Source organism: Bombina bombina, chromosome 4 (genome assembly GCF_027579735.1).
Source record: "Bombina bombina isolate aBomBom1 chromosome 4, aBomBom1.pri, whole genome shotgun sequence".
Taxonomy (NCBI): Eukaryota; Metazoa; Chordata; class Amphibia; order Anura; family Bombinatoridae; genus Bombina; species Bombina bombina.
Window position 1 is genome coordinate 815,500,455 of NC_069502.1, and position 72,089 is coordinate 815,572,543.

The 72,089-nt window shown below is 39.0% G+C and overlaps 1 protein-coding gene and 1 long non-coding RNA gene across 2 annotated transcripts; both read left to right on the top strand.

The window, feature by feature from the left end:
* The first annotated feature begins 16,667 nt into the window (after positions 1-16,667).
* Positions 16,668-19,136, top strand: LOC128657901 (zinc finger BED domain-containing protein 6-like). Its single transcript, XM_053712328.1, has one exon. The coding sequence runs from the start codon at positions 16,668-16,670 to the stop codon at positions 19,134-19,136; it is 2,469 nt and encodes an 822-aa protein (XP_053568303.1).
* Positions 19,137-19,467: 331 nt separating this feature from the next.
* Positions 19,468-19,886, top strand: LOC128655621 (uncharacterized). Its single transcript, XR_008401861.1, has 3 exons — positions 19,468-19,534; positions 19,634-19,749; positions 19,866-19,886. It is a non-coding gene; the product is annotated as an uncharacterized LOC128655621 (long non-coding RNA).
* The last annotated feature ends 52,203 nt before the right edge of the window (positions 19,887-72,089 follow it).

Here is a 72,089-nt window from a genome sequence, read left to right on the forward strand (position 1 = left end):
TTACCTGCTGCAGTCTCACAAGACTCTGTGTATATTTACTTACCTGCTGCAGACTCACAACACTCTGTGTATATGTACTTACCTGATAGAGACTCACAGCCCTCTGTGTGTGTACTTACCTGCTGCAGTCTCACAAGACTTTGTGTATATTTACTTACCTACTGCAGACTCACAACACTCTGTGTATATGTACTTACCTGCTGCAGACTCACAACCCTCTGTGTATATGTACTTACCTGATAGAGACTCACAGCCCTCTGTGTGTATGTACTTACCTGCTGCAGACTCCCAACCCTTCATTTACATGAAGTTACCTGCTGCATACTCACAACCCTCTGTCTATATGAACTTGTAGACTCACAATTCTCTGTGTATATGTACTTACCTGCTGTATAATCACAACCCTCTGTGTATATGTACTTACCTGCTGCAGAATCACAACCCTCTGTGTATATAAATGTAGCTGCTAAAGACTGCCTCCCTATTTGTATATGCACTTACCTGCTGCAGACACACAACCCTCTGTGTATATGTACTTACCTGCTGCAGACACACAACCCTGTGTATATGTACTTTTTCTTTTGCACACTCACAACACTCTATATATATGCACTTATCTGCTGCAAACTCAAATCCCTCTGTGTATATGTACTTGCTGCACACTGACAACCCTCTGTCTATATGTACTTGCTGCAGACTCACAACCCTCTGTGTATATGTACTTGCTGCAGACTCACAACCCTCTGTGTATATGTACTTACCTGCTGCAGACACACAACCCTCTGTGTATATGTACTTACCTGCTGCAGACACACAACCCTCTGTGTATATGTACTTACCTGCTGCAAACACACAACCCTGTGTATATGTACTTTTTCTTTTGCACACTCACAACACTCTATATATATGCACTTATCTGCTGCAAGCTCAAATCCCTCTGTGTATATGTACTTGCTGCACACTGACAACCCTCTGTGTATATGTACTTGCTGCACACTGACAACCCTCTGTGTATATGTACTTGCTGCAGACTCACAACCCTCTGTGTATATGTACTTGCTGCAGACTGATAACCCTCTGTGTATATGTACTTGCTGCAGACTGACAACACTCTGTGTCTATGTACTTGCTGCAGACTGACAACCCTCTGTGTATACGTACTTGCTGCAGACTGACAACCCTCTGTGTATATGTACTTGCTGCAGACTGACAACCCTCTGTGTATATGTACTTGCTGCAGACTGACAACCCTCTGTGTATATGTACTTGCTGCAGACTGACAACCCTCTGTGTATATGTACTTGCTGCAGACTGAAAACCCTCTGTGTATATGTACTTGCTGCAGACTGACAACCCTCTGTGTATATGTACTTGCTGCAGACTGACAACCCTCTGTGTATATGTACTTGCTGCAGACTGACAACCCTCTGTGTATATGTACTTGCTGCAGACTGACAACCCTTTGTATATATGTACTTGCTGCAGTCTCACAACCCTCTGTGTATATGTACTTGCTGCAGACTCACAACCCTCTGTGTATATGTACTTACCTGCTGCAGACACACAACCCTCTGTGTATATGTACTTACCTGCTGCAGACACACAACCCTCTGTGTATATGTACTTACCTGATGCAAACACACAACCCTGTGTATATGTACTTTTTCTTTTGCACACTCACAACACTCTATATATATGCACTTATCTGCTGCAAGCTCAAATCCCTCTGTGTATATGTACTTGCTGCAGACTGACAGCCCTCTGTGTATATGTACTTGCTGCAGACTGACAACCCTCTGTGTATATGTACTTGCTGCAGACTGACAACCCTCTGTGTATATGTACTTGCTGCAGACTGACAACCCTCTGTGTCTATGTACTTGCTGCAGACTGACAACCCTTTGTATATATGTACTTGCTGCAGACTCACAACCCTCTGTGTATATGTACTTACCTGCTGCAGACACACAACCCTCTGTGTATATGTACTTACCTGCTGCAGACACACAACCCTCTGTGTATATGTACTTACCTGCTGCAAACACACAAGCCTGTGTATATGTACTTTTTCTTTTGCACACTCACAACACTCTATATATATGCACTTATCTGCTGCAAGCTCAAATCCCTCTGTGTATATGTACTTGCTGCACACTGACAACCCTCTGTGTATATGTACTTGCTGCACACTGACAACCCTCTGTGTATATGTACTTGCTGCACACTGACAACCCTCTGTCTATATGCACTTACTGCAGACTCACAACCCTCTGTGTATATGTACTTGCTGCAGACTGATAACCCTCTGTGTATATGTACTTGCTGCAGACTGACAACCCTCTGTGTCTATGTACTTGCTGCAGACTGACAGCCCTCTGTGTATATGTACTTGCTGCAGACTGACAACCCTCTGTGTATATGTTCTTGCTGCAGACTGACAACCATCTGTGTATATGTACTTGCTGCAGACTGACAACCCTCTGTGTATATGTACTTGCTGCAGACTGACAACCCTTTGTATATATGTACTTGCTGCAGTCTCACAACCCTCTGTGTATATGTACTTGCTGCAGACTCACAACCCTCTGTGTATATGTACTTACCTGCTGCAGACACACAACCCTCTGTGTATATGTACTTACCTGCTGCAGACACACAACCCTCTGTGTATATGTACTTACCTGATGCAAACACACAACCCTGTGTATATGTACTTTTTCTTTTGCACACTCACAACACTCTATATATATGCACTTATCTGCTGCAAGCTCAAATCCCTCTGTGTATATGTACTTGCTGCAGACTGACAGCCCTCTGTGTATATGTACTTGCTGCAGACTGACAACTCTCTGTGTATATGTACTTGCTGCAGACTGACAACCCTCTGTGTATATGTACTTGCTGCAGACTGACAACCCTCTGTGTCTATGTACTTGCTGCAGACTGACAACCCTTTGTATATATGTACTTGCTGCAGACTCACAACCCTCTGTGTATATGTACTTACCTGCTGCAGACACACAACCCTCTGTGTATATGTACTTACCTGCTGCAGACACACAACCCTCTGTGTATATGTACTTACCTGCTGCAAACACACAAGCCTGTGTATATGTACTTTTTCTTTTGCACACTCACAACACTCTATATATATGCACTTATCTGCTGCAAGCTCAAATCCCTCTGTGTATATGTACTTGCTGCACACTGACAACCCTCTGTGTATATGTACTTGCTGCAGACTGACAACCCTCTGTGTATATGTACTTGCTGCACACTGACAACCCTCTGTCTATATGCACTTACTGCAGACTCACAACCCTCTGTGTATATGTACTTGCTGCAGACTGATAACCCTCTGTGTATATGTACTTGCTGCACACTGACAACCCTCTGTGTATATGTACTTGCTGCAGACTGACAGCCCTCTGTGTATATGTACTTGCTGCAGACTGACAACCCTCTGTGTATATGTTCTTGCTGCAGACTGACAACCATCTGTGTATATGTACTTGCTGCAGACTGACAACCCTCTGTGTATATGTACTTGCTGCAGACTGACAACCCTCTGTGTCTATGTACTTGCTGCAGACTGACAACCCTTTGTATATATGTACTTGCTGCAGACTCACAACCCTCTGTGTATATGTACTTGCTGCAGACTCACAACCCTCTGTGTATATGTGCTTACCTGCTGCAGACACACAACCCTCTGTGTATATGTACTTACCTGCTGCAGACACACAACACTCTGTGTATATGTAGTTACCTGCTGCAAACACACAACCCTGTGTATATGTACTTTTTCTTTTGCACACTCACAACACTTTATATATATGCACTTATCTGCTGCAAGCTCAAGTCCCTCTGTGTATATGTACTTGCTGCACACTGACAACCCTCTGTGTATATGTACTTGCTGCACACTGACAACCCTCTGTGTATATGTACTTGCTTCAGACTGACAACCCTCTCTGTATATGTACTTGCTGCAGACTGAAAACCCTCTGTGTATATGTACTTGCTGCAGACTGACAACCCTCTGTGTATATGTACTTGCTGCAGACTGACAACCCTCTCTGTATATGTACTTGCTGCAGACTGACAACCCTCTCTGTATATGTACTTGCTGCAGACTGAAAACCCTCTGTGTATATGTACTTGCTACAGACTCACAGCCCTCTGTGTATATGTACTTACCTACAACAGACTCACAGCCCACTGTGTATATGAAGTTACCTACAACAGACTCACAGCCCACTGTGTATATGTACTTACCTACAACAGACTCACATCCCTCTGTGTATATGTACTTATCTGCTGCAGACTCACATTCCTCTTTGTATAAGTATTTACCTACTTCATACTCCCAACCCTCTGTGTATATGCACTTATTTATTGCAGGCTCACAACCCTTTATGTATATGGACTAACCTGCTACAGACTAACAGCCCTCTGTGTATGTACTTACCTGCTGCAGTCTCACAAGACTCTGTGTATATTTACTTACCTGCTGCAGACTCACAACACTCTGTGTATATGTACTTACCTGATAGAGACTCACAGCCCTCTGTGTGTGTACTTACCTGCTGCAGTCTCACAAGACTCTGTGTATATTTACTTACCTACTGCAGACTCACAACACTCTGTGTATATGTACTTACCTGCTGCAGACTCACAACCCTCTGTGTATATGTACTTACCTGATAGAGACTCACAGCCCTCTGTGTGTATGTACTTACCTGCTGCAGACTCCCAACCCTTCATTTACATGAAGTTACCTGCTGCATACTCACAACCCTCTGTCTATATGAACTTGTAGACTCACAATTCTCTGTGTATATGTACTTACCTGCTGTATAATCACAACCCTCTGTGTATATGTACTTACCTGCTGCAGAATCACAACCCTCTGTGTATATAAATGTAGCTGCTAAAGACTGCCTCCCTATTTGTATATGCACTTACCTGCTGCAGACACACAACCCTCTGTGTATATGTACTTACCTGCTGCAGACACACAACCCTGTGTATATGTACTTTTTCTTTTGCACACTCACAACACTCTATATATATGCACTTATCTGCTGCAAACTCAAATCCCTCTGTGTATATGTACTTGCTGCACACTGACAACCCTCTGTCTATATGTACTTGCTGCAGACTCACAACCCTCTGTGTATATGTACTTGCTGCAGACTCACAACCCTCTGTGTATATGTACTTACCTGCTGCAGACACACAACCCTCTGTGTATATGTACTTACCTGCTGCAGACACACAACCCTCTGTGTATATGTACTTACCTGCTGCAAACACACAACCCTGTGTATATGTACTTTTTCTTTTGCACACTCACAACACTCTATATATATGCACTTATCTGCTGCAAGCTCAAATCCCTCTGTGTATATGTACTTGCTGCACACTGACAACCCTCTGTGTATATGTACTTGCTGCACACTGACAACCCTCTGTGTATATGTACTTGCTGCAGACTCACAACCCTCTGTGTATATGTACTTGCTGCAGACTGATAACCCTCTGTGTATATGTACTTGCTGCAGACTGACAACACTCTGTGTCTATGTACTTGCTGCAGACTGACAACCCTCTGTGTATATGTACTTGCTGCAGACTGACAACCCTCTGTGTATATGTACTTGCTGCAGACTGACAACCCTCTGTGTATATGTACTTGCTGCAGACTGACAACCCTCTGTGTATATGTACTTGCTGCAGACTGACAACCCTCTGTGTCTATGTACTTGCTGCAGACTGAAAACCCTCTGTGTATATGTACTTGCTGCAGACTGACAACCCTCTGTGTATATGTACTTGCTGCAGACTGACAACCCTCTGTGTTTATGTACTTGCTGCAGACTGACAACCCTCTGTGTATATGTACTTGCTGCAGACTGACAACCCTTTGTATATATGTACTTGCTGCAGTCTCACAACCCTCTGTGTATATGTACTTGCTGCAGACTCACAACCCTCTGTGTATATGTACTTACCTGCTGCAGACACACAACCCTCTGTGTATATGTACTTACCTGCTGCAGACACATAACCCTCTGTGTATATGTACTTACCTGATGCAAACACACAACCCTGTGTATATGTACTTTTTCTTTTGCACACTCACAACACTCTATATATATGCACTTATCTGCTGCAAGCTCAAATCCCTCTGTGTATATGTACTTGCTGCAGACTGACAGCCCTCTGTGTATATGTACTTGCTGCAGACTGACAACCCTCTGTGTATATGTACTTGCTGCAGACTGACAACCCTCTGTGTATATGTACTTGCTGCAGACTGACAACCCTCTGTGTCTATGTACTTGCTGCAGACTGACAACCCTTTGTATATATGTACTTGCTGCAGACTCACAACCCTCTGTGTATATGTACTTACCTGCTGCAGACACACAACCCTCTGTGTATATGTACTTACCTGCTGCAGACACACAACCCTCTGTGTATATGTACTTACCTGCTGCAAACACACAACCCTGTGTATATGTACTTTTTCTTTTGCACACTCACAACACTCTATATATATGCACTTATCTGCTGCAAGCTCAAATCCCTCTGTGTATATGTACTTGCTGCAGACTGACAACCCTCTGTGTATATGTACTTGCTGCACACTGACAACCCTCTGTGTATATGTACTTGCTGCACACTGACAACCCTCTGTCTATATGCACTTACTGCAGACTCACAACCCTCTGTGTATATGTACTTGCTGCAGACTGATAACCCTCTGTGTATATGTACTTGCTGCAGACTGACAACCCTCTGTGTCTATGTACTTGCTGCAGACTGACAGCCCTCTGTGTATATGTACTTGCTGCAGACTGACAACCCTCTGTGTATATGTTCTTGCTGCAGACTGACAACCCTCTGTGTATATGTACTTGCTGCAGACTGACAACCCTCTGTGTATATGTACTTGCTGCAGACTGACAACCCTTTGTATATATGTACTTGCTGCAGTCTCACAACCCTCTGTGTATATGTACTTGCTGCAGACTCACAACCCTCTGTGTATATGTACTTACCTGCTGCAGACACACAACCCTCTGTGTATATGTACTTACCTGCTGCAGACACACAACCCTCTGTGTATATGTACTTACCTGATGCAAACACACAACCCTGTGTATATGTACTTTTTCTTTTGCACACTCACAACACTCTATATATATGCACTTATCTGCTGCAAGCTCAAATCCCTCTGTGTATATGTACTTGCTGCAGACTGACAGCCCTCTGTGTATATGTACTTGCTGCAGACTGACAACTCTCTGTGTATATGTACTTGCTGCAGACTGACAACCCTCTGTGTATATGTACTTGCTGCAGACTGACAACCCTCTGTGTCTATGTACTTGCTGCAGACTGACAACCCTTTGTATATATGTACTTGCTGCAGACTCACAACCCTCTGTGTATATGTACTTACCTGCTGCAGACACACAACCCTCTGTGTATATGTACTTACCTGCTGCAGACACACAACCCTCTGTGTATATGTACTTACCTGCTGCAAACACACAAGCCTGTGTATATGTACTTTTTCTTTTGCACACTCACAACACTCTATATATATGCACTTATCTGCTGCAAGCTCAAATCCCTCTGTGTATATGTACTTGCTGCACACTGACAACCCTCTGTGTATATGTACTTGCTGCACACTGACAACCCTCTGTGTATATGTACTTGCTGCACACTGACAACCCTCTGTCTATATGCACTTACTGCAGACTCACAACCCTCTGTGTATATGTACTTGCTGCAGACTGATAACCCTCTGTGTATATGTACTTGCTGCAGACTGACAACCCTCTGTGTCTATGTACTTGCTGCAGACTGACAGCCCTCTGTGTATATGTACTTGCTGCAGACTGACAACCCTCTGTGTATATGTTCTTGCTGCAGACTGACAACCATCTGTGTATATGTACTTGCTGCAGACTGACAACCCTCTGTGTATATGTACTTGCTGCAGACTGACAACCCTCTGTGTCTATGTACTTGCTGCAGACTGACAACCCTTTGTATATATGTACTTGCTGCAGACTCACAACCCTCTGTGTATATGTACTTGCTGCAGACTCACAACCCTCTGTGTATATGTGCTTACCTGCTGCAGACACACAACCCTCTGTGTATATGTACTTACCTGCTGCAGACACACAACACTCTGTGTATATGTAGTTACCTGCTGCAAACACACAACCCTGTGTATATGTACTTTTTCTTTTGCACACTCACAACACTCTATATATATGCACTTATCTGCTGCAAGCTCAAGTCCCTCTGTGTATATGTACTTGCTGCACACTGACAACCCTCTGTGTATATGTACTTGCTGCACACTGACAACCCTCTGTGTATATGTACTTGCTTCAGACTGACAACCCTCTCTGTATATGTACTTGCTGCAGACTGAAAACCCTCTGTGTATATGTACTTGCTGCAGACTGACAACCCTCTGTGTATATGTACTTGCTGCAGACTGACAACCCTCTCTGTATATGTACTTGCTGCAGACTGACAACCCTCTCTGTATATGTACTTGCTGCAGACTGAAAACCCTCTGTGTATATGTACTTGCTACAGACTCACAGCCCTCTGTGTATATGTACTTACCTACAACAGACTCACAGCCCACTGTGTATATGAAGTTACCTACAACAGACTCACAGCCCACTGTGTATATGTACTTACCTACAACAGACTCACATCCCTCTGTGTATATGTACTTATCTGCTGCAGACTCACATTCCTCTTTGTATAAGTATTTACCTACTTCATACTCCCAACCCTCTGTGTATATGCACTTATTTATTGCAGGCTCACAACCCTTTATGTATATGGACTAACCTGCTACAGACTAACAGCCCTCTGTGTATGTACTTACCTGCTGCAGTCTCACAAGACTCTGTGTATATTTACTTACCTGCTGCAGACTCACAACACTCTGTGTATATGTACTTACCTGATAGAGACTCACAGCCCTCTGTGTGTGTACTTACCTGCTGCAGTCTCACAAGACTCTGTGTATATTTACTTACCTACTGCAGACTCACAACACTCTGTGTATATGTACTTACCTGCTGCAGACTCACAACCCTCTGTGTATATGTACTTACCTGATAGAGACTCACAGCCCTCTGTGTGTATGTACTTACCTGCTGCAGACTCCCAACCCTTCATTTACATGAAGTTACCTGCTGCATACTCACAACCCTCTGTCTATATGAACTTGTAGACTCACAATTCTCTGTGTATATGTACTTACCTGCTGTATAATCACAACCCTCTGTGTATATGTACTTACCTGCTGCAGAATCACAACCCTCTGTGTATATAAATGTAGCTGCTAAAGACTGCCTCCCTATTTGTATATGCACTTACCTGCTGCAGACACACAACCCTCTGTGTATATGTACTTACCTGCTGCAGACACACAACCCTGTGTATATGTACTTTTTCTTTTGCACACTCACAACACTCTATATATATGCACTTATCTGCTGCAAACTCAAATCCCTCTGTGTATATGTACTTGCTGCACACTGACAACCCTCTGTCTATATGTACTTGCTGCAGACTCACAACCCTCTGTGTATATGTACTTGCTGCAGACTCACAACCCTCTGTGTATATGTACTTACCTGCTGCAGACACACAACCCTCTGTGTATATGTACTTACCTGCTGCAGACACACAACCCTCTGTGTATATGTACTTACCTGCTGCAAACACACAACCCTGTGTATATGTACTTTTTCTTTTGCACACTCACAACACTCTATATATATGCACTTATCTGCTGCAAGCTCAAATCCCTCTGTGTATATGTACTTGCTGCACACTGACAACCCTCTGTGTATATGTACTTGCTGCACACTGACAACCCTCTGTGTATATGTACTTGCTGCAGACTCACAACCCTCTGTGTATATGTACTTGCTGCAGACTGATAACCCTCTGTGTATATGTACTTGCTGCAGACTGACAACACTCTGTGTCTATGTACTTGCTGCAGACTGACAACCCTCTGTGTATACGTACTTGCTGCAGACTGACAACCCTCTGTGTATATGTACTTGCTGCAGACTGACAACCCTCTGTGTATATGTACTTGCTGCAGACTGACAACCCTCTGTGTATATGTACTTGCTGCAGACTGACAACCCTCTGTGTCTATGTACTTGCTGCAGACTGACAACCCTCTCTGTATATGTACTTGCTGCAGACTGAAAACCCTCTGTGTATATGTACTTGCTGCAGACTGACAACCCTCTGTGTATATGTACTTGCTGCAGACTGACAGCCCTCTGTGTATATGTACTTGCTGCAGACTGAAAACCCTCTGTGTATGTACTTGCTGCAGACTGACAACCCTCTGTGTATATGTACTTGCTGCACACTGACAACCCTCTGTGTATATGTACTTGCTGCACACTGACAACCCTCTGTGTATATGTACTTGCTGCAGACTCACAACCCTCTGTGTATATGTACTTGCTGCAGACTGATAACCCTCTGTGTATATGTACTTGCTGCAGACTGACAACCCTCTGTGTCTATGTAATTGCTGCAGACTGACAACCCTCTGTGTATACGTACTTGCTGCAGACTGACAACCCTCTCTGTATATGTACTTGCTGCAGACTGACAACCCTCTGTGTATATGTACTTGCTGCAGACTGACAACCCTCTGTGTCTATGTACTTGCTGCAGACTGACAACCCTCTCTGTATACTGTATGTACTTGCTGCAGACTGAAAACCCTCTGTGTATATGTACTTGCTGCAGACTGACAACCCTCTGTGTATATGTACTTGCTGCAGACTGACAACCCTCTGTGTATATGTACTTGCTGCAGACTGACAACCCTCTGTGTATATGTACTTGCTGCAGACTGAAAACCCTCTGTGTATGTACTTGCTTTAGACTGACAACCCTCTGTGTATATGTACTTGCTGCAGACTGACAACTAGGGATGGGCGAATGTTTCTAAACATTCGAATTTTAAAACGAATTTTCCGATATTCGTTCGTTCGAACCGAATTTCGAATGTTTAGTTAACATTCTAACATTCGATTTTCGAATGTTCGTTTTCGAATTTTTCGCTTACATTCGAAAATATTCGTTCTTATTAATAGAATGTTTTATTTTCGATAATATTATATTCGAATTCGAAATCTATATTTCACTTTCGAATTCGATATATAATATTCGAATTCTATTCTATTCAAATTCGAATTTTATATTAGAATTCGAAAACTATATTTCACATTCGAATTCGAAATATAATATTCGAATTCGATTCTAATCGAATTCGATGAGATATATCATATTCTAATTCGAAATGTTATATTCGAATTCGATTGAATATATTATATACTATTTTTAATGAGATATTCGAATTCGATTTAAATTTCGAAATAGTATTTGCTTTTCTAATGTACTATTCAAATTCGAATTTGTTATAATAATGCTATTATATTATAAATATTCGAAATTTTCGAATTTGATTTTAATTTCGAAATTGTATTTCTTAACTAAAATTGTATTTTTAAATGTAATATTCGAATTCGAATTATTTAATATTCGAATTTAAATATTTAAATCAAGTTATTCCCTCCCATATGTAAATGTTATAAATAGATGTAGCTCTTAACATTTCATTTGAAAGGTTTAGTTTTGGAGAAGGACGTACTGGTTTTGTGGTCGTGTACTCGTGTTGGATTATTTGGATACCAATTTTTTTCTATATACTATTATCTATTTGCTCCTGTGGCATCTTTTTTTGGAATTTTGTGTGGACACATTACACAACTGTGGAGGGTGGACTGCACACCGTGAGAAGACGCATTTGTTATCTTCATCTTCAATCAATTTCATCAATATTTGTGGAGGTAATATGCGGTCTATTTATTTTTATAGGCAAAATACAGCCCATATTTTCATGCTGTCTTAACTAGAGCACTGGTGAAATAATCAGTACCTAAGGTGAGGGCCAATTTAGTTAACATGGTTACTGATTATTTTACCTGTGCTCCAGTTAAAGTGATATGAAACAGATTTTTTTTTTTTTTTCATGATTCAGATATTTCTTTCACTTTTACCAAGAGAATTGAGAAACATTGATAATAGGAGTAAAATTGAAAGTTGCTTAAAATTGCATGCTCTGCCTCTGTCTGAATCAGCAAACTTTAATTTTGACTAGACAATCCTTTTAAGACGTTATAAAGATAGCTTACTACTAGCCTAGGTTAACTTGAGGACTGTGGTTGAGAAGTACTGATGTTCATCATAGAGATGTTGTAATTGTTGTAATGTAGTGTTGTTTCTTTTTTACTGTGCTGCCTGCTAGTCCTGTGTTGTAGTATGGAATTGGGCAAATTTGCAATTTGGCAGCCAGTGATGCTGACTAGGTTCTAATTTATATGTATTGTATATATACTCGATTTTATTTGAGATTTTTGAACTCTGATATGTATAATTATGTACTGTAATGTAAAAATCTTATTTTAAAATATTTATTTTTTTTTAATTGGATTTTTTCATTTTTTTTTAAAAATGTTATGCATTTTTTTGGCTTTGCATTTTGATGAGTTGATAATGCTGTAGTGCTATATTTACCTATGTAGATTGTATTGTATTGTATTTTTTTCTATTTGAAATTCAAAGTTTTAAACAACATTCCAATTTCCTTCTATTAGCTAATTTGCTTCATTCTTTAGATATCTTTTTTGAAGATATAGTAATGCACATGGGTGAACCAATCACACGAAGCATCTATGTGCAGCAACCAATCAGCAGCTACAGATGCTATCTAGATATACTTTTCAGCAAAGGATATCAAGAGAATGAAGCAAATTAGATCATAGAAGTAATTATAAAGTAGTTTAAAATCACATGCTCTTTCTGAATCATGAAAGAAAAAATGTGGGTTTCATGTCCCTTTAATAAAGTTATGATGGTGTTATTTTCAAATTTTATATCTTTTATAGTTATAGAGTTCATTTCGAATTTAAGGCCAATATAGTAGTTATATGAAGTGATAGATGTGTTTAATTTTTTAAAATTCGAATTTCAGTTATTATTGTGTTAATTTCGAATTATTAACTATTAAAGATGTAAAATTCGATTTTTAATTCTAAATGAACTATCTTCTCTATTATTAATTACTAAAGGTGTTAAAATTCGAATTTAAAATCGAAATCAACACATATCACTTTATATGACTATATGAAGTGATAGAGGTCTTGATTTCGAATTAAAATTCGAATTTTAACACAACTATTAACTATATTAGATATGTTAATTTCGAATTTTACATATTTGTTATAGTTATTGTTTTATTTTCGATTTGTATGTATTATTGTATTATTTTCTAATTTAAAACTATAGCAAAGATGTAAAATTCGAAATTTTATTCGAAATTAACACATCTTATCTATTATAGCTACTAGTGCTGTTAAAATTCGATTTTTAATTCGAAACCAACAGGTGTTGATTTCGAATTAAAAATCGAATTTTAACACAACTATTAACTATAATAGATATGTTCATTTCGAATTCGAATTTTACATATTTGTTATAGTTATGTTTTATTATCGAATTGTATGTATTGTGTTAATTTCGAATTTAAAACAATAAGGATAGTGTAAAATTCGAATTCGAATTTTAATTCGAAATTAACACATCTTATCTATTATAGTTACTTGTGCTGTTAAAATTCGAATTTTAATTCGAAACCAACACCTCCATCACTTAATCTAACAATTAAATGATAGAGGTGTTGATTTCGAATTAAAATTCGAATTTTAACAAAACTATTAACTATAATACATATATTCATTTCGAATTCTAATTTTACATCTTTCTTATAGTTATTGTTTTAGTTTCGAATTGTATGTAACATTATGTTAATTTCGAATTTAAAACTATTGCAAAGATGTAAAATTCGAATTCGAATTTTATTTCGAAATTAGCACATCTTATCTATTATAGTTACATTTACTGTTAATATTCGAATTTTAATTCGAAATTAACACTTCCTTTACTTTCTATAACTATTAAATGATAGAAGTGTTGATTTCGAATTAAAATTCGAATTTTAACAGCACTATTAACTATAATAGATATGTTCATTTCGAATTCGAATTTTACCTATTTATTATACTTATTGTTTTATTTTCGAATTGTATGTAACATTATGTTAATTTCGAATTTCAAACTATTGCAAAGTTGTAAAATTCGAATTCGAATTTTAAATCGAAATTAGCACATCTTATCTATTATAGTTACAAGTACTGTTAATATTCGAATTTTAATTCGAAATCAACCGTTCCTTTACTTTCTAAAACTATTAAATGATAGAAGTATAATAGATATGTTCATTTCGAATTCGAATTTTACCTATTTATTATACTTATTGTTTTATTTTCGAATTGTATGTAACATTATGTTAATTTCGATTTTCAAACTATTGCAAAGTTGTAAAATTCGAATTCGAATTTTAATTCGAAATTAGCACATCTTATCTATTATTGTTACAAGTACTATTAATATTCGAATTTTAATTCGAAATCAACACTTCATTTACTTTCTATAACTATTAAATGATAGAAGTGTTGATTTCGAATTCGAATTTTATATATTTATTATACTTATTGTTTTATTTTCGAATTGTATGTAACATTATTTTAATTTCGAATTTAAAACTATCGCAAAGATGTAAAATTCGAATTTTAATTCTAAATTAGCATAACTTATCTATTATAGTTACAATTAGTGTTAATATTCGAATTTTAATTCGAAACCAACACCTCCATCACATAGTATAACTATTAAATGATAGAGGTGTTGATTTCGAATTAAAATTCGAATTTTAACAACACTATTAACTATAATACATATGTTCATTTCGAATTCGAATTTTACATCTTTATTATAGTTATTGTTTTATTTTCGAATTGTATGTATCATTATGTTAATTGCGAATTTAAAACAATAGCAAAGATGTAAAATTCGAATTCGAATTTTAATTCTAAATTAGCACATCTTATCTATAATGGTTACTAGTGGTGTTAAAATTCGAATTTTATTTCGAAATTAACACATCTTAGCTATTATAGTTAATACTAGAAGTGTTAAAATTCGAATTTTAACACTATTCCATTACTAACTATAATACATAAGATGGTTTTATTTCTAATTAAAATTAGAATTCAAATTTTTTATCTTAGTTATCAAAGTCTAAGACAGTTCGTCTCCCATTTGGCTAAATGTTTGAAATGAGACCCCTCCACGCTTGTAATGTATTTATTAAAATTGCATAAGTACACGTACACACGCACATACAGTCATACACACACATTCTCATACACACACACAATCTCATACACACACTCTCATACACACACATTTTCAGACACACTCATACATACATACTCTCATACACACACACTCTTACACACACACACACTCTAATACACAAACACTGATACAACACACACACAGAATCTCATGCACACACATACTCTCGCACACACGCACTCATACACACACAATCCCATACACACACAATCCCATACACACATACTCTCATACACACACTCTCTCATACACACACAATCTCATACACAGACTCATACAACCACACACACACACTCATACACACACTCACTCACATACATACACACACACTCACGTATACTACACTACAAGTTTTACCAACTATATAGTTCTAATCTGCTTTGTCAATCAAGAACATTCAAAATCACATAGTCAGTAGACTATACAAAAATGTAATACATTTCTATTAACTTTGGTTTGCATACTAGACATATATGTAATGTTATATGTATTATATATATATGTATTATTTGGGTGTATATGTATGTTTTATCCTAAGTTAAATCATTGTTAATTATAGAGTGAGAAGATTTATACAGCAGCAGCAGTAGCAGCAAGAAATAACGACACAGACGTGCAATAGCATTTTGTTACTCATCAAATTTTATTATTCAATAAAATTAAAGCAGTGTCTTCTTTAATTGGAATCTACCAAGATGCCAAAAAAAGTTGCAAGAAGAATGATTTCAGCTTCCAGCAGCAGCAGTCAACAGCAGCAAAAGCAAATGGAGACCAATAATGATGCAGTTGAAGTAGTTAAAGAAAACAAAGTGTCCGGAACCACACGCAGTGGTCGTCAAAGAATGGCAATTCATGCATTTTTGAAGAAAAAAAATCCCCCAATTGGATCTGAACATGCAGAGCAGCAGTGCTTGCAGGAAGCAGCATTAGAAAATTCCACTTCTATTAATGAATTACCCAGAGAACCAGCAGGTGATAATGGAGTTGATCTTGAAATAACTATGGAAACTTCCGGAAGGAATAGCAGCAGCAGTAGCAGCAGCATCTCTGTAGAAAATGAAAATAATTCTGAATTTGAATTTGAAGATTTTATATCTGAAGGATCTGTGTATACTCCAAATCTCGATTGTGATTCTGATGATTCAGATTGTAGTATCATTGAGGAACCAAATCCACCTTGCACCATCACTTCTACGTATCCACTGTTCCAAAAGCATCTCAAACGTGCTATTCCATCCAAAGAGTCACCAATGTTGCAGTCACAGTCAGATAGAATTCATTCTAATGCTGCCAACGGGGCCAAACAAAGAAAAATTCCCACAATTGAACCACTAGATGCTACACCACCACAAGTTGCAACTTGTGAAATAAGAGCAGCTGGCGCTGCTGTAATGGAAATTCCATCATCATCATCCATTATGACTCCCAGGTCACGTAGTAGTGCAGTAGGTGGTAGTGTAGTTTGGAATTTTTATTCTGTCGATAAACTAGATCAAAGTAAAGCAACATGTAAAATATGTAATAAAAAAATAAGTCGAGGAAAAGCAGGAAGTAATTTGGGAACCACTTCCTTGCGGTCTCATATGAATAGTAGACATAAAGTGATATGGGACAGATATTTAAATAAAAATCTTGCTTTATCCACAGCAAGAAATACTAATGTTATGCTACCACCTACTGCCAATGATGATGGCTTTAATAACACCAGTAGAAGTTCATGCAGCAGCAGCAATCAACTTTTATCAAATTTAGTGCCAAGTTCTGGGAGTACAGCAGTGTCTAAGCGACAGAGTACTTTACAAGTTGCTTTTGAGAGTGGTCAAAAATATCCCCCAAACCATGAACGTGTTCGCCAAATTAATTTTAAAGTTGCAAAAATGCTTGCAATCGATATGCTTCCTTTTAAATTTGTTGAAGGTCAAGGCTTTCGGGAATTAATGCAATCAGTGGTTCCCCGTTGGCAAATCCCGAGTCGTCATTATTTTTCACGAAAAGGTGTTCCAGAAATTCATAAAATTGTTTTACAAAATGTTGGCAAACAATTAGAAATGTCAGAGTGTAACAAAGTTCATATTACAACTGACATGTGGACAAGTCCACAGGGTGCAGACTATATGACTGTGACTGCACATTGGGTATCATTTGCCGTAAGTAATGACTCTAATGAGTATGTTTCCTCAAGGCCAATGCGACGCATATCTTATCGTAAGCATGCAACACTGTGCATGAATAGTTTTGAACGAAAGAATCACAATGCAGCTAATATTCTTGATAAGCTGAATGAAGTAATAAATGATTGGTTTTTGCCACGCAGCCTCACGGTTGGTTTTGTGTCTTCAGACAATGGCTCTAACATTGTTTGTGCACTCAAGAATGGACAAATGATACATGTGCCTTGTTTTGCACATATATTAAATTTGGTTGTTAACAAATTTCTTTCAGATTCAACACATATTCATGACATGTTGAATGCTTCACGAAAGATATGCTCGCATTTCCACCGTTCCTACCATGCCCAAAATTCGTTACTAACATTACAAGAAAACAATAATTTGCCACGCCATCAACTCATAATTGATGTTTCTACGCGATGGAATAGCACGTTTGACATGCTTCAACGCCTTTATGAACAACGAAAGGCAATAATTGAATACCTTATGACTTTAAGAAAAACATTAGATGGAGTCCATTTGACTTCGGCACAGTGGCATCTTATGAGTGATGTGTGCAAGGTTCTTCAGCCGTTTAAAGAGGCAACATTAATGGTAAGTGAACAAGATGCAAGCCTTAGTCAGGTCCTTCCATTAATTTCGCTTCTTGAAACTAGACTGAGTTCCTTGCATCAAGTGCAAGATAACTGTTTATCTGATTCTGCTGAAGATGAGAATGATATAGAGTTGTTTGATCTTGCTCAGCTTGGAAGAAAATTAATTTTGTGTTTGTTGAAAGATCCAAGGATCATCTCCATCAAAAAAAGAGATGAGTACCTTCTTGCTACTCTGTTGGACCCACGTTTTAAAGGTCAGATGTATAATTTTGTTGATGGAAAAGAACATACGGTTGAGAGATGCAAGGGAGTACTCATCTACAAAGTAAAGCAAGAAATTGAAATTAATCGGCGAGCAAACTCAAACAACTCTACAAATCAGTCTAGCAGCAGTTGCACTGGTAGTGGTCGGACTTCTTTCCCAGATTGTAACAGTTCTGAGTCTGACTCAATATCTGACAATTCAGTGTGCGGCGGTAATTCCACTAACTCATTGTGGGGTCTTTTTGGCAAATATGGCATTATGGCTACAGGTCAAGATGCAAGATTACATGAAGACAATCAGTGTTCTGCAGTGCAAATGGTAACTGCATATATGTTGGATAACACTTTTATAGAGCCTCGTTCTGACCCATTGAGTTACTGGAAATCCAAAAAAATATTATGGCCTGAATTGTCACATATTGCCTTTCAATATTTAAGTTGTCCCCCAACGAGTGTTCAGTCAGAGCGTGTGTTTAGTGCTGCTGGTAGTGTTGTGACTGATCATCGAAATAGACTATCTAATGTAAATGTTGACCGTTTAACATTTCTCAAAATGAATCAACACTGGATACCAGAACAACATCAGTTGGAGGCTATCAGACAAAACACTACCGGCAGCAGTGATACAGACGACGATGATCCCTCAGAACAAAGACCAATTGTGTTTGCGGTGGATACAAATATGTAAACCTCCCCCAAAATTTTTTTTTAAAAGGATATAAAATATAAAAATTATTTTTTTAAAAATCAAAGTATAAAAGATCATTTTTATTTTTTATGTCCTTTTACTGCTTCTTCGGCTGTCCTACCGCTACCTACTGCTACTGCTGCTGGATTTCGAATCAGATAAACAGTGTCTTGTACTACTAGAATTTAATGTTATATGATATTTAGCATTCATAATCTACAGTTGATGTTGCTAGTGCTGCTGCTATTTCTGCAAATTATAGTATTTCTTTTTTAAAAAAAAGAACATGAAAAATCTACCATCATCACCTTGCGAATATTTTAAAAAAATGGCGCAAAACAAAGGGTTTCTTTAAAGAAGAGGACTTCTCCTGCTGAATGCTCCACAAGCTCTCTAAGGTAGGAATGTGGTTATAAATCTAATTTAACTTTTAAAAAAATTTTTGTCTACTGTTTTATTTACTTAAATAACCTGTTTTATTTTTTGATATTATACAGGATCCTTTCAGAATTCTAATGCCGGGCCTGGCCCTTATTTGACTGTGTATTTAATAACTGCTGTTGCTGTTGAGAGTTGGTACAATTTTCTCAAAGGAATTTTCCATCTCTGAAAGGTATATAGTTATTAGTATTGCATACCCCTTTAATTCATTGACTTTCTTTTACTAAGTTTTTTATGTTATTTTTGTGTATTGTTAACTTAATTATTCTGTTTTTCTTTTTTATACAGGATCCATTCAGAATTCTAAAGCCGTCTCTTATTTGACTGTGTATTTAATTAATAATTGCAGTTGCTGCTGTTGCGAGTTGGTACAATTTTCTAAAAGGCATTCTCCATCTCTGAAAGGTATATAGTTATTATTATTGCATACCCCTTTAATACATTGGCTTTCTTTTACATAGGTTTGCATGTGTTATTTTTGTCTACTGTTTACTTAATGAAACTCTGTGTTTTTCTTTATTATACAGGATCCTTTCAGAATTCTAAAGCCGACACTAATTTGACTGTGTATTTAATAATTGCTGCTTTTCCTGCTGCTGAGAGTTGGTACTATTTTATAAAAGGCATTTTCCATCTCTGAAAGGTAATAATTTAGTTATTAGTATTGTACACCCCTTTAATGAATTGTCTTTCTTTTACCTAGGTTTGCATGTGTTATTTTTGTCTACTGTTTACTTAATGAAACTCTGTGTTTTTCTTTATTATACAGGATCCTTTCAGAATTCTAAAGCCGACCCTTATTTGACTGTGTATTTAATAATTGCTGCTTTTCCTGCTGCTGAGAGTTGGTACAATTTTATAAAAGGCATTTTCCATCTCTGAAAGGTAATAATTTAGTTATTAGTATTGCACACCCCTTTAATGAATTGTCTTTCTTATACCTAGGTTTGCATGTGTTATTTTTGTCTACTGTTTACTTAATGAAACTCTGTGTTTTTCTTTATTATACAGGATCCTTTCAGAATTCTAAAGCCGACCCTTATTTGACTGTGTATTTAATAATTGCTGCTTTTCCTGCTGCTGAGAGTTGGTACAATTTTATAAAAGGCATTTTCCATCTCTGAAAGGTAATAATTTAGTTATTAGTATTGCACACCCCTTTAATGAATTGTCTTTCTTTTACCTAGGTTTGCATGTGTTATTTTTGTCTACTGTTTACTTAATGAAACTCTGTGTTTTTCTTTATTATACAGGATCCTTTCAGAATTCTAAAGCCGACACTAATTTGACTGTGTATTTAATAATTGCTGCTTTTCCTGCTGCTGAGAGTTGGTACTATTTTATAAAAGGCATTTTCCATCTCTGAAAGGTAATAATTTAGTTATTAGTATTGCACACCCCTTTAATGAATTGTCTTTCTTATACCTAGGTTTGCATGTGTTATTTTTGTCTACTGTTTACTTAATGAAACTCTGTGTTTTTCTTTATTATACAGGATCCTTTCAGAATTCTAAAGCCGACCCTTATTTGACTGTGTATTTAATAATTGCTGCTTTTCCTGCTGCTGAGAGTTGGTACAATTTTATAAAAGGCATTTTCCATCTCTGAAAGGTAATAATTTAGTTATTAGTATTGCACACCCCTTTAATGAATTGTCTTTCTTATACCTAGGTTTGCATGTGTTATTTTTGTCTACTGTTTACTTAATGAAACTCTGTGTTTTTCTTTATTATACAGGATCCTTTCAGAATTCTAAAGCCGACCCTTATTTGACTGTGTATTTAATAATTGCTGCTTTTCCTGCTGCTGAGAGTTGGTACAATTTTATAAAAGGCATTTTCCATCTCTGAAAGGTAATAATTTAGTTATTAGTATTGCACACCCCTTTAATGAATTGTCTTTCTTTTACCTAGGTTTGCATGTGTTATTTTTGTCTACTGTTTACTTAATGAAACTCTGTGTTTTTCTTTTATACAGGATCCTTTCTGAATTCTAAAGCCGACCCTTATTTGACTGTGTATTTAATAATTGCTGCTTTTCCTGCTGCTGAGAGTTGGTACAATTTTATAAAAGGCATTTTCCATCTCTGAAAGGTAATAATTTAGTTATTAGTATTGCACACCCCTTTAATGAATTGTCTTTCTTATACCTAGGTTTGCATGTGTTATTTTTGTCTACTGTTTACTTAATGAAACTCTGTGTTTTTCTTTATTATACAGGATCCTTTCAGAATTCTAAAGCCGACCCTTATTTGACTGTGTATTTAATAATTGCTGCTTTTCCTGCTGCTGAGAGTTGGTACAATTTTATAAAAGGCACTTTCCATCTCTGAAAGGTAATAATTTAGTTATTAGTATTGCACACCCCTTTAATGAATTGTCTTTCTTTTACCTAGGTTTGCATGTGTTATTTTTGTCTACTGTTTACTTAATGAAACTCTGTGTTTTTCTTTATTATACAGGATCCTTTCAGAATTCTAAAGCCGACCCTTATTTGACTGTGTATTTAATAATTGCTGCTTTTCCTGCTGCTGAGAGTTGGTACAATTTTATAAAAGGCATTTTCCATCTCTGAAAGGTAATAATTTAGTTATTAGTATTGCACACCCCTTTAATGAATTGTCTTTCTTATACCTAGGTTTGCATGTGTTATTTTTGTCTACTGTTTACTTAATGAAACTCTGTGTTTTTCTTTATTATACAGGATCCTTTCAGAATTCTAAAGCCGACCCTTATTTGACTGTGTATTTAATAATTGCTGCTTTTCCTGCTGCTGAGAGTTGGTACAATTTTATAAAAGGCATTTTCCATCTCTGAAAGGTAATAATTTAGTTATTAGTATTGCACACCCCTTTAATGAATTGTCTTTCGTTTACCTAGGTTTGCATGTGTTATTTTTGTCTACTGTTTACTTAATGAAACTCTGTGTTTTTCTTTTATACAGGATCCTTTCTGAATTCTAAAGCCGACCCTTATTTGACTGTGTATTTAATAATTGCTGCTTTTCCTGCTGCTGAGAGTTGGTACAATTTTATAAAAGGCATTTTCCATCTCTGAAAGGTAATAATTTAGTTATTAGTATTGCACACCCCTTTAATGAATTGTCTTTCTTATACCTAGGTTTGCATGTGTTATTTTTGTCTACTGTTTACTTAATGAAACTCTGTGTTTTTCTTTATTATACAGGATCCTTTCAGAATTCTAAAGCCGACCCTTATTTGACTGTGTATTTAATAATTGCTGCTTTTCCTGCTGCTGAGAGTTGGTACAATTTTATAAAAGGCATTTTCCATCTCTGAAAGGTAATAATTTAGTTATTAGTATTGCACACCCCTTTAATGAATTGTCTTTCTTTTACCTAGGTTTGCATGTGTTATTTTTGTCTACTGTTTACTTAATGAAACTCTGTGTTTTTCTTTATTATACAGGATCCTTTCAGAATTCTAAAGCCGACCCTTATTTGACTGTGTATTTAATAATTGCTGCTTTTCCTGCTGCTGAGAGTTGGTACAGTTTTATAAAAGGCATTTTCCATCACTGAAAGGTAATAATATAGTTATTAGTATTGTACACCCCTTAAATGCAGTTGCTTTGTTTTAGATAGGTTTGCATGTGTTATTTGTACTGTTTACTTAATGAATCTCTGTTTTTCTTTATTATACAGGTTCCTTTCTGATTTATAAGTCTGTGCTTTGTTTGTCTGTGTATTTAAAAAATTGAGGAGCACTGACTACAAGTGCTTCGTTTCTGTACTGCTGGAGTTTTCGTTTCTGTACTGCTGGAGTTGTGCTGAGAACAGGATCCTTTCTGATTTCTAAGTCTGGCCTTTGTTTGTCTGTGTATTTACAAAATTAAGGAGCACCAACTAGTCTACAAATGCTTCATTTCTGTACTGCTGGAGTTGTGCTAGAAACGGGAAGATACTTTCAGATTTGCTAAATCTGGCCTTTGTTTGACTGTTTATTTACAAAATTAAGAGCAACAATTACAAATGCTTTGTTTATGGACTACAAATTAATCTACAGACTGCTGATGGAACTGAGCTGAAAACAAATCAGTTTCTGTATTTTTCGAAAAATGCTGCTTACTGCTGCTGCTGACAATATTCTTCCATCTCTATATAAAAATAATTATTCATGCCAATTATTGGTGTTGTGGGGGGGATTGTGGAGAATTTTTTCAAGTGTTTATTGATTATTAAAAATAAAATAATATATAAATACTAAGAACAGTTGTATATCTTTATTTTCTCTATTATTTCAGTTATGATAACTATGAGGGTCATATAAATAAATCAAATAGCTAACACAAATAAAAACACTTATTTTATTCGAAAAAATAAGACAATAAAGAATACACTTTTTTGATGAAACAACTTTATTGTTGAAAAAAAAATTAAGATGTATATTATTATTGCTATTAAAGTATAGTTCAAAATTTATAATTCACAACTCGAAATTTGATAGTGTTAAAGGGACACTGAACACAAATTTTTTCTTTCGTGATTCAATTTCTGATTTGTCTTTGTTCTCTTGCTATCTTTTTTTGGAAAATAAAGTATCTAAACTTTTTTTTTGGTTCATACCTGTGGACAGCACTTTTCAATTGGTGGATGAATTTGTCCACCAATCGGCAAGAACAACCCAGGTTGTTCACCAAAAATTAGCCGGCATCTAAACTTGCATTGTTGTAATTTAAAATAAACATACCAAGAAAATGAAGAACATTTGATAATAGAAGTAAATTAGAAAGTAGCTTAAAATTGTATGCTCTATCTGAATCACAAAAGAAAAAAATTTGGTTCAGTGTCCCTTTAAGGTAATTGTATTTATTCATGGGCAACAGTGTTCTTCTAACACCAACATGCAATGTGCATTGGCGTATTTAGATTTTGTGCAGCCCTAGGCACTCAAAATTCTGCTGAGCCCCCCCAAGGTCTTAGGCATTTTTTGGATTTTTTTTTTTTATTTGGAATAGTATTTCCAAAGTAAACGTCCACCAGAGCTTGCAAAACACTTGCACAGAGAGTGACCTACATAATCACAGACACATACAAAGTTATGCACATAGACACTGTCACACATGCGCACGTGCACACACACACACATATATATAAATATATACACTCACACATACAAATACACAACTATTACTACAATATATGTAGAAAAACTCAGATTCAATACTTTGCAAGCACAATGCTGAGTGTTGTAAATGCAAGAAAACTAAATGTAATAGCTATTCGAATAAAAGAAAGGTTCAGAGTTACCTCTCTTATTATACTCCCTTGATTTTAAGTTTCGTAAACTAAGTCTCTCATTAGATACCTGTATAATACTTCTAAAATAACTCTATGAAATATAGCCACAACAAATCTACTGCACCGCTCACATATATGCTGCCCTAGGCAAGGGCCTTGTTTGCCAAGGCCAAAATATACACCCCTGCCTCCATAGTAACCTACCTAATCAACTACAGTAATTTAATAGAGGGGGGTTATGAATGAAATAAGACTGTTTCGCCCTATCTTGGGGCTCGTCAGTATGGCGTAGGTTAATTATTTCACTCAATGTGTAATTTGAGTGATTAACATCACCAGCCATAGACAGCCTGTTTGGCCCATATGAGCCTCCTCCAATTAAATATTACTAAGTATCAATGTTTAAAATGTAAAAAAAAAATATTTATGATAAATACTTGTGAAATATAAAAAGGACATTACAAAAGAAAGGTTTCATGTCCCTTTAAATGGTTGGTTATAGAGGAAGGTTAGTATAGTAACCGATTAAAAAATACCACCTATGGTAGATTATTTCACATGTGATCCTCTATCAATGATCATCATATCATAAGATTCTGAAGTTTTAAGGAATAAATGAGGAATTGAGTATTTTAATTTTAAATATAGATATAAAATCTCAAAAAGATGAAATGCTTGAGTTGAGTTGAACATCAACCATACAAAAAATAAAATTTTGGAAAATGAATGAGGCACAAAGATGGCGAAACGGGCTGCCTATGGTTGATGTATTTTTATATCTCAACACATTTCACCTTTTTTAATATTATAATAGACTAAAAAACATTACTTTCGGATCTTTTTTTTTTTTTCTTTTTCAAAGTTAGAAAATGTATTTTTTTTGTGGTCACTAATTTCTATACAAGGTATAGATTTTCTTAATCTTACAATAAAATTTAGTTTGACACAAGAGCTGTGGGTGAGACAGAGACTAAAGTCAAGCGTGACTGATTTGATTATCTTCAATGAACAAAAATTTGTCAATAAAATTATCAATAGTTGTTTTGTTTTACTTTAGAGATAATATGTCTAAATATTTCTTGTCTACAAGAAAAAAAAGGAACCAACTTGTAACTGCTTCATCTCTGTGCTGTGTGACTGTCTGAGAATGAACAATTTTGAACATTTATTAAATATTTCACTCAGTAAATGTGTATTTGTGCACTGCAGTGTTTATTCACTGGTTTTGTGTAATATTTCTTTTTTTGATTAGCTCATCTTTTTATATATTCTGTTAATCTTAAAGATGATCAATAACTAAGTCAATTAGCAAGACTCAGGCTGAGTATTTGTGATGTGCACTGCACATTTAGATGCAATCTTCAATGTTAAAATTGAACTTGCACAATCCTTAAAACAATTAATTAATTTATTATTAGCTGTTTTTAAATAGCATGTGATGTCCCTTTAAGAGGTCCGCTATTACAGACCATAATCAATTGCAAAGTATTCTTCTCAGATTCCTAAAAAGGATAACTGGAAGGAAGCAAATTTACAGGGGAATTAAAAATCCATTCCATTCTCGGCATGTTTCAAAAGTAAACTACCATGGTGGCATGGATGGCACAATACCATGTGCATTTTAAGAGAGAGGCTTTTAAAAAGGTGTGTCAAGCATTAAAAAGATAATGTCAAAATTAAACTTCAAATTGTTGATTAGATAAAGATTTGAAAATTTTTCAACATTAATTTCTTTTTAAATATACAATTGTACACCTTTTGTTTTAAATTATTGGGGGTGAAATGTTTGGCCTAAATCATGCCATCCTTGGTGTTAGAAAAACTTCCAAGTTAGCAAGGTGATCATGTGATTCATTTTAAATTAATAATGTACCTAGTACTTACCGTACCAAACCACAAAAAAAAGATATAAAAGCCTTCAATTTCATATGCATAATGAGTGACGCCCAACTACAGAGCGCAGCAATTTTCAATAAGTTTCCGATTAAATTCGATTTAGGAAATGTACAACAAATATCGCTTGATAATCTATGTTGAAAACAAGATACCTAGGTAGAGGCAAGGCATTCTGGGCCCCTAAATGGCAGGAAATAGTGCAGACTGCAGACATCCAGTGCTGTTTCAATTCATTCTTGCAAGACTGCTGCCATTTAGTGATCAAGAGACGTGCACACTCCTGAGCTTTTATTCCTACTTAATTTCAACAAAGATACCCAGAGAAAACAATGTCAGTACAGTAGAAGTAACTAGAGAACTTAAAACTTTTGCTCTGTCTGAACAGTGACAAATTTAGGGTTAAATAATAAATATACCATTCCCTGCAAAGAAATTGTCAAGGCAAACTGCTTTAACTAACACATAAAAGGGATTGTTTTTGATTTATTTGTTTTTGTTTAGTTTTTTTGTGTATGTGTGTGTATGAGACAGAGTGTGTGCGTGTAAAGTAGAGAAAAGACAACAGAGTTTAGAATAAGAGATATAATTAAACACATAAAAATTCATGAGGACAATGTGAGACGCCCTTTAATGAGTGCAGCAATTTAAAATAGGTTTCCCATTTAATGTACTTTTATTTAGGAAATGTACATAAAATATCGCTTGATAATCTTTTTCTGAAAAGTAAAACTAGATACCTAGGTAGCAGGGACGTGCAGTCAGGGGCACTGGCCATATGCGGTCAAAACTGAATGAATACAAACAATTAATATTTCTAAATAACAAATACATATATTTTATTCACTTGTTAAGTTATGGAGAGACTGAGAGGCAGTGAGTGAGCACTACAGGTCTGCTTAGATCCATTGCTCACCATGACTAGTATTTCCTATGAGCCGCGAGCACCAGCGTCCAGCACCACCCACAGAGTTGTTGCAGCTCAAAGCAGACAAGAATAAACCCAATCTGAGGCAGCTCCCATAGTGTGTATAAAATATGTGTCAGAGTGTGTTGGTAGTGTACGTGTGTGTGTATATATATATATATATATATATATATATATATATATATATATATATATATATATATATATTGAAAGTAATGCATTCATTTTGCAAACTGCAAGTCACATAAAATTAATATGATAAGTGATAGAATAAATTAAAAGTAGCGCTACAATAGCTTTAAGTATTAAAAACTATGGGTAAAAGTAATAACAAAATTTGATGATAATAAGTAATAATTATAAAATTCTTACACAATCAATATAAAGTAATGTGTGATGATAATATACAAATAAACCACAATAGGAGAAATAGCAACAAAAACATAGATTGATTTAATATAAAAAGATGATAAACGAATAACACTTGATAAAAGGAAGCAGAAAAAAAATTAAGCATATAAAAAATATTTTTGGTAGATTTAGCTTTTTTAATAATGCATGGACAAACAAAATAAAATAAGACAATCAAATGAAAGAATGTCTACATCAAACCAACTTAATGAATTTGGTTGCAAAATTCATATATAAAAGAGAGAGAGCCCAGAATTTAAAAAGTCTTGATCGACATAAAATGATTCCTTTCTTAAAATAATTAATCCAATGGATCATTATAGAGAATTACCTTTTTTTAAAAAAAAAAAAGCATGTCAAATAGGTAGGCGTTTTGGTATCTTTAGCTGTACCTATAGTTAAAGCTAATAGTCTTTTAGCGTCCCAAAAATGTAGTTTCAATTTATCACTTAAAAGTTGTTTTGTATCTTAGCTGTACCTATAGTTAAAGGTAATAGTCTTTTTGCGGTCACAATTTGTAGTTTCAATTTATTTCTTAAAAGTTATGATTAGTAGTTCAGTAAAAATAGTAGTGGACAGCCACTATCAAAACTTTCAGAGTCCCGCTGTGAAATGTTAGGAGCACAGTTTAGTACACACAGATCTTACTTGTCAGATTCATACATTAGGTGGATATATACCTGGCATGCTGTGCAGGTAATCTCACCCTTTAGAGTCCACAATATGATATCTTGCAGGCTTATGATGTCGGTGCTCGGTAATGATTGTAGATGATTGTTGGACCCAGTTTTTTTCAGACTTGCGCAAGTCACCGTGGTAAACCGGTGTTTCTTTATACCTTAGGTGGATATATACGTGGCCCGCTGTGCAGGTAATCTCACCCTTTAGAGTCCACAATATGATATCTTGCAGGCTTATGATGTCGGTGCTCGGTAATGATTGTAGATGATTGTTTGTCCCAGTTCTTTTCAGACTTGCGCAAGTCACCGTGGTAAACCGGTGTTTCTTTTCTCAGTGATTTTCCTGCTCTTATTACTTAAATGTACGCAGGAAGCAGTAGACAGCTTGCAAACTTCCCAGTTTGGTTAGGGATCTTTATTTGATATAAGGAAACAAATCCTGGGTACAGCTTTTAAAAATACACAGCTTTCTAAGCGTTTCACCCGATTTCAGGTCTTTTAAAAAAAAAAAATGGGATAAGTAAATTTTCTATACTGATCCATTGGATTATTTTTTTTCAGAAAGGATTCATTTTATGTCAATTAAGAATATTTATATTATGTGCTCTCTCTCTTTTATATATGAATTGTTCAGTTCAACAAAATTCATTAAGATGGTTTGATGTATTGTATACATTGTTTATTTTGATTGTCCATGCATTATTGAAAAAGCAAAATCTACAGAAAATGTTTTCTATATGCTTAAATTTCTTGCTGCTTCCTGTTATCAAGTGTTATTCGTTTATCATCTTATTATATTAAATCAATCTATGTTTTTGTTGCTATTTCTCCTATTGTGGTTTATTTGTATATTATCATCACACATTACTTTATATTGAGTGTGTAAGAATTTTATACTTATCACTTCTTATCAGCAAATCTATTAATTATTTTTAACCATAGTTTTTAATACTTAAAGCTATTGTAGTGCCACTTTTAATTTATTCTATCACTTATCACATTTTTTATAAGCAGGAGGAGGTTATCATAAAAGAGGCCTAAGTATTTGAAGTCCAGCGCTGAAAACTTAACACACATAGAATTAATATCAAACAGCTGAAGCTGACAACTGACAATTATCCATGTAACAACAACCAGTTTCATCATTGATAACATAACAGTGCAAGGAGTTGTATTGTAACTTTATAACATATCCATGAAAGCAGAAATGTATACACCATTACAAGCACAAAACCATTACTTTAATATTTCATAACAGCTTATTATTTACTGCATGCATAACCATTATTCTTGGTTTTTCAAAAGATACTTCAGAACAACAATATGAAAAGAAAGTTCATATCAATAATTGTGCCTTATACATAACATTTGAAGCCATATTAATGAAGAGTCCATGTCCATATAATGCTAATTGTCTATCACAGCAAATACCCTGGGGGGACCGTTAAGCTCCGACTCCGAGTCCGTCTAGCAAATCGAATCACTCGATTGGTATTGTGAGATAACTATTGGAATTTGTAAATTTCTCCTATATATGTGGTTAAAAAGGAATGAAGGGGCGCCCTAGACGAGAGTCAAACAGCTCACAACAAATACCGAGGGGGACCGGTGAGCTCTGAGTCGCTCCAGTATATCGAATCACACGATTGGTATTGTGACGTGAGATGGAATTTGCAAATTTCTCCTATATCTGTGGTTAAAACAGAATGAAGGGGCGCCCTAGATGAGAGTCAAACAACTCACAGCAAATGCTGAGGTGGACTGGTAAGCTCCGAGTTGCTCCAGCATATCGAATCACGCGATTGGTATTGTGACGTGAGATAACTTATGGAATTTACAAATTACTCCTATATCTGTGGTTTGCTTAGGAGCATAAATTTTTGACAAAGTTATGGCTTTAATGTTATTTATAAGGTATCATTATTGATATGAACTATCTTTCCATATTGTTGTGCTGAAGTATATTTGAAAAAAAAACAGAATAATGGTTAATGCATGCAGTAAATAATAAGCTGTTATGAAATATTAAAGTAATGGTTTTTTGCTTGTAATGGTGTTTAAATTTCTGCTTTCAATGATATTTTATAAAAATACAACTCTGTACACCCTTAAGGAATGATGAAACTACTTGTTACTTGTTATATGAATAACATCACTTGTCCACTTAAGCTATTTGCTATTTTAACTCTATATTACAATTATAGTGTATATTTGCTATTTTAACTCTATATTACAATTATAGTGTATATTAGTGTATGAGTGAGTGTGTATGTTTGGACATATCATAAATGTTGATGATGAGATAGTTACAAAATAAAAGTTTGATTGTATACAGGCCTGTGAAAATAGTTTACTTACAATGCAAACAAAAAATTAAAACAATATCTAGGATAAAAATGAATGTCATCCAGCCTTGTACACATATTAACTGCCAGGCTGTATACCAGCACAGCCCATACTCTAGCTGTAAGTGCTCATACGCCTCAAACCCATATCACTTGCCTCTGTGTACCATTTGTGTTGATAGGTATAAATATTGGTACTACATTTGCATATATTTAACAACTATTTAATTATTTTCTTACCTGTATGCGATTGCGTGTGTTGTAAAGAATGCTAATTGTCATGTAATTTAATCGTAACTTTAAAGGGACAGTAAAATACAAAAGAAAATTTACATGATTGAAATAGGGCATGTAAATTTTAAACAACTTACAAATTTAGTTTTTTAAAAAAATTTGATTTGTTCTCTTGGTATACTTGAAAGCTAAACCTAGGAGGTTCATAATCATATACAGCAATTACTAATTTCTTAGCCCTTGAAGACAGCCTCGAATCTGAATGCATTTTGACCGTTTTTCAACACTAGAGGGCATTAGTTCATGTATTTCGTAAAGATAACATTGAGCTCACGCATGTGAATTTACCTAGGAGTGAGCACTGAATGGCTAAAATGTTAGTCGATCAAAGTGACTGAAATAACAGGGAAGTTTGCATAGGCTTACATACAAGGTAATTACAGAGCTAATACGTCTATTATTATTATAGCTGTTTTGGTTTATACAAAACTGACGAATGGGTAATAATAAAGCAAAGGGATTATCTATATTTTTAAACAACAAAAAATCTGGTGTTGACTGTCCCTTTAAGCTAACTCTTTTGGGTTTTATATATGTGTCTTGTGCGTTGTATAGCCCTTGGCAGTGCCCTACAACAACCACCAGGCTCTGACCTCAGTCACCGTCTACTGCACGTCACTGCTAGGTAGAGGCAAGGCATTCTGGAACCCTAAATGGCAGGAGATAATGAAGACATCTAGTGCTCTTTCAAATCATTCATGCAAAACTGCTGGCATTTAGTGTTGATCAAGAGACGTGCACAGTCCTGAAATTTGCTACCTGCTTATTTTCTTAAAAAATACCCAGAGAAGACAATACATGTTGTCACTTGTCAGTACAGTAGAAGTGAATTGGGAACTTAACCATATGCTCTTTCACAGGCTAATTTCTTAGACCTTGAGAGCCGCCTCTATTCTGAATGCATTTTTATATTTTTTCACCAATATAGGGTGTTAGTTCATGTGTGTCAAATAGATAACACTGTGCTCAGACACTTTAAGTTAGCTATGAGCCAGCACTGATTGGATGAAATGCAAGTCTATCAAAATAACTGAGATAAGGGGGCAGTCTGCAGAGCCTTAAATTAAAGGAAATCACAGAGGTTAAAAGTGTATTAATATAACCGCAATGGTTATGCAAAACTAGGGAATGTGTAATAATAAAGGGATTATCTATCTTTTTATACAACAAACATTCTGGTTTTGAATGTGCCTTTAACAAAAAAAAAGGATTTGATTTTTTATTATATTTTTGTTGAAGGTTTTTTTTCATTAGAAAGAGTAGAGGAGAATAGAGAGTTTAGAATAAGAAAGAGATACAAACCGAAAATGTAATGTGGACAATGAAAGACGCCCCCTACATAGCGCAGCAATTTTAAAGGGACAGTCTAGTACAAAATAAACTTGCATGATTCAGATAGGGCATGTCACTTGAAACAATTTTCATATCTACTTTTATCACCAATTTTACTTTGTTCTATTGGTATTATTATTTGAAAGGTTAACCTAGCAGCAGGTTTATATACTAATTTCTTAGACCTGGAGAGCCGCCTCTATTCTGAATGCATTTTTATATTTTTTCACCAATAAAGGGTGTTATTTCATGTGTGTCAAATAGATAACACTGTGCTCAGACACTTTAAATTAACTATGAGCCAGCACTGATTGGATGAAATGCAAGTCTGTCTAAAGAACTGAGATAAGGGGGCAGTCTGCAGAGGCTTAAATAAAAGGCAATCACAGAGGTAAAAAGTGTATTAACATAACAACATTGGTTATGCAAAACTAGGGACTGGGTGTGTAATAAAGGGATTATCTATCTTTGAAAAAAATAACAATTCTGATGTATACTGTGACTTTAAATAAGTTTACCATTTTATTCTATTTAGGAAATGTATCACAAATATCGCTTGATATTATTTGTTGAAAACAAGATAGCTAGGTAGAGGCAAGGCATTCTGAACCCCTAAATGGAAAGAAATGGTGCAGAAATCTAGTGCTCTTTCAAATCACTCTTGCAAAACTGCTGCCATTTAGGGATCAAGAGACGTGCACACTCCTGAGCTTTTGTTCCTGCTTGATTTTAACAAAGATACCAAGAGAAAACAATATCTGTACAGTAGAAGTAAATAAAGAACTGAAAATGTATGCTGTCTGAACAGTGACAAATTTAGTTTTAAATATCCCTTTAAAAATAAAAAGGGAAAATGCAAAAAAAAGGAACTTTTTTTTTTTTGTTTTTATATTTGTTTTATTTTTTTTTTTTTTTTTTTTATATATTTTTAAAAAATTTTTTATATTTTTGTTTTTTATATTTTTTTTTATATATATATTTTTATATATATTTTTTATATATATATATTTTTTATATAACAGTATATATATATATTATTAAAATAAACTATGCTACCTATGACCTAAAAAAGTGATGGAAGGCAAGGTAGTGGTTGGTACTGTTAGCACTAGGACATAAAAAAATACAAAACAGAAAAAAACACAGCAAGCAGCAATTCCAGCAAACAATAATCCCTTTAAGAGGGTAAACAAAACAAACAGGGAAAATAAACCTAGAGGAGTAGTATATTTTTTTTTGTGGGAGAGGGTTGTTCTAAAATTAGTCTGACTCTTGACATATAAGAATGCAGGACCCGCGTCACTTCCGGTGACATGACATCTGCTGTTGGAGGTGTGTGGTGCTCACTGCACATGCGCAAGAAGCCCATCCTCCTAAAATCAGCAGTTGAAGCCTACACAACGGGTCAAGGAATTATATGGGCAGTATACTTCATTGCACAGGCACAAAGAATACCGCACATGTGGACACACACAACCCGACTCCTCACGCTCAGTTTAATAAACTGCATCAGATGGTCCATAATTTTTACAGGTGATTTGGCCTTTAGTTTGCATGCACACACTGCCGTAAACAGGCATGCGCACTAAAGGCCAAATCACCGGTAAAAATTATGGACCATCAGATGCAGTTTATTAAACTGAGCGTGAGGAGTCGGGTTGTGTGTGTCCGCATGTGCAGTATTCTGCGTGCCTGTGCAATGAAGTATACTGCCCATATAATTCCTTGACCTGTTGTGTAGGCTTCAAATGCTGATTTTAGGAGGATGGGCCTCTTGCGCATGTGCAGTGAGCACCACACACCTCCAACAGCAGATGTCATGTCACCGGAAGTGACGCGGGTCCTGCATTCTTATAAGTCAGAACTAATTTTATAACAGGGGCAATGGACAAAGGGAAATAATACCAATAATGTTGTGAAAGCTAAAAATTGCTTTCAGCAACAAGAAGACCCCTTTAAGTGCTCTCAAAATGAGGCACTGATTTTTTTTTTTTTGGGGGGGGAGGTTAACTATAACAAGCCCTCTTCTAATCTCCTGAGCTCCTCAGGGTGCTTCTCAGCCAAATGAGCACGAAAAGCGGCATATCTGCTTGAAGCAACACATTCTCCATATGACACCACCTTCAAGCACACACCACATACTAAGCCACAAAGGCGAAAAATCCTTTGACAGCCACCTGCAGTAAGGTCAAAAGATGACCCTACCTGCATTGTATGTGTAGGGGACTGGGGGGGGGAAACCGGTGAAAAAGGTGCTGGTGATGTAGCCGACCCAGCTATTACAGCTGAGGCTGGCGTTACAGAGGACTGTAGAGGAGAAGAGGAAGGAAGGGGCACAGCTACACTTGTCGTGGCTGTCATTGAGCTTGTTGACGGCACCACTGGTGCCGCAACACTTCCAGGACGGGGTCTTATCCTGGAAGTACGCAACCCCTTCGACTGTCCAGCAACAGTTTTGGATTTCCGAAACCGAGATTTCTTGGAGATTCCAGAACTAGTTGATGGACTATCCACCACACTCCTGCTGGATGTAGTGCCTGTGGTTTGTGAAACTGGAGGAGGGGGTCCAACCACTGGGGAGCTCGCTCCTTCTCCACTGTCAGCACAAGGAGTTGCAAGTCCTTTTTTAGAACCTGGCCTCTCTATCTCCTTGTGCACAATGGAGAGGTGATGCGTAAGGGCAGTAGTGCCCAATCTCCCTCCTTTCCCCCTCTTGATGCTCTTCCCACAATGAATACACTGCACCTGCAGTGCTTCATTTACACTGGAGCCATCAGGAATACAAAAATGTTCCCATACCCACGACCTGAGTCTGGATTTAACAACTCCAGCGTCATGCCTGCGCTGTGATTCAGCAGGCATGGTGAGAGACACCGGTACATCAGAAGAGGGTAAGGTAGTGGCAGATGTAGAAATAGTGGTGTCGTCAGAAGCAACTATTGTACCTGTAACACCTGGAGTTGCTGGGCGGTGGACCCCGGCCTCCACAGGCGCAGCAACACCAGAGTGCTGGGAATTTACACCACACTCAGGTACAACAACTAATTCTGACCCCATTGCATCTGATGTGTCAGCTGACACATCATGCAAAGAAGAATCAAGTCCCAATTGCACCGAATGGTGGATGACATCCGCCGCCATGGGAGAAGAAGTTCGCATAGAACTTAACTTCTCCCCGGAATCATCTAAATTGGCACTTGATTCTTCCCCACTTAAGTCAATATCAAAGGTTGGAAAAGCCTTGACTTGACTTGCTGCAGAATGAGGAATCCCAGTAACATTAGGAGACAACATATCCTGCAGGTCCACATCAGTTAGGAATGAGTGCTCTTCAAATCCTGCAGCCAAAGAAGTACTTGGATCACCAGCGGTATGCGATCCATTTCCATCATTAACTGAGGATTTCAAAGCAACATCATCGCTAAAACCCGCAACAACATCAGCACCAGCTGATGCACTCCTCCTATCTTGCCCATCAGGGGAGATACTACCAACAGGTAAAGACATGTTTTTTTTTTTTTTAAGTTAAACTAAGAATAAAAAATATACTACTCCTCAAAAGTTTTCTGTTTGTTATACTAAATTTGCTGCTTGCTGTGTTTTAAAAAGACAACAAAATAAAACAAATAGCACACAAACAAAGAGAAATTATATCCAAATAGAAAAATAAATACAGAAGCTATGCGACAAACCAACCTGTCTCACCCACAGCTCTGAAGTGTCTGATATTAGTTGTTTTTCTCCCTGAAAAAATTTTTGTTCTAGAACACAGCCAAAAAGATACATTTTTTGATACATTTCGAAAATTCGATTTAAATCGAATTTTTCGAATGTGATAATCGAAATAATGTTATTCAATTAGATTTAAATATGTTTAAAAATCGAATACATATTTTCGAATTTCGAATGTATATTATTTCTTTTATTTTCAATCGAAATCGAAAATGACATTCGAAATCGAAAGTGCATTTCGAAAACGGAAATACGCATTCGAAAAAGGAAGTTACATTCGAAATGGAATATGCACTTTCGAAATGGAATATGCACATTCGAAATATATTATACAAATTCGAAATTGAATGTCGCATTCGATTTCGAATGTCGCATTCGATTTCGATTGTGACATTCGAAAACGAATGTGACATTCGAAAACGAATGTCACATTCGGAACCTAGAAAAAAATTCGAAAATCGAATTTTATAGAATCTTCGTTCTTACCGACATTCGAATTTATAATTCGAATTTCGATAATAACATTCGTTCTATTTTCGAAATTCGAAATTTTACACATTCGCCCATCCCTACTGACAACCCTCTGTGTATATGTACTTGCTGCAGACTGACAACCCTCTGTGTATATGTACTTGCTGCAGACTGACAACCCTTTGTATATATGTACTTGCTGCAGACTCACAACCCTCTGTGTAAATGTACTTGCTGCAGACTCACAACCCTCTGTGTACATGTACTAACCTGCTGTAGACACACAACCCTCTGTGTATATGTACTTACCTGCTGCAGACACACAACCCTCTGTGTATATGTACTTACCTGCTGCAAGCACACAACCCTGTGTATATGTACTTTTTCTTTTGCACACTCACAACCCTTTATGTATATGGACTAACCTGCTACAGACTAACAGCCCTCTGTGTATGTACTTACCTGCTGCAGTCTCACAAGACTTTGTGTATATTTTCTTACCTGCTGCAGACTCACAACACTCTGTGTATATGTACTTACCTGCTGCAGACTCACAGTCCTCTGTGTATATGTACTTACCTGATAGAGACTCACAGCCCTCTGTGTGTATGTACTTACCTGCTGCAGACTCCCAACCCTTCATTTACTTGAAGTTATCTGCTGCATACTCACAACCCTCTGTCTATATGAACTTACTTGTAGACTCACAATTCTCTGTGTATATGTATTTACCTGCTGTATAATCACAACCCTCTGTGTATATGTACTTACCTGCTGCAGAATCACAACCCTCTGTGTATATAAATGTAGCTGCTAAAGACTGCCTCCCTATTTGTATATGCACTTACCTGCTGCAGACACACAACCCTCTGTGTATATGTACTTACCTGCTGCAGACACACAACCCTGTGTATATGTACTTTTTCTTTTGCACACTCACAACACTCTATATATATGCACTTATCTGCTGCAAACTCAAATCCCTCTGTGTATATGTACTTGCTGCACACTGACAACCCTCTATCTATATGTACTTGCTGCAGACTCACAACCCTCTGTGTATATGTACTTGCTGCAGACTCACAACCCTCTGTGTATATGTACTTACCTGCTGCAGACACACAACCCTCTGTGTATATGTACTTACCTGCTGCAGACACACAACCCTCTGTGTATATGTACTTACCTGCTGCAAACACACAACCCTGTGTATATGTACTTTTTCTTTTGCACACTCACAACACTCTATATATATGCACTTATCTGCTGCAAGCTCAAATCCCTCTGTGTATATGTACTTGCTGCACACTGACAACCCTCTGTGTATATGTACTTGCTGCACACTGACAACCCTCTGTGTATATGTACTTGCTGCAGACTCACAACCCTCTGTGTATATGTACTTGCTGCAGACTGATAACCCTCTGTGTATATGTACTTGCTGCAGACTGACAACCCTCTGTGTCTATGTACTTGCTGCAGACTGACAACACTCTGTGTATACGTACTTGCTGCAGACTGACAACCCTCTGTGTATATGTACTTGCTGCAGACTGACAACCCTCTGTGTATACAGGGAGTGCAGAATTATTAGGCAAATTAGTATTTTGACCACATCATCCTCTTTATGCATGTTGTCTTACTCCAAGCTGTATAGGCTCAAAAGCCTACTACCAATTAAGCATATTAGGTGATGTGCATCTCTGTAATGAGAAGGGGTGTGATCTAATGACATCAACACCCTATATAAGGTGTGCATAATTATTAGGCAACTTCCTTTCCTTTGGCAAAATGGGTCAAAAGAAGGACTTGACAGGCTCAGAAAAGTCAAAAATAGTGAGATATCTTGCAGAGGGATGCAGCACTCTTAAAATTGCAAAGCTTCTGAAGCGTGATCATCGAACAATCAAGCGTTTAATTCAAAATAGTCAACAGGGTCGCAAGAAGCGTGTGGAAAAGCCAAGGCGCAAAATAACTGCCCATGAACTGAGAAAAGTCAAGCGTGCAGCTGCCAAGATGCCACTTGCCACCAGTTTGGCCATATTTCAGAGCTGCAACATCACTGGAGTGCCCAAAAGCACAAGGTGTGCAATACTCAGAGACATGGCCAAGGTAAGAAAGGCTGAAAGACGACCACCACTGAACAAGACACACAAGCTGAAACGTCAAGACTGGGCCAAGAAATATCTCAAGACTGATTTTTCTAAGGTTTTATGGACTGATGAAATGAGAGTGAGTCTTGATGGGCCAGATGGATGGGCCCGTGGCTGGATTGGTAAAGGGCAGAGAGCTCCAGTCCGACTCAGACGCCAGCAAGGTGGAGGTGGAGTACTGGTTTGGGCTGGTATCATCAAAGATGAGCTTGTGGGGCCTTTTCGGGTTGAGGATGGAGTCAAGCTCAACTCCCAGTCCTACTGCCAGTTTCTGGAAGACACCTTCTTCAAGCAGTGGTACAGGAAGAAGTCTGCATCCTTCAAGAAAAACATGATTTTCATGCAGGACAATGCTCCATCACACGCGTCCAAGTACTCCACAGCGTGGCTGGCAAGAAAGGGTATAAAAGAAGAAAATCTAATGACATGGCCTCCTTGTTCACCTGATCTGAACCCCATTGAGAACCTGTGGTCCATCATCAAATGTGAGATTTACAAGAAGGGAAAACAGTACACCTCTCTGAACAGTGTCTGGGAGGCTGTGGTTGCTGCTGCACGCAATGTTGATGGTGAACAGATCAAAACACTGACAGAATCCATGGATGGCAGGCTTTTGAGTGTCCTTGCAAAGAAAGGTGGCTATATTGGTCACTGATTTGTTTTTGTTTTGTTTTTGAATGTCAGAAATGTATATTTGTGAATGTTGAGATGTTATATTGGTTTCACTGGTAAAAATAAATAATTGAAATGGGTATATATTTGTTTTTTGTTAAGTTGCCTAATAATTATGCACAGTAATAGTCACTTGCACACACAAATATCCCCCTAAAATAGCTAAAACTAAAAACAAACTAAAAACTACTTCCAAAAATATTCAGCTTTGATATTAATGAGTTTTTTGGGTTCATTGAGAACATGGTTGTTGTTCAATAATAAAATTAATCCTCAAAAATACAACTTGCCTAATAATTCTGCACTCCCTGTATGTACTTGCTGCAGACTGACAAACCTCTGTGTATATGTACTTGCTGCAGACTGACAACCCTCTGTGTCTATGTACTTGCTGCAGACTGACAACCCTCTCTGTATATGTACTTGCTGCAGACTGAAAACCCTCTGTGTATATGTACTTGCTGCAGACTGACAACCCTCTGTGTATATGTACTTGCTGCACACTGACAACCCTCTGTGCATATGTACTTGCTGCACACTGACAACCCTCTGTGTATATGTACTTGCCTCAGACTCACATCCCTCTGTGTATATGTACTAGCTGCAGACTGATAACCCTCTGTGTATATGTACTTGCTGCAGACTGACAACCCTCTGTGTCTATGTACTTGCTGCAGACTGACAACCCTCTGTTTATACGCACTTGCTGCAGACTGACAACCCTCTGTGTATATGTACTTGCTGCAGACTGACAGCCCTCTGTGTATATGTACTTGCTGCAGACTGACAACCCTCTGTGTATATGTACTTGCTGCAGACTGACAACCCTCTGTGTCTATGTACTTGCTGCAGACTGACAACCCTCTCTGTATACTGTATGTACTTGCTGCAGACTGAAAACCCTCTGTGTATATGTACTTGCTGCAGACTGACAACCCTCTGTGTATATGTACTTGCTGCAGACTGACAACCCTCTGTGTATATGTACTTGCTGCAGACTGAAAACCCTCTGTGTATATGTACTTGCTGCAGACTGACAACCCTCTGTGTATATGTACTTGCTGCAGACTGACAACCCTCTGTGTATATGTACTTGCTGCAGACTGACAACCCTCTGTGTATATGTACTTTTTCTTTTGCACACTCACAACCCTGTGTGTATATCTACTTAATTGCAACAGACTCTCATCCCTCTTTGTGTATGAACCTACCCGCCGAAGAGTCACAATCGTCTATGTATATGTACTTACTAGCTGCAGACTCACAACTCTCTGTGTATATGTACTTACCTGCCAAAGACTCACAAGCCGCTGTGTATGTGTACTTACCTGCCAAAGACTCACAAGCCGCTGTGTATATGTACTTACCTGCTGCAGACTGACAGCTCTCTGTGTATATGCGCTTACCTGCAACAGACTCTCATCCCTCTTTGTGTATGTACCTACCTGCCGAAGAGTCACAATCGTCTATGTATATGTACTTACTAGCTGCAGACTCACAACTCTGTGTATATGTACTTACCTGCTAAAGACTCGCATACGTTTGGGTAAATGTACTTCCCTGCAACAGATTCACATAAATGTCTGTGTATATGCACTTACCTCCTGTAATCTCACAACCCTCTGTGTATATGTACTTACCTGCTGCAAACTCACAACCCTATGTGTATATGTACTTACCTGCTGCAGACACACATCCCTCTGTGTATATGTACTTACCTGCTGCAAACACACAACCCTGTGTATATGTACTTTTTCTTTTGCACACTCACAACACTCTATATATATGCACTTATCTGCTGCAAGCTCAAATCCCTCTGTGTATATGTTCTTGCTGCACACTGACAACCCTCTGTGTATATGTACTTGCTGCAGACTCACAACCCTCTGTTTATATGTACTTGCTGCAGACTCACAACCCTCTGTGTATATGTACTTGCTGCAGACTCACAACCCTCTGTGTATATGTACTTGCTGCAGACTCACAACCCTTTGTGTATATGGACTAACCTGCTACAGACTAACAGCCCTCTGTGTATATGTACTTACCTGCTTTTGACTCACAACCCTCTGTATATATGTACTTACCTGCTACAGACTCACATATCTCTGTGTATATGTACTTACCTGCTGCAGACTCACAACCCTCTGTGTATATGTACTTACCTGCTGCAGAGTCACAACCCTCTGTGTATATGTACTTACCTGCTGCAAACTCACAACCCTATGTGTATATGTACTTACCTGCTGCAGACACACATCCCTCTGTGTATATGTACTTACCTGCTGCAAACACACAACCCTGTGTATATGTACTTTTTCTTTTGCACACTCACAACACTCTATATATATGCACTTATCTGCTGCAAGCTCAAATCCCTCTGTGTATATGTTCTTGCTGCACACTGACAACCCTCTGTGTATATGTACTTGCTGCAGACTCACAACCCTCTGTTTATATGTACTTGCTGCAGACTCACAACCCTCTGTGTATATGTACTTGCTGCAGACTCACAACCCTCTGTGTATATGTACTTGCTGCAGACTGACAACCCTCTGTGTATATGTACTTGCTGCAGACTGACAACCCTCTGTGTATATGTACTTGCTGCAGACTGACAACCCTCTTTGTCTATGTACTTGCTGCAGACTGACAACCCTCTCTGTATATGTACTTGCTGCAGACTGACAACCCTCTCTGTATATGTACTTGCTGCAGACTGACAACCCTCTGAGTATATGTACTTGCTGCAGACTGACAACCCTCTGTGTATATGTACTTGCTGCAGACTGACAACCCTCTGTGTATATGTACTTTTTCTTTTGCACACTCACAACCCTGTGTGTATATCTACTTAATTGCAACAGACTCTCATCCCTCTTTGTGTATGAACCTACCCGCCGAAGAGTCACAATCGTCTATATATATGTACTTACTAGCTGCAGACTCACAACTCTCTGTGTATATATACTTACCTGCCAAAGACTCACAAGCCGCTGTGTATATGTACTTACCTGCCAAAGACTCACAAGCCTCTGTGTATATGTACTTACCTGCTGCAGACTGACAACTCTCTGTGTATATGCGCTTACCTGCAACAGACTCTCATCCCTCTTTGTGTATGTACCTACCTGCCGAAGAGTCACAATCGTCTATGTATATGTACTTACTAGCTGCAGACTCACAACTCTCTGTGTATATGTACTTACCTGCCAAAGACTTGCATACGTTTGGGTAAATGTACTTCCCTGCAACAGATTCACAAAAATGTCTGTGTCTATGCACTTACCTCCTGTAATCTCACAACCCTTGGTATATGTGTACATACCTGCTGCAGACTCATAACAATCTTCGTATATGTACATACTTGCTCTGTGTATATGTACTTAAATACAACAGACTCACAGCCCACTGTGTATATGTACTTACCTACAACAGACTCACATCCCTTTGTGTATATGTACTTATCTGCTTCAGATTTGCATTCCTCTCTGTATAAGTATTTACCTACTTCACACTCCCAACCCTCTGTGTATATGCACTTATTTATTGCAGACTCACAACCCTCTGTGTATATGCACTTATTTATTGCAGGCTCACAACCCTTTATGTATATAGACTAACAGCCCTCTGTGTATATGTACTTACCTACAACAGACTCACAGCCCACTGTGTATATGTACTTACCTACAACAGACACATCCCTCTGTATATATGTACTTATCTGCTGCAGATTTGCATTCCTCTCTGTATAAGAATTTACCTACTTCACACTCCCAACCCTCTGTGTATATGCACTTATTTATTGCAGGCTCACAACCCTTTATGTATATGGACTAACAGCCCTCTGTGTATATGTACTTACCTGCTTTCGACTCACAACCCTCTGTGTATATGTACTTACCTGCTCTTGACTCACAACCCTCTGTATATATGTACTTACCTGCTGCAGACTCACAACCCTTTGTGTATATGGACTAACCTGCTATAGACTAACAGCCCTCTGTGTATATGTACTTACCTGCTTTTGACTCACAACCCTCTGTATATATGTACTTACCTGCTACAGACTCACATATCTCTGTGTATATGTACTTACCTGCTGCAGACTCACAACCCTCTGTGTATATGTACTTACCTGCTGCAGACTCCCAACCCTCTGTGTATATGTACTTACCTGCTTTAGACTCACATATCTCTGTGTATATGTACTTTCCTGCTGAAGACTCACATATCTCTGTGTATATGTACTTACCTGCTGCAGACTCACAACCCTCTGTGTATATGTACTTACCTGCTGCAGAGTCACAACCCTCTGTGTATATGTACTTTTCTGCTTCAGACTCACAACCCTCTGTGTATATGTACTTTTCTGCTTCAGACTCACAACCCTCTGTGTATATGTACTTGCTGCAGACTCACAACCCTCTGTGTATATGTACTTACCTGCTGCAGACACACAACCCTCTGTGTATATGTACTTACCTGCTGCAAACTCACAACCCTATGTGTATATGTACTTACCTGCTGCAGACACACAACCCTCTGTGTATATGTACTTACCTGCTGCAAACACACAACCCTGTGTATATGTACTTTTTCTTTTGTACACTTACAACACTCTATATATATGCACTTATCTGCTGCAAGCTCAAATCCCTCTGTGTATATGTACTTGCTGCAGACTCACAACCCTCTGTGTATATGTACTTACCTGCTGCAGTCACACAAACCTCTGTGTATATGTACTTACCTGCTGCAAACTCACAACCCTATGTGTATATGTACTTACCTGCTGCAGACTCACAACCCTCTGTGTATATATACTTACCTGCTGCAGAGTCACATCCCTCTGTGTATATGTACTTACCTGCTGCAGACTCCCAACCCTCTGTGTATATGTACTTACCTGCTTTAGACTCACATATCTCTGTGTATATGTACTTATCTGCTGAAGACTCACATATCTCTGTGTATATGTACTTACCTGCTGCAGACTCACAACCCTCTGTGTATATGTACTTTTCTGCTTCAGACTCACAACCATCTGTGTATATGTACTTTTCTGTTTCAGACTCACAACCCTCTGTGTATATGTACTTGCTGCAGACTCACAACCCTCTGTGTATATGTACTTACCTGCTGCAAACTCACAACCCTATGTGTATATGTACTTACTTGCTGCAGACACACAACCCTCTGTGTATATGTACTTACCTGCTGCAAACACACAACCCTGTGTATATGTACTTTTTCTTTTGCACACTCACAACACTCTATATATATATGAACTTATATGCTGCAAGCTCAAATCCCTCTGTGTATATGTACTTGCTGCACACTGACAACCCTCTGTCTATATGTACTTGCTGCAGACTTACAACCCTCTGTGTATATGTACTTGCTGCAGACTCACAACCCTCTGTGTATATGTACTTGCTGCAGACTGGCAACCCTCTGTGTATATGTACTTGCTGCAGACTGACAACCCTCTGTGTCTATGTACTTGCTGCAGACTTACAACCCTCTGTGTCTATGTACTTGCTGCAAACTGACATCCCTCTGTGTATATGTACTTGCTGCAGACTGACAACCCTCTGTGTATATGTACTTGCTGCAGACTGACAACCCTCTGTATATGTACTTGCTGCAGACTGACAACCCTCTGTGTATATGTACTTGCTCCAGACTGACAACACTCTGTGTATATGTACTTGCTGCAGACTGACAACCCTCTGTATATATGTACTTGCTGCAGACTGACAACCCTCTGTGTATATGTACTTACCTGCTGCAGACACACAACCCTCAGTGTATATGAACTTACCTGCTGCAAACTCACAACCCTATGTGTATATGTACTTACCTGCTGCAGACACACAACCCTCTGTGTATATGTACTTACCTGCTGCAAACACACAACCCTGTGTATATGTACTTTTTCTTTTGCACACTTACAACACTCTATATATATATGCACTTATCTGCTGCAAGCTCAAATCCCTCTGTGTATATGTACTTGTTGCAGACTCACAACCCTCTGTGTATATGTACTTACCTGCTGCAGACACACAACCCTCTGTGTATATGTACTTACCTGCTGCAAACTCACAACCCTATGTGTATATGTACTTACCTGCTGCAGACTCACAACCCTCTGTGTATATATACTTAGGCAAACGATAGAGAAGAAGTAAGGGCGCTAAAAAAGCTAAAAATACCCCTTAAAAACTTGACAAATAATAATCAACAATTATTATAAAAAGATGACCAGGGACTTAGATAGATTATATGTATATTTTATAAATCTTTAAATCAGACAAACAAAAAACTTAAAAAACAGCACAAAATATTTTAAAAGGGACGTCTCCCTATAAATTCACAAATACACTTGTATTATAAAAGAAATAATATACTCCAACATAAAATCAATGTTGATATGGATACCAGAGTGCAATAGTGGTAGATACTGTAATTTTTCAAGAAAGTTCACTCCTTAGGACATTGCCGTTTACAGGATAAATGTCTATATCTAGTATCAGATGTCAGATCTACAATTCTCTTGATAGCTGGTCTATATTATATTTGCAGGTATAAACATCTGTACTTTATCTGTAATTTTTCAAGTTAAAACGTCTATACCTTGTCTTAGATTTATGGTAACACTTTACCGGTAGCCAGTCTCCGTCAAATGTGCTTCGTGTGTGTTCCTCGAGATCTCAGCGTCTGACGTCACAGTTTCCGGATCAGGTGCTCGTCTCTACCCAGCCAACCAGAACCTCCGTGGGTTCCTGTCTGTTTATCTGCTGCTGTCCGGTCTGTTTCTTAATACTTGGATTATAGTTGGAGATTGCTCTTAATGCTCTGCATGCAACCTCTATTATGCTATCCGCCAGGGGATAGAAAAAGATGGAATTACAACCCGGGTTGATAACTTTTCCTCTGTATGGTGGTGGTTAGTTCTTAGAGTTTAGTATGTGGTACTAGTGTTTTCTACGCGTTTCACTCCTTTCAGAGCTTTATCAAGAATGATTCTTGATAAAGCTCTGAAAGGAGTGAAACGCGTAGAAAACCACTACCACTATTGCACTCTGGTATCCATATCAACATTGATCTTATGTTGGAGTATATTATTTCTTTTATAATACAAGTGTATTTGTGAATTTATAGGGAGACGTCCCTTTTAAAATATTTTGTGCTGTTTTTTAAGTTTTTTGTTTGTCTGATTTTAAGATTTTTAAAATATACAAATAATCTATCTAAGTCCCTGGTCATCTTTTTATAATAATTGTTGATTATTATTTGTCAAGCTTTTAAGGGGTATTTTTAGCTTTTTTTAGCGCCCTTACTTCTTCTCTATCGTTTGCCTAAATTTCCATTTTAACAGTATGAAGGATCTGTTATTTAGTTAAGGTGTCTGATACCCTTCACTAAGCGCACTTCAATTACCCACTACCACACAGTGTATATATACTTACCTGCTGCAGAATCACAACCCTCTGTGTATATGTACTTACCTGCTGCAGACTCCCAACCCTCTGTGTATATGTACTTACCTGCTTTAGACTCACATATCTCTGTGTATATGTATTTACCTGCTGAAGACTCACATATCTCTGTGTATATGTACTTACCTGCTGCAGACTCCCAACCCTCTGTGTATATGTACTTACCTGCTTTAGACTCACATATCTCTGTGTATATGTACTTACCTGCTGCAAACTCACAACCCTATGTGTATATGTACTTACCTGCTGTAAACACACAACCCTGTGTATATGTACTTTTTCTTTTGCACACTCACAACACTCTATATATATGCACTTATCTGCTGCAAGCTCAAATCCCTCTGTGTATATGTACTTGCTGCACACTGACAACCCTCTGTGTATATGTACTTGCTGCACACTGACAACCCTCTGTGTATATGTACTTGCTGCAGACTCACAACCCTCTGTGTATATGTACTTGCTGCAGACTCACAACCCTCTGTGTATATGTACTTGCTGCAGACTGACAACCCTCTGTGTATATGTACTTGCTGCAGACTGACAACCCTCTGTGTATATGTACTTGCTGCAGACTGACAACCCTCTGTGTCTATGTACTTGCTGCAGACTCATAACCCTCTGTGTATATGTACTTGCTGCAAACTGACAACCCTCTGTGTATATGTACTTGCTGCAGACTGACAACCCTCTGTGTATATGTACTTGCTGCAGACTGACAACCCTCTGTATACAGGGAGTGCAGAATTATTAGGCAAGTTGTATTTTTGAGGATTAATTTTATTATTGAACAACAACCATGTTCTCAATGAACCCAAAAAAACTCATTAATATCAAAGCTGAATATTTTTGGAAGTAGTTTTTAGTTTGTTTTTAGTTTTAGCTATTTTAGGGGGATATCTGTGTGTGCAGGTGACTATTACTGTGCATAATTATTAGGCAACTTAACAAAAAACAAATATATACCCATTTCAATTATTTATTTTTACCAGTGAAACCAATATAACATCTCAACATTCACAAATATACATTTCTGACATTCAAAAACAAAACAAAAACAAATCAGTGACCAATATAGCCACCTTTCTTTGCAAGGACACTCAAAAGCCTGCCATCCATGGATTCTGTCAGTGTTTTGATCTGTTCACCATCAACATTGCGTGCAGCAGCAACCACAGCCTCCCAGACACTGTTCAGAGAGGTGTACTGTTTTCCCTCCTTGTAAATCTCACATTTGATGATGGACCACAGGTTCTCAATGGGGTTCAGATCAGGTGAACAAGGAGGCCATGTGATTAGATTTTCTTCTTTTATACCCTTTCTTGCCAGCCACGCTGTGGAGTACTTGGACGCGTGTGATGGAGCATTGTCCTGCATGAAAATCATGTTTTTCTTGAAGGATGCAGACTTCTTCCTGTACCACTGCTTGAAGAAGGTGTCTTCCAGAAACTGGCAGTAGGACTGGGAGTTGAGCTTGACTCCATCCTCAACCCGAAAAGGCCCCACAAGCTCATCTTTGATGATACCAGCCCAAACCAGTAATCCACCTCCACCTTGCTGGCGTCTGAGTCGGACTGGAGCTCTCTGCCCTTTACCAATCCAGCCACGGGCCCATCCATCTGGCCCATCAAGACTCACTCTCATTTCATCAGTCCATAAAACCTTAGAAAAATCAGTCTTGAGATATTTCTTGGCCCAGTCTTGACGTTTCAGCTTGTGTGTCTTGTTCAGTGGTGGTCGTCTTTCAGCCTTTCTTACCTTGGCCATGTCTCTGAGTATTGCACACCTTGTGCTTTTGGGCACTCCAGTGATGTTGCAGCTCTGAAATATGGCCAAACTGGTGGCAAGTGGCATCTTGGCAGCTGCACGCTTGACTTTTCTCAGTTCATGGCCAGTTGTTTTGCGCCTTGGTTTTTCCACACGCTTCTTGCGACCCTGTTGATTATTTTGAATGAAACGCTTGATTGTTCGATGATCACGCTTCAGAAGCTTTGCAATTTTAAGAGTGCTGCATCCCTCTGCAAGATATCTCACTATTTTTGACTTTTCTGAGCCTGTCAAGTCCTTCTTTTGACCCATTTTGCCAAAGGAAAGGAAGTTGCCTAATAATTATGCACACCTGATATAGGGTGTTGATGTCATTAGACCACACCCCTTCTCATTACAGAGATGCACATCACCTAATATGCTTAATTGGTAGTAGGCTTTCTAGCCTATACAGCTTGGAGTAAGACAACATGCATAAAGAGGATGATGTGGTCAAAATACTCATTTGCCTAATAATTCTGCACTCCCTGTATATGTACTTGCTGCAGACTGACAACCCTCTGTGTATATGTACTTGCTCCAGACTGACAACACTCTGTGTATATGTACTTGCTGCAGACTGACAACCCTCTGTATATATGTACTTGCTGCAGACTGACAACCCTCTGTGTATATGTACTTGCTGCACACTGACAACCCTCTGTGTATATGTACTTGCTGCAGACTGACAACCCTCTGTGTATATGTACTTGCTGCAGACTGACAACCCTCTGTGTATATGTACTTGCTGCAGACTGACAACCCTTTGTATATATGTACTTGCTGCAGACTCACAACCCTCTGTATATATGTACTTGCTGCAGACTGACAACCCTCTGTGTATATGTACTTACCTGCTGCAGACACACAACCCTCTGTGTATATGTACTTACCTGCTGCAGACACACAACCCTCTGTGAATATGTACTTACCTGCTGCAAACACACAACCCTGTGTATATGTACTTTTTCTTTTGCATACACACAACACTCTATATATATGCACTTATCTGCTGCAAGCTCAAATCCCTCTGTGTATATGTACTTGCTGCACACTGACAACCCTCTGTGTACAGGGAGTGCAGAATTATTAGGCAAATTAGTATTTTGACCACATCATCCTCTTTATGCATGTTGTCTTACTCCAAGCTGTATAGGCTCGAAAGCCTACTACCAATTAAGCATATTAGGTGATGTGCATCTCTGTAATGAGAAGGGGTGTGGTCTAATGACATCAACACCCTATATCAGGTGTGCATAATTATTAGGCAACTTCCTTTCCTTTGGCAAAATGGGTCAAAAGAAGAACTTGACAGGCTCAGAAAAGTCAAAAAATAGTGAGATATATTGCAGAGGGATGCAGCACTTTTAAAATTGCAAAGCTTCTGAAGCGTGATCATCGAACAATCAAGCGTTTCATTCAAAATAGTCAACAGGGTCGCAAGAAGCGTGTGGAAAAACCAAGGCGCAAAATAACTGCCCATGAACTGAGAAAAGTCAAGCGTGCAGCTGCCAAGATGCCACTTGCCACCAGTTTGGCCATATTTCAGAGCTGCAACATCACTGGAGTGCCCAAAAGCACAAGGTGTGCAATACTCAGAGACATGGCCAAGGTAAGAAAGGCTGAAAGACGACCACCACTGAACAAGACACACAAGCTGAAACGTCAAGACTGGGCCAAGAAATATCTCAAGACTGATTTTTCTAAGGTTTTATGGACTGATGAAATGAGAGTGAGTCTTGATGGGCCAGATGGATGGGCCCGTGGCTGGATTGGTAAAGGGCAGAGTGCTCCAGTCCGACTCAGACGCCAGCAAGGTGGAGGTGGAGTACTGGTTTGGGCTGGTATCATCAAAGATGAGCTTGTGGGGCCTTTTCGGGTTGAGGATGGAGTCAAGCTCAACTCCCAGTCCTACTGCCAGTTTCTGGAAGACACCTTCTTCAAGCAGTGGTACAGGAAGAAGTCTGCATCCTTCAAGAAAAACATGATTTTCATGCAGGACAATGCTCCATCACACGCGTCCAAGTACTCCACAGCGTGGCTGGCAAGAAAGGGTATAAAAGAAGAAAATCTAATGACATGGCCTCCTTGTTCACCTGATCTGAACCCCATTGAGAACCTGTGGTCCATCATCAAATGTGAGATTTACAAGGAGGGAAAACAGTACACCTCTCTGAACAGTGTCTGGGAGTCTGTGGTTGCTGCTGCACGCAATGTTGATGGTGAACAGATCAAAACACTGACAGAATCCATGGATGGCAGGCTTTTGAGTGTCCTTGCAAAGAAAGGTGGCTATATTGGTCACTGATTTGTTTTTGTTTTGTTTTTGAATGTCAGAAATGTATATTTGTGAATGTTGAGATGTTATATTGGTTTCACTGGTAAAAATAAATAATTGAAATGGGTATATATTTGTTTTTTGTTAAGTTGCCTAATAATTATGCACAGTAATAGTCACCTGCACACACAGATATCCCCCTAAAATAGCTATAACTAAAAACAAACTAAAAACTACTTCCAAAACTATTCAGCTTTGATATTAATGAGTTTTTTGGGTTCATTGAGAACATGGTTGTTGTTCAATAATAAAATTAATCCTCAAAAATACAACTTGCCTAATAATTCTGCACTCCCTGTATATGTACTTGCTGCACACTGACAACCCTCTGTGTATATGTACTTGCTGCAGAATGACAACCCTCTCTGTATATGTACTTGCTGCAGACTGAAAACCCTCTGTGTATATGTACTTGCTGCAGACTGACAACCCTCTGTGTATATTTACTTGCTGCAGACTGACAACCCTCTGTGTATATGTACTTGCTGCAGACTGACAACCCTCTCTGTATATGTACTTGCTGCAGACTGACAACCCTCTGTGTACAGTGGCGGCTGGTGAATTATGAAGATGGAGGTGCACTTAGCCCCTCCCCTGACCACACCCCTTGAAATAAAGCCCTGCCCCTCAGATTGCTGCTCTTCAATATATATATATATATATATATATATATATATATATACATATATATATACACACACACGCACACACATACACACACTAGTTCCACTTTTATTTAAAAAAATAAAAATAAAGGTACCTTGTCATACATATTTCCAGTGATTTGCTTATCTACACTGCAGACTCTAATATGGTCAAGTCTTGTGCAAAAAAGCAAATAAACAGTTTATGGGAGAGTCTTATGCAGAAGTGACACAATATACCAGGCTAAAAATAATTAAAAGGAAAAACATCATTTAAAAAATTAAGTACTGATTAAACTAAAAAAGGGTAAACATTCTCTTACATAGGATAAAAGTATTTTTTTTTTAATTAACTGTAAAAAATAAATCATATTATTTTACTGACAATAAAAATGAAGTAATCCTTTTCCCTTACCTCTAAGCCTAATACAAACATTTTGCAAACTCTAATGAATTAGCATTTTATAAGAGTTTTATTAAAATGAGGGCACCTGATGTATACATGCGTCTTGATCAGTAGAGGGAATAATGCTGGCACTTAATAAAGTCCTGTATGCTGTATGGTCATGTGGGGCTATTCCACAATATCTTATTTTCATTTTAAGTCTCATAATTATGTATGCTAACTAGCAATTACTCGTCCTCTTATATCACCAAGCAAAGCACTCAATATTTCAAGAATAGAGAGGGGGACCCGGGGGAGTGTTTCTGTATGACTCTGGGGCCGGCTGTTTCATGAATTTACAAAGGGAATGGGATACATTGAAAGAGAGCAAGGGCAAGGAAGCTCATACATTTTTCATTTCCCCGGCAGGCGGCAGCTGCAGCATTGAAGTCAGAGTGTCAGACAGGCCAGCAATGTATATCCTCCCCCAGTACACGCCTCTGCTTTGGAATAAGTTTGTATGTGGTGTCGTGGGTGTCTAAGTTACAGAGTTAGCAAGATGTTGAAACGTATTTGTCTTGGGCTGCAGACTCATTTTATTACTTTAAGTAATAATAAAATGAGAGTGTCTGCAGCCCAAGACAAATACGTTTCAACATCTTGCTAACTCTGTAACTGTACTTTAAGTAATAATAAAATGAGAGTGTCTGCAGCCCAGGACAAATACGTTTCAACATCTTGCTAACTCTGTAACTTAGACACCCACGACACCACACACAAACTTATTCCAAAGCAGAGGCATGTACTGGGGGAGGATATACATTGCTGTCTGACACTCTGACTTCAATGCCTCCCTGGCCGGTCTGGTGCAGTGCTAGCCCGCAGCAGGGCTAAAAGTAGAAGATACACTTACAATTTAGATGCTCATTTCTCCTGGGAGTCCCGGCCAAACCAGACTCCAGATGAGATCCAACTGCGCTGCCTGCGCACTGAAATTTTTGGCACGACTGAGCCAGCAAAAAAAAAAAAAGAAAACTTGAAAAAAAAGTGCTCCCTCTGCTGGCCGCATACAATACAAATAGCCCAGTTAGCACACTAAATAGTGTGCGATTGGACTTCCGGTGGGCGGGCACGGCGAGAGGACGCAGGTTTGCTGAGCTCCGTGTGTCTATGCTCGCAGACCTGTGTTTTTAGCCACCTAAAGTGCCAAAAAACTGTAATCCTTGGCAGGACACTCAACAGACACCTGCCCGGACAAGACATAGTGAGGGGCGCCTTCGATCCGCTCCCCCGCCGGCAGCCGTACAAACAAACAGCTGAAGCACGATCGCGGTGGCGATCAGAGAGGCCGGACCTCCCGCACCATCGAAAGAGAGTAGGTGAGAAGCCGAACAGGCTGGGGCTTTACAGAGGAGGGCTAAATTCCAGTTTTTTAGAAGTCAGAAACAGACAAGGTAACCTGCCCCAATAGCCAGAGAGCTGCGCAATAAACTGACGGCGGCCATCTTGGATATCGGCCTTACTATAACATTGTTAAGAAACAACATACACAGAAAAAAAAAAACAGTGAACTGCTTCTTTTTTGGGGGCTCAGTAGCCTTATTATCTCCCCTCTCCTCCCAGGTTTATTACATTATTTCTGCCACCCGCTTGACAAAGAGAGAGAGTAATCATTTTGCAAGGGAACCTGCCTATCACAGGGTGGCTGCCAGCACAGAGCCCAAGAAGGCTGTCAGTGCTACACAGATAGAACCCACGTGGAAGGGAGATAAACTTGTAGCACAGCAGTGTCCGACTTGCGGGTGAGGCGGACAACTAAGGAGCAGCACACCTTAACCTAAGACTGACTACCAACATCTCAATTGTAAATTCTACTTAGGGGACAACAATAGATATGGCACACTAATCCAGAGCCAATGTACCCCCCTCCCCAAGCACAAACCTCCAGAAACAGAAGGGAAACTAATCCTCCTAGTCCTATGGAAAAAGTTCAATCCTCCTACTAAATTATAACTACAGCAGAACCTTTGCTGTGAACAGCCTGTATGCAAAAATACTATACCCCATACAATAAAAAGACTGACAACATGGCAGGTAGGCAAAAGCAAACAGAGAGACGCCAGAGAACCCAAACTGAGAACCAAGACCAGACTCAGTCACTGCTAGAAACATCCACTATCTCGACGCAAGAAACACATCCTATTGTATCTCAATTGTCTGCGCTCTTCTTGCCTAAAATTGAACAATTGCAAACAGGAATGGACAGCCTGTCCACGGACCTCAGAGCCTTCTCAACACGCCTAACCGCTGTGGAACAGAAAACAGCGGAGGGAGAAGAAAGACACAGGGACACAACCTCCTCCATCACTACTCTCCAAAGACAAAACAAATTGCTGCAGGCCAAGGTAGAGGACTTGGAGAACCGTTCAAGACGGAACAATCTAAGAATAGTTGGAGTGCCAGAATCTGTCCCCTCGGGGGCCCTAATGAACTTTGTAGAGACTATTCTCCCAGGTATACTCAAACTCCCATCTACGAGCATACCTTGCATAGCAGAAAGAGCACACAGAGTGGGAGCTCCCCAGCAGGAAGGTGCACCTAGACAGATAATGGTGCGCTACCTAAATTTCAAAGATAAAACGCTAATACTCAGAGTGTACAGACAAAAAACACCTATTGATTTTGAAGGGAGGAAAATCTTTATCTTCCAGGACTATTCCGCAGATGTCTCAAAGAAAAGGAGAGAATTTACGCCTTACTGCAGAGATCTTATAGCTCAAGGTGAATCCATAGCACTTCTGTACCCAGCCAGATTGCGACTTCAAACGCCACAAGGCCCAAAGATATTTGAATCTCCAAAACACCTTCAGCTGTTTCTGGATCAAATCAAGAGGCGTGCGGATCGGCCACGGCAGGCCCAGCAAGAAGAAGAAGAAGAAGACACATGAAGTAGGAGAAAACCAAGCAAGATTTAGAATCCTTAACTAAGGACTTTTTAACTTACCAGGACTAACTGGAGGGACACAATGCACAGAAATTGGTGCTACACGCTGCATATATATCCTTTTCAATAATGGGGAGGGGGGGAGAGCTTTTGGGATTTTGTGAAGTTTGACAGTTGGAAAGTTTACAAGTTTAGTTACTGTTTGAAATTTAAACAAATCAGGAATTGCTGATATCTATTGCCAACTGTAGACAGAAGGAAAATAATATATATCTTTGTTTATACCTACTGTGCTAATTTATAATTTATAATTTATAACTTATTGTTTAACTCTGCAGAGAGCTGATCAGTAGTAATGCTGCTTTAAAACATCTTGATAACCATATACGCTCACCCCTGGGCAGCTGGCGGTAAGTAAGAAAGACAGACTTACTCTATTTTTCTCCTACCACACTCTCACATAACCACTGCACACACCCCTTCAAGTTTCCCCATGAAACTAGTTTCCTGGAACGTTGGGGGCATTACGTCCCCCATCAAAAGAAAAACCATTCTAAAATATTTGAGGAACCAACATGCAGACATAGCGATCTTGGAAGAAACCCACTTGACTAACGCAGAACATCAGAAACTAAGACAGGGATGGGTGGGAGAAGTTATCCACACCACGTATGAAGGGAAAAGAGCCAGAGGAGTAGCTATCCTCTTTAGAAAAAATCTAGATTACACTATAGTAAAACAACTGACAGATCCCGAGGGTAGATATGTGTTAACAAAAATCAAACTCAATCATAAACACATTATCATAGGGGGAGTCTACGGCCCACACACTGATAAAAAGGACTTCTGGAGAACTTTCAGCACTGTCACAACAAAGTTTGCTGACTCCCCGATGATTCTGGGGGGAGACTATAATATAGCCCCTCAAACCCCAGCAGACAGATTCAGAGATCCAAATTCAGCAACAAGACATAACACAACCTATAGAAACGCAAGGAGGGATTCCCTGATCTTGTCTAAGCTCAAGCACTCTTTAGCACTGACAGACATATGGCGAGATCAGCACCCAGAAGAAAGAAACTACACTTGCACCACCCCAGCCAAAGACACCCTTTCCAGAATCGATCTATTCCTAACAACACATACCTTGGGACAACAGATCACTAACACTACCATAGATGTCGCGACCATATCAGACCATGCCCCCATTAGCCTTAAAATCAATCTTACGCCAACTAGAGAGGGACCCCGTAGGTGGTTCTTTCCAACTTACTTATATGGGGACATAAATTTCAAGAGATTTCTAGATGGAGAATGGAAAACTTACATGACTCTAAACTCCGCGCACCGACATGACACCCTACTACTTTGGGAGGCGGGAAAAGCGGTGATGAGGGGTCTTATATCCTCCTACACAATCAGAAGGTCCAAACGCCTGAAACAAAAGAGCGAGAACCAACTGAGAAGGGTGATCAGCGCTAGGAATAAATACTTGCGAAACCCAAACCCGACGACGAAACGACACTACACTGATGCAAAAACACTTAGAGACCTGTCACTACACCAGAACACTGTCAGGGAGATGACAGCAACCCAAGCAAACTTTTACAGACATGGAGATAAGACAGGGAAGCTCCTAGCTAGACTCACTAAATTTGCTAAACCTAATAAATATATAGGGGCCATCAAAGTGGGAAATGCTATTCACACTACCACACCGCAGATACAAGCTGCCTTCATGAACTATTACAAAACCTTATATAAAGAGGAGGCAATAGACAGAACACAGAAAACATCCTTCTGGGAAACCATACACAACCCCACCATCTCAGAAGAACATCTAACTCTCCTCAACGCACCCATCTCAGAGACAGAAATAGTGAAGGCCATAAATTCCCTGCCCCTTGACAAAACCCCAGGTCCGGATGGACTACCAGGGGAATTCTACAAACTAGTGAAGGAGGAGGTGGTGGTAACACTCACCACTCTCTACAATAAAATCATGAAAGGTGAGGAAGGGATCTCTACCCGCTTCACAGAAGCTAACATCTGTGTGATTCCCAAGGAAGGCAGAGACAATTTACTTACCCAATCCTACCGCCCAATATCCCTGTTAAACCAGGATTATAAACTGCTAACCAAAATCCTGGCGGATAGACTCGCAATAGCCCTACCCACACTGATACACCGAGACCAGGCGGGGTTTGTGAAGGGTAGATCCTCGGTATTAAACATTCGCAAGCTCCAATTTATACTGACCCACTTCTGGAATCAGGCCGGAGAAGGTGGAGACAAAGACATAGAAGCCTGCGCTCTGCTTATAGACGCGGAGAAGGCCTTTGACATGGTCCTTTGGGACCATCTTTTTAACACCTTAGATAAATTCGGTATCAAGGGCCCTTTTTCATCCACCATCGAATCCCTATACGCGAATCCCCACGCCTCAATTTTGATTAATGGCATTCCCTCACCTCCATTCCAACTGGGCAGGGGAACAAGACAGGGTTGCCCACTGTCACCCCTCCTTTTTGACATTGCCATCGAACCCCTAGCCATCAAGATTAGGGCAGAGTCAGAGGGACTGTGGGTGGGTAAAGTCCAGTGCCATTTGTCTCTCTTTGCAGATGACATGATCCTATACCTACAAAATCCAAAAACAAACATCCCTCACGTCATGCAAATCATACACCAGTTTAGTCAGGTCTCAGGCTACAAAATAAACGCTGACAAGTCGGAGCTTGTCTGGCTACTCCCAGGGGCACCCTGCGCCACTCTACCATACAACTTCAAACAAGTTACCCACTCCTTCAAATACCTAGGAGTCAAGCTATCCCACAACCCCGGAGAGTGGTACCATCTAAACTACCGCCCCCTGGTAAAAGACCTCCAAGAGACATTGCTCAGATGGAGTAATCTACCGGTAGCACTACCAGGTAGGATCGCCCTCGTCAAAATGATCATATTCCCGAAACTCCTGTACTTATTTCAGATGATACCTCACCACATCCATAAAGCAGACATACAAATATTAAACAAAGCAATGCTCTCTTTCATATGGGCAGGTAAAAAACATAAAATAAACTCTTCTAGACTGATGGCAGAGATCACTTCAGGGGGCTTAGCTGTCCCCAACCTCGATGCATACTGTGAGGCAGCCCAGGTTAAATATGTACTGGACTGGTTGACAGAAAAAGGACACTTCACATTGCCAGAACTTGAAAAGCAGGCTACGGCTCCATGGTCCCTGCAGGCGCTCCCACATATGGCACCGACACGCACACTCAAGATAATTAAAAATTACCCACTAATATCCCAGCCCCTCTCTGCTTGGTGGAGACTCTGCAAGAGATCTCGATTTGACCCTACCTACACGAAATACCTCCCTTTGAGAGGTAACCCAGGATTCCCCGCAGGGATTGATTCCCCAGTGTTCTCCATATGGGAAACTAAGGGGTTGACCGCCGTGTCCCAATTGATAAATGGGTTAGACATGAAGGTCAAGCCTTTTCAGGAACTACAAACCCAATTTGACCTGCCCCGCACACACCATTTCGCATATCTACAAGCAAGACACTACATCCAAGACTTACTAAGACACACAGAACTTACTGACCAAAACTCAGACGTAAACAAACTGCTACATATGACAATGCAAGGTAATACGTCTATCTCCCCAACTTACAGACTGCACATGAAACCGACGAACGTAGCTACGATCACGCATATCAGTGACACATGGACACGCACCCTAGACACTGAAATTACACCAGACGTAGTACAGCGCAGCATACAATATGCAAGAGGAGCAACTCTATCAGCGACTACTAGAGAATCACACACCAGACTGTTACAAGCAGCATACATACCACCCAAGACCTTCAAAAAATGGAGACCAGAAACAGAAGGTCACTGTAAGAAATGCAAAGCAGCAGATGCGGACCTGCCGCACTTGCTGTGGCACTGCCCTATGATACGGAAATTTTGGGGCATGACAGCATATTGGATAAAATCCACGTTCCACACTGAACTGATAGTCTCCCCCAGACTGATAGTATTCTTAGAGATCCCAGCCTCTACACCTAACTCCCTTAAAAAAGTGATCACAAACATCATCCTACAAGCTAGGAAACTCATATTCAAAAATTGGTTGAGTCCAGGGACCCCTACACTATCACAACTCAAGACAAACATTCACAAACAGCTTACATATGAAGCAGCAGACACCCTAAGAGATGTACAGTTGAGAACCAGACCTTTTATGAAAAAATGGGAACCCTACATACACACTCTACATACTAATGTGCAAACACAGCTTTTATTCCCCCTTAGGAACACTGAAGCCCTATTAGAACAACACCTGAGAGGCAAATGGGGTTTTCTGTATGAAGAGAAACATGAGAGATGAGTTAGTGGACATCTGCCCACACATTATGAAGTCTGTCTTCTTGCTACTGCCCAGGGGAGAGCAAGAGACCTAACAATGAGAGACGGTCAAGATCCCAACGTGATCAGTGTAGAGAGGGGATCGAATTCAGCTCTGATTATTACTGTTCTGATTATTATTATCCTTATTTAGTTATTATTGAACGTTGTACTATTTGGAGGAGTTGGGTAGGAGAAGAGGGAGGGATGGGAGGAGACTGAGAGAGGAAAAAGGAAAAGAGGGATTTACCATGGACTATTGCTGCAAAAAGACCAACTCTTGGGACACAGTTTGTAAATTTTCCTTTTTGTTTTGAAAGAAAAACTCGGGGAGTACCTGCAGAGAGACTGTATGTAAAAATATCACTCGCAACAATATAGACCCAGTATTGCTATGTAAACATCCAATTGTAACATGTTTTTGTTTTCCAATGATCTGTGACCCATGGGAGAGACATCTCTACATGGTAACCCTTGTTATGATAAATAAAAGTTTTAAATAGTGTGCGATTAAGAGCGGTATAGGCTCAGTTATGGGCTGCACTGCAAGCATAGAGGAAAAATATGCAAATTTGTATGGCAGGCTATACTTCTCTACCGCACGTGCGGTAGAGAACTAAAATAGAGCATAGATGTATATAAAAGGTTTTTTTTAAAAAATGAAACTTGAAAGTCTAGACTAGAAAATATTTGGCTGAATAAATATAATTTTTCCAATAGGAGAAATTATATTTATTCATCCAAATAAATTATTTTATTTCTTTTTTTCTTCCTTTTATTTGGGTGTTCACGTGCAGGAGTGCTCAAATGGAGGAGCCTCCACTGTCTGTGTATATGTACTTGCTGCAGACTGCAGCAAATACATATAGACAGAGGGTTGTCATTCTGCAGCAAGTACATATACACAGAGGGTTGTCAGTCTGCAGCAAGTACATATATACAAAGGGTTGTCAGTCTGCAGCAAGTACATATACACAGAGGGTTGTCAGTCTGCAGCAAGTACATATATACAAAGGGTTGTCAGACTGACAACCCTCTGTGTATATGTACTTGATGCAGACTGACAACCCTCTGTGTATATGTACTTGCTGCAGGCTGACAACCCTTTGTATATATGTACTTGCTGCAGACTGACAACCCTCTGTGTATATGTACTTGCTGCAGAATGACAACCCTCTGTCTATATGTACTTGCTGCAGACTCACAACCCTCTGTGTATATGTACTTGCTGCAGACTGACAACCATCTGTGTATATGTACTTGCTGCAGACTGACAACCCTCTGTGTCTATGTACTTGCTACAGACTGACAACCCTCTCTGCATATGTACTTGCTGCACACTGAAAACCCTCTGTGTATATTTACTTGCTGCAGACTGACAACCTTCTGTGTATATGTGCTTGCTGCAGACTGACAACCCTCTGTGTATATGTACATGCTGCAGACTGACAACCCACTGTGTATATGTACTTGCTGCAGACTGACAACCCTTTGTAGATATGTACTTGCTGCAGACTGACAACCCCCTGTGTATATGTACTTGCTGCAGACTGACAACCCTCTGTGTATATGTATTTGCTGCAGACTGACAACCTTCTGTGTATATGTACTTGCTGCAGACTGACAACCCTCTGTGTATATGTACTTGCTGCAGACTGACAACCCTCTGTGTATATGTACTTGCTGCAGACTGACAACCCTCTGTGTATATGTACTTGCTGCAGACTGACAACACTCTGTGTATATGTACTTTTTCTTTTGCACACTCACAACCCTGTGTGTATATCTACTTCATTGTAACAGACTCTCATCCCTCTTTGTGTATGCACCTACCTGCTGAAGAGTCACAATTGTCTATGTATATGTACTTACTAGCTGCAGACTGAAAACCCTCTGTGTATATGTACTTGCTGCAGACTGACAGCCCTCTGTGTATATGTACTTGCTGCAGACTGACAACCCTCTCTGTATATGTACTTGCTGCAAACTGAAAACCCTCTTTGTATATGTACTTGCTGCAGACTGACAACTTCTGTGTATATGTACTTGCTGCAGACTGACAACCCTCTGTGTATATGTACTTGCTGCAGACTGACAACCCTCTGTGTATATGTACTTGCTGCAGACTGACAACCCTCTGTCTATTTGTACTTGCTGCAGACTGACAACCCTCTGTGTATATGTACTTGCTGAAGACTGACAGCCCTCTGTGTCTATGTACTTGCTACAGACTGACAACCCTCTCTGTATATGTACTTGCTGCAGACTGAAAACCCTCTGTGTATATGTACTTGCTGCAGACTGACAACCATCTGTGTATATGTACTTGCTGCAGACTGACAACCCTCTGTGTATATGTACTTGCTGCAGACTGACAACCCTTTGTATATATGTACTTGCTGCAGACTGACAACCCTCTGTGTATATGTACTTACTGCAGACTGACAACCCTCTGTGTATATGTACTTGCTGCAGACTGACAATCCTCTATGTATATGTACTTGCTGCAGACTGAAAACCCTCTGTGTATATGTATTTGTTGCAGACTGACAACCCTCTGTGTATATGTACTTGCTGCAGACTGACAACCCTCTGTGTATATGTACTTGCTGCAGAATGACAACCCTTTGTATATATGTACTTGCTGCAGACTCACAACCCTCTGTGTATATGTACTTGCTGCAGACTGACAACCCTCTGTGTATATGTACTTACCTGCTGCAGACACACAACCCTCTGTGTATATGTACTTACCTGCTGCAGACACACAACCCTCTGTGTATATGTACTTACCTGCTGCAAACACACAATCCTGTGTATATGTACTTTTTCTTTTGCACACATACACAACACTCTATATATATGCACTTATCTGCTGCAAGCTCAAATCCCTCTGTGTATATGTACTTGCTGCACACTGACAACCCTCTGTGTATATGTACTTGCTGCACACTGACAACCCTCTGTGTATATGTACTTGCTGCAGACTGACAACCCTCTCTGTATATGTACTTGCTGCAGACTGAAAACCCTTTGTATATATGTACTTGCTGCAGACTGACAACCCCCTGTGTATATGTACTTGCTGCAGACTGACAACCCTCTGTGTATATGTACTTGCTGCAGACTGACAACCCTCTGTGTATATGTACTTGCTGCAGACTGACAACCCTCTGTGTATATGTACTTGCTGCAGACTGACAACCCTCTGTGTATATGTACTTTTTCTTTTGCACACTCACAACCCTGTGTGTATATCTACTTCATTGTAACAGACTCTCATCCCTATTTGTGTATGTACCTACCTGCTGAAGAGTCACAATCGTCTATGTATATGTACTTACTAGCTGCAGACTGAAAACCCTCTGTGTATATGTACTTGCTGCAGATTGACAACCCTCTGTGTATATGTACTTGCTGCAGACTGACAACCCTTTGTGTATATGTACTTGCTGCAGACTGACAACCCTCTCTGTATATGTACTTGCTGCAGACTGAAAACCCTCTGTGTATATGTACTTGCTGCAGACTGACAACTTCTGTGTATATGTACTTGCTGCAGACTGACAACCCTCTGTGTATATGTACTTGCTGCAGACTGACAACCCTCTGTGTATATGTACTTGCTGCAGAATGACAACCCTCTGTCTATATGTACTTGCTGCAGACTCACAACCCTCTGTGTATATGTACTTGCTGCAGACTGACAACCATCTGTGTATATGTACTTGCTGCAGACTGACAACCCTCTGTGTCTATGTACTTGCTACAGACTGACAACCCTCTCTGCATATGTACTTGCTGCACACTGAAAACCCTCTGTGTATATTTACTTGCTGCAGACTGACAACCTTCTGTGTATATGTGCTTGCTGCAGACTGACAACCCTCTGTGTATATGTACATGCTGCAGACTGACAACCCTCTGTGTATATGTACTTGCTGCAGACTGACAACCCTTTGTAGATATGTACTTGCTGCAGACTGACAACCCCCTGTGTATATGTACTTGCTGCAGACTGACAACCCTCTGTGTATATGTATTTGCTGCAGACTGACAACCCTCTGTGTATATGTACTTGCTGCAGACTGACAACCCTCTGTGTATATGTACTTGCTGCAGACTGACAACCCTCTGTGTATATGTACTTGCTGCAGACTGACAACCCTCTGTGTATATGTACTTGCTGCAGACTGACAACAATCTGTGTATATGTACTTTTTCTTTTGCACACTCACAACCCTCTGTGTATATCTACTTCATTGTAACAGACTCTCATCCCTCTTTGTGTATGCACCTACCTGCTGAAGAGTCACAATTGTCTATGTATATGTACTTACTAGCTGCAGACTGAAAACCCTCTGTGTATATGTACTTGCTGCAGACTGACAGCCCTCTGTGTATATGTACTTGCTGCAGACTGACAACCCTCTCTGTATATGTACTTGCTGCAAACTGAAAACCCTCTTTGTATATGTACTTGCTGCAGACTGACAACTTCTGTGTATATGTACTTGCTGCAGACTGACAACCCTCTGTGTATATGTACTTGCTGCAGACTGACAACCCTCTGTGTATATGTACTTGCTGCAGACTGACAACCCTTTGTATATATGTACTTGCTGCAGGCTGACAACCCTCTGTGTATATGTACTTGCTGCAGACTGACAACCCTCTGTCTATATGTACTTGCTGCAGACTGACAACCCTCTGTGTATATGTACTTGCTGCAGACTGACAACCCTCTGTGTATATGTACTTGCTGCAGACTGACAACCCTCTGTGTCTATGTACTTGCTACAGACTGACAACCCTCTCTGTATATGTACTTGCTGCAGACTGAAAACCCTCTGTGTATATGTACTTGCTGCAGACTGACAACCATCTGTGTATATGTACTTGCTGCAGACTGACAACCCTCTGTGTATATGTACTTGCTGCAGACTGACAACCCTTTGTATATATGTACTTGCTGCAGACTGACAACCCTCTGTGTATATGTACTTGCTGCAGACTGACAATCCTCTATGTATATGTACTTGCTGCAGACTGAAAACCCTCTGTGTATATGTATTTGCTGCAGACTGACAACCCTCTGTGTATATGTACTTGCTGCAGACTGACAACCCTCTATGTTTATGTACTTGCTGCAGAATGACAACCCTTTGTATATATGTACTTGCTGCAGACTCACAACCCTCTGTGTATATGTACTTGCTGCAGACTGACAACCCTCTGTGTATATGTACTTACCTGCTGCAGACACACAACCCTCTGTGTATATGTACTTACCTGCTGCAGACACACAACCCTCTGTGTATATGTACTTACCTGCTGCAAACACACAACCCTGTGTATATGTACTTTTTCTTTTGCACACATACACAACACTCTATATATATGCACTTATCTGCTGCAAGCTCAAATCCCTCTGTGTATATGTACTTGCTGCACACTGACAACCCTCTGTGTATATGTACTTGCTGCACACTGACAACCCTCTGTGTATATGTACTTGCTGCAGACTGACAACCCTCTCTGTATATGTACTTGCTGCAGACTGAAAACCCTTTGTATATATGTACTTGCTGCAGACTGACAACCCCCTGTGTATATGTACTTGCTGCAGACTGACAACCCTCTGTGTATATGTACTTGCTGCAGACTGAAAACCCTCTGTGTATATGTACTTGCTGCAGACTGACAACCCTCTGTGTATATGTACTTGCTGAAGACTGACAACCCTCTGTGTATATGTACTTTTTCTTTTGCACACTCACAACCCTGTGTGTATATCTACTTCATTGTAACAGACTCTCATCACTATTTGTGTATGTACCTACCTGCTGAAGAGTCACAATCGTCTATGTATATGTACTTACTAGCTGCAGACTGAAAACCCTCTGTGTATATGTACTTGCTGCAGATTGACAACCCTCTGTGTATATGTACTTGCTGCAGACTGACAACCCTTTGTGTATATGTACTTGCTGCAGACTGACAACCCTCTCTGTATATGTACTTTCTGCAGACTGAAAACCCTCTGTGTATATGTACTTGCTGCAGACTGACAACTTCTGTGTATATGTACTTGCTGCAGACTGACAACCCTCTGTGTATATGTACTTGCTGCAGACTGACAACCCTCTGTGTATATGTACTTGCTGCAGACTGACAACCCTTTGTATATATGTACTTGCTGCAGACTGACAACCCTCTGTGTATATGTACTTGCTGCAGACTGACAACCCTCTGTGTCTATGTACTTGCTACAGACTGACAACCCTCTCTGTATATGTACTTGCTGCAGACTGAAAACCCTCTGTGTATATGTACTTGCTGCAGACTGACAACCCTCTGTGTATATGTACTTGCTGCAGACTGACAACCCTCTGTGTATATGTACTTGCTGCAGACTGACAACCCTTTGTATATATGTACTTGCTGCAGACTGACAACCCTCTGTGTATATGTACTTGCTGCAGACTGACAACCCTCTGTCTATATGTACTTGCTGCAGACTCACAACCCTCTGTGTATATGTACTTGCTGCAGACTGACAACCCTCTGTGTATATGTACTTGCTGCAGACTGACAACCGTCTGTGTCTATGTACTCGCTGCAGACTGACAACCCTCTCTGTATAAGTACTTGCTGCAGACTGAAAACCCTCTGTGTATATGTACTTGCTGCAGACTGACAACCCTCTGTGTGTATGTACTTGCTGCAGACTGACAATCCTCTGTGTATATGTACTTGCTGCAGGCTGACAACCCTCTGTGTATATGTACTTGCTGCAGACTGACAACCCTTTGTAAATATGTACTTGATGCAGACTGACAACCCCCTGTGTATATGTACTTGCTGTAGACTGACAACCTTCTGTGTATATGTACTTGCTGCAGACTGACAACCCTCTGTGTATATGTACTTGCTGCAGAATGACAACCCTCTGTGTATATGTACTTGCTGCAGACTGACAACCCTCTGTGTATATGTACTTGCTGCAGACTGACAACCCTCTGTGTATATGTACTTGCTGCAGACTGACAACCCTCGGTGTATATGTACTTGCTGCAGACTGACAACACTCTGTGTATATATACTTTCTTTCATGTAATTAGCAAGAGTCCATGAGCTAGTGACGTATGGGATATACATTCCTACCAGGAGGGGCAAAGTTTCCCAAACCTCAAAATGCCTATAAATACACCCCTCACCACACCCACAAATCAGTTTTACAAACTTTGCCTCCTGTGGAGGTGGTGAAGTAAGTTTGTGCTAGATTCTACGTTGATATGCGCTCCGCAGCAGGTTGGAACCCGGTTTTCCTCTCAGTGTGCAGTGAATGTCAGAGGGATGTGAAGAGAGTATTGCCTATTTGAATTCAATGATCTCCTTCTACGGGGTCTATTTCATAGGTTCTCTGTTATCGGTCGTAGAGATTCATCTCTTACCTCCCTTTTCAGATCGACGATATACTCATATATATACCATTACCTCTACTGATTCTCGTTTCAGTACTGGTTTGGCTTTCTACCACATGTAGATGAGTGTCCTGGGGTAAGTAAGTCTTATTTTCTGTGACACTCTAAGCTATGGTTGGGCACTTTTATATAAAGTTCTAAATATATGTATTCAAACATTTATTTGCCTTGACTCAGGATGTTCAACGTTCCTTATTTTCAGACAGTCAGTTTCATATTTGGGATAATGCATATGAATAAATCAATTTTTTCTTACCTTAAAATTTGACTTTTTTTTTTTTTTCCTGTGGGCTGTTAGGCTCGCGGGGGCTGAAAATGCTTCATTTTATTGCGTCATTCTTGGCGCGGACTTTCTTGGCGCAAAAATTTTCTTGTAATTTCCGGCGTCATACGTGTCGCCGGAAGTTGCGTCATTTTTTTTACGTTTTTGCGCCAAAAAATGTCGGCGTTACCGTATTTTTTGGCGCCAAAAGCATTTAGGTGCCAAATAATGTGGGCGGCTTTTTTGTCGCTAAAAAATTCGAGCGTCATTGTTGTCTCCACAATATTTAAGTCTCATTATTTATTGCTTCTGGTTGCTAGAAGCTTGTTCATTGGCATTTTTTTCTTATTCCTGAAACTGTCATTTAAGGAATTTGATCAATTTTGCTTTATATGTTGTTTTTTCTATTACATATTGCAAGATGTCTCAGATTGACTCTGAATCAGAAGCCACTTCTGGAAAAACGCTTAACTGAGTTTCAGTTCTACCAAAGCTAAGTTAATTTATTTTAAATGTTATAAATGTTTATCTTTAGCTATGGTTTGTAATTACTTTCTTGGAAAGTATTGTTTCTTTTGGCCATCTCTTCTGCTTGAAGAGTTTCTGAATTATCTGCTCTTTCTTGTGAGTCTCCTTTTCTGATTTTTCATCAGGATAAGGCGGTGTTGCGAACTTCTTTTAAATTTTTACCTAAGGTTGTGAATTCTAACAACATTAGTAGAGAAATTGTGGTTCCTTCATTGTGTCCTAATCCTAAGAATTCTAAGGAAAAGTCGTTGCATTCTTTGGATGTAGTTAGAGCTTTGAAATATTATGTTGAAGCTACTAAGGATTTCCGAAAGACTTCTAGTCTATTTGTTATCTTTTCCGGTTCTAGGAAAGGTCAGAAGGCTTCTGCCATTTCTTTGGCATCTTGGTTAAAATCTTTGTTTCATCATGCCTATGTCGAGTCGGGTAAAACTCCGCCTCAAAGGATTACAGCTCATTCTACTAGGTCAGTTTCTACTTCCTGGGCGTATAGGAATGAAGCTTCAGTTGATCAGATTTGCAAAGCAGCCACTTGGTCTTCTTTGCATACTTTTACTAAATTCTACCATTTTGATGTGTTTTCTTCTTCTGAAGCAGTTTTTGGTAGAAAAGTACTTCAGGCAGCTGTTTCAGTTTGATTCTTCTGCTTATAATTTCAGTTTTTTTCATTATAAGATTTAAACTTTATTTTGGGTGTGGATTTTTTTCAGCGGAATTGGCTGTCTTTATTTTATCCCTCCCTCTCTAGTGACTCTTGCGTGGATCCACATCTTGGGTAGTCATTATCCCATACGTCACTAGCTCATGGACTCTTGCTAATTACATGAAAGAAAACATAATTTATGTAAGAACTTACCTGATAAATTCATTTCTTTCATATTAGCAAGAGTCCATGAGGCCCACCCTTTTTTGTGGTGGTTATGATTTTTTTGTATAAAGCACAATTATTCCAATTCCTTATTTTTTATGCTTTCGCACTTTTTTCTTATCACCCCACTTCTTGGCTATACGTTAAACTGATTTGTGGGTGTGGTGAGGGGTGTATTTATAGGCATTTTGAGGTTTGGGAAACTTTGCCCCTCCTGGTAGGAATGTATATCCCATACGTCACTAGCTCATGGACTCTTGCTAATATGAAAGAAATGAATTTATCAGGTAAGTTCTTACATAAATTATGTTTTTTCTTTTGCACACTCACAACCCTGTGTGTATATCTACTTCATTGTAACAGACTCTCATCCCTCTTTGTGTATGTACCTACCTGCTGAAGAGTCACAATCGTCTATGTATATGTACTTACTAGTTGCAAACTGAAAACTCTCTGTGTATATGTACTTGCTGCAGACTGACAACCCTCTGTGTATATGTACTTGCTGCAGACTGACAACCCTTTAGGGGGTAGTTATCAAGCCGTCTACTTTCCTGCCTTCGCCGGCCCAATACGCCCGCCTAAGCTCGCCTACCTTTGCCGCCGCGGACCTGAATACGTTCGCCTAAGTTATCAAATAAAGCTGTCAAAAAGCCGCGCACCAAGTACGGGGCGATGAGCAGCGGACTTTGAGGGTTATCACTCATCCGATCTCGCTGCTCTTCGGCTTTTTCCCAGCTTTATTGCTAGCCTGTCACTAAGCACTCACACTAAACTGCACTGTTCTATCCCTATACCGACGCCCCCGGAGCCTCCCGCAACTCAATAAAGTTACTAACCCCTAAACCGCCGCTCCTAGACCCTGCCGCAACTCTTATAAATGTATTAACCCCTAAACCGCCGCTCCTAGACCCTGCCGCAACTCTGATAAATGTATTAACCCCTAAACCGCCACTCCCGGACACCGCTGCCACCTACATTATACCTAGTAACCCCTATCCTGCCCCCCCTATACCGTCGCCCTCTATAATAAAATTATTAACCCCTATCCTGCTGATCCCGCACCTCGCCGCAACTAAATAAATAGTTTAACCCCTAAACCGCCGCTCCCTGAACCCGCCGCAACCTATATTAAACCTATTAACCCCTATCCTGCCCCCCCTACACCGTCGTCACCTATAATAAATTTATTAACCCCTATCCTGCCCCCCACTACACCGCCGCTACTGTAATAAAATTATTAACCCCTAAACCTAAGTCTAACCCTAACCCTAACGCCCCCCTAACTTAAATATTAATTAAATAAATCTAAATAATATTTCTCTTATTAACTAAGTTAATCCTATTTAAAACTAAATACTTACCTTTAAAATAAACCCTAATATAGCTACAATATAAATAATAATTATATTGTAGCTATCTTAGGATTTATTTTTATTTTACAGGCAAATTTCAATTTATTTTAACTAGGTACAATAGCTATTAAATAGTTATTAACTATTTAATAGCTACCTAGCTGAAATAAAGAGAAATGTACCTGTAAAATAAAAACTAACCTAAGTTACAATTACACCTAACACTACACTATACTTTAATAAATTATTCCTATTTAAAACTAAATACTTACCTGTAAAATAAACCCTAAGATAGCTACAATATAATTAATAATTACAATGTAGCTATCTTAGGATTTATATTTATTTTACAGGTAACTTTGTATTTATTTTAGCTAGTTAGAATAGTTATTAAATAGTTATTAACTATTTAATAACTACCTAGCTAAAAGAAATACAAAATTACCTGTAAAATAAATCCTAACCTAAGTTACAATTAAACCTAACACTACACTATCATTAAATAAATTAAATAAACTACCTACAAATAACTACAATTAAATACAATTACATAAACTAACTAAAGTACAAAAAATAAAAAAAGCTAAGTTACAAAAAATAAAAAAAATAAGTTACAAACATTTTAAAAATATTACAACAATTTTAAGCTACTTACACCTAATCTAAGCCCCCTAATAAAATAATAAACCCCCCAAAATAAAAAAATGCCCTACCCTATTCTAAATTAAAAAAGTTCAAAGCTCTTTTACCTTACCAGCCCTTAAAAGGGCCATTTGTGGGGCATGCCCCAAAGAAAACTGCTCTTTTGCCTGTAAAAGAAAAATACACCCCCCCCCAACATTAAAACCCACCACCCACTTACCCCTAATCTAACCCAAACCCCCCTTACAAAAACCTAACACTAATCCCCTGAAGATCATCCTACCTTGAGTCGTCTTCACTCAGCCGAGCAGCGATGGAACCGAAGTGGACATCCGGAGCGGAAGAAGTTAATCCTCCAAGCGGCGCTGAAGAAATCTTCCATCCGATGAAGTGATCCTCCAAGCGGCGCTGAAGAAGTCTTCGATCTGGGCGATGTCATCTTCCAAGAGGCGCTGAAGAAGTCTTCTATCCGGGCGATGTCATCTTCCAAGCCGGGTCTTGAATCTTCATCCCGCCAACGCGGAACATCCTTCTTTACCGACGGACTACCGACGAATGAAGGCTCCTTTAAGGGACGTCATCCAAGATGGCGTCCCTTCAATTCCAATTGGCTGATAGGATTCTATCAGCCAATCGGAATTAAGGTAGGAAAATTCTGATTGGCTGATTGAATCAGCCAATCAGATTCAAGTTCAATCCGATTGGCTGATCCAATCAGCCAATCAGATTGAGCTCGCATTCTATTGGCTGATCGGAACTATCTTAGCTATCTTAGCTATCTTAGGGTTTATTTTACAGGTAAGTATTTAGTTTTAAATAGGATTAACTTAGGCCTAGATTTAGAGTTTGGTGGTAGCCGTGAAAACCAGCGTTAGAGGCTCCTAACGCTGGTTTTAGGCTACCGCCGGTTTTTGGTGTCAGTCAGGAAAGGGTCTAACGCTCACTTTTCAGCCGCGACTTTTCCATACCGCAGATCCCCTTACGTCAATTGCGTATCCTATCTTTTCAATGGGATCTTTCTAACTCCGGTATTTAGAGTCGTGTCTGAAGTGAGCGTTAGAAATCTAACGACAAAACTCCAGCCGCAGAAAAAACTCAGTAGTTTCTGGGCTAACGCCGGTTTATAAAGCTCTTAACTACTGTGCTCTAAAGT

Bases quoted from the DNA above. Each gene is read 5' to 3' on its own strand.
- LOC128657901 (XM_053712328.1), top strand. From the start codon at position 16,668: ATGTTGCAGTCACAGTCAGATAGAATTCATTCTAATGCTGCCAACGGG.